Consider the following 60,948-nt stretch of genomic DNA (forward strand, 5'->3'; position numbering starts at 1 on the left):
ACCAGTTGCTAACATTAAACTAAATGGAGAGAAACTTGAAGCAATCCCACTAAAATCAGGGACTAGACAAGGCTGCCCACTCTCTCCCTACTTATTCAATATAGTTCTTGAAGTTCTAGCCAGAGCAATCAGACAACAAAAGGAGATCAAGGGGATACAGATCGGAAAAGAAGAAGTCAAAATATCACTATTTGCAGATGACATGATAGTATATTTAAGTGATCCCAAAAGTTCCACCAGAGAACTACTAAAGCTGATAAACAACTTCAGCAAAGTGGCTGGGTATAAAATTAACTCAAATAAATCAGTTGCCTTCCTCTATACAAAAGAGAAACAAGCCGAGAAAGAAATTAGGGAAACGACACCCTTCATAATAGACCCAAATAATATAAAGTACCTCGGTGTGACTTTAACCAAGCAAGTAAAAGATCTGTACAATAAGAACTTCAAGACACTGAGGAAAGAAATTGAAGAAGACCTCAGAAGATGGAAAGATCTCCCATGCTCATGGATTGGCAGGATTAATATAGTAAAAATGGCCATTTTACCAAAAGCAATCTACAGATTCAATGCAATCCCCATCAAAATACCAATCCAATTCTTCAAAGAGTTAGACAGAACAATTTACAAATTCATCTGGAATAACAAAAAACCCAGGATAGCTAAAGCTATCCTCAACAATAAAAGGACTTCAGGGGGAATCACTATCCCTGAACTCAAGCAGTATTACAGAGCAATAGTGATAAAAACTGCATGGTATTGGTACAGAGACAGACAGATAGACCAATGGAATAGAATTGAAGACCCAGAAATGAACCCACACACCTATGGTCACTTGATTTTTGACAAAGGAGCCAAAACCATCCAATGGAAAAAAGATAGCATTTTCAGCAAATGGTGCTGGTTCAACTGGAGGTCAACATGTAGAAGAATGCAGATCGATCCATGCTTATCACCCTGTACAAAGCTTAAGTCCAAGTGGATCAAGGACCTCCACATCAAACCAGACACACTCAAACTAATAGAAGAAAAACTAGGGAAGCATCTGGAACACATGGGCACTGGAAAAAATTTCCTGAACAAAACACCAATGGCTTATGCTCTAAGATCAAGAATCGACAAATGGGATCTCATAAAACTGCAAAGCTTCTGTAAGGCAAAGGACACGGTGGTTAGGACAAAACGGCAACCAACAGATTGGGAAAAGATCTTTACCAATCCTACAACAGATAGAGGCCTTATATCCAAAATATACAAAGAACTCAAGAAGTTAGACCGCAGGGAAACAAATAACCCTATTAAAAAATGGGGTTCAGAGCTAAACAAAGAATTCACAGCTGAGGAATGCCGAATGGCTGAGAAACACCTAAAGAAATGTTCAACATCTTTAGTCATAAGGGAAATGCAAATCAAAACAACCCTGAGATTTCACCTCACACCAGTGAGAATGGCTAAGATCAAAAACTCAGGTGACAGCAGATGCTGGCGAGGATGTGGAGAAAGAGGAACACTCCTCCATTGTTGGTGGGATTGCAGACTGGTAAAACCATTCTGGAAATCAGTCTGGAGGTTCCTCAGAAAATTGGACATTGAACTGCCTGAGGATCCAGCTATACCTCTCTTGGGCATATACCCAAAAGATGCCTCAACATATAAAAGAGACACGTGCTCCACTATGTTCATCGCAGCCTTATTTATAATAGCCAGAAAATGGAAAGAACCGAGATGCCCTTCAACAGAGGAATAGATACAGAAAATGTGGTACATCTACACAATGGAATATTACTCAGCTATCAAAAACAACGAGTCTATGAAATTCGTAGGCAAATGGTTGGAACTGGAAAATATCATCCTGAGTGAGCTAACCCAATCACAGAAAGACATACATGGTATGCACTCATTGATAAGTGGCTATTAGCCCAAATGCTTGAATTACCCTAGATCCCTAGAACAAACGAAACTCAAGACGGATGATCAAAATGTGAATGCTTCACTCCTTCTTTAAATGAGGAAAAAGAATACCCTTGGCTGGGAAGGGAGAGGCAAAGATTAAAACAGAGACTGAAGGAACACCCATTCAGAGCCTGCCCCACAGGTGGCCCATACATATACAGCCACCCAATTGGACAAGATGGATGAAGCAAAGAAGTGCAGACCGACAGGAGCCGGATGTAGATCGCTCCTGAGAGACACAGCCAGAATACAGCAAATACAGAGGCGAATGCCAGCAGCAAACCACTGAACTGAGAATAGGTCCCCCGTTGAAGGAATCAGAGAAAGAACTGGAAGAGCTTGAAGGGGCTCGAGACCCCAAAAGTACAACAATGTCAAGCAACCAGAGCTTCCAGGGACTAAGCCACTACCTAAAGACTATATATGGACTGACCCTGGACTCTGACCCCATAGGTAGCAATGAATATCCTAGTAAGAGCACCAGTGGAAGGGGAATCCCTGGGTCCTGCTAAGACTGAAACCCCAGTGAACTAGACTATGGGGGGAGGGCGGCAATGGGGGGAGGGTTGGGAGGGGAACACCCATAAGGAAGGGGAGGGGGGAGGGGGATTTTGCCCGGAAACCGGGAAAGGGAATAACACTTGAAATGTATATAAGAAATACTCAAGTTAATAAAAAAAAAAAAAAAAGAAAAAAAAAAAAAAGAAAAGAAACCTAGCCAACTACCTAGGACCAATAAAGTCATGGATCTTGGAGGTTTGAAAACCTACAATGGCCACTTCACTAAACTAACATGATTCCCTAAGTACTCCCTAAATATACTCAGAGATAAGTATAGTTCTCACCCTTTATCAAGGAAACTTCTCTTTGCAAGAGATGGAGACCATTACAGAAAACCACAACCATTCAAAATGCAGAGTTGTGAAGCCAGTGGATACACATACAATATGACTTCTGTGCCTAAGACTCAGGGAACATTGTGAGGAGAGGACAGGAAGATGGATTTTAAGACTCAGAGGGACAAGTAATGGAATATTCTGAGATCGTGTCTCCTAGAAGGGTCAGAAACTATATCCACAAAGTCTCACCAGTATGACTGTTAACAAGAATAAAACAGGTACCATATCAGCAGACATTCTAACCTGGAAGAGGGAAAGCTTATAAGCCCTCAGACCTGTACAAAGAACTCCAGGCAACTAGGGAAAAGTGAGAATGGAAGAAAGAGTCTTCCCCACAGAAGAGCGCAACACTTGATCGTCCAATACCTAAAAGTTAGCCCTGAAAACACATGCACAAATAACATTATATAGACTAAGCAGGCTGTGTTTATTTATTTCAGAATGTAAATATATATTTAAGAATATATATTATATAAATTTAGGAATATATGTTCCCTGTATATAACATATATATCATATAAAATACACACAAATATGACATGTATCTTGTATATATAACATACATATGTAATGCTATTGTATATGTAATACATATGTATATTATATGCACATATATATCATATACAAAAACAGATATATGTTATATACATATACAAACATACATATGTTCTATGCTATATGTTATATACATATACAAATATATGTGTTTTATATACACATGCATTACATCTAAGATAACATAAAATATAACATATATGTCATATATCTGTGTGTGTTTAGGAATATATGTTGAAGCCATGAATTTGAAAAAAAAAGCAGCAGTGGTGCATGGAAGGGTTTGAAGGAGAAAGGGGAAAAGGAAATTATAATCTCAAAAACTTAAAGAGTGTTTTTAAACCTTCCCTCTGGCACTTTATAAGCCAGCCTTGCATTGTCTACATATTTTTTCCAACATTTTTATCTCCCAATCCCCTGCAGAACAGCACATCATGTTCTAAACACTAAAGCTCTGGAAGCCCAAAGCTCCAGATTCCTTTCACAATACTTTCCCAAACCAGCATGGCCATGGCTATCACACTCATGCTCCTGGTACCAATTGCTGTCCTAGTTTGCTCCTCTGTTGCTAGGATAAACACCATAACCAAAAGCAACTTGGGATAGACAAAGCTTGCTTTAGCTTATAGGTTATAGTACACCATCAAGGGAAGCCATGTAAGAAACTCAAGGCAGGAGAGTGTTTACTGGCTTGCTCGCCATGGTTTGCTCAGCTTACTGTCTTATATAACCCAAGGCCATCTGCCCAGGGATGATACCACCACCCCATAAATTGCAATGAAGAAATTTATGTATAGACCTACCTACAAGCCAATCTGATGGAGGCAATTCTTCGGTCAAATTCCCAACTTACAGACATGTCAAATTATCAACCAATATTAGCCACCCATCATTGCTACCCAACAAAGCTGTTCACTGCGTTGCCCATAAAATACTCCTGACAGTCTCTCCATCTGAGCTCACTGACATATTTTTTTTTCTTAACCTGGTATAACAAGCTACATTTTCTCTGCATACTAAAATCATATTCTAAGACCTATCCAAGACCTAATTTAAATCCTGCCTTCCTCACAAAGGGACTGACAATATAAGGACATTTTTAGTGGCTGTCAAAAAGCAGAGCACAGGTAATAGAAGCTAAGCTGAAAGTTCCACAAAGGATGGTACAAACAGCTGAACATTTCAGCCTCTTGCGAGCCAGGCCATGAGGAACATGCATCCTTCTTTTACTTTGAGACCACCAGACAAAACAACCAAGAGCTTCCAGCCAAAAAGCACTGTTTCTATTACCCTAGGTTCCCTTTTTAATTAGAAAGGGAAGATCAGAAGCACTGCAAATGAAAGGACAGAAAGCACAGACTAGCACTAGTGCGAATGAATGCCCTGTGGGGTTTTTTGATCACTTGGGAACAGTAAGGAAAAGTCTCTACAAATGGTGGCTTCTCCGGGAAAAGTGTTAATGTTATGTAAATTAAAATTAGAAAGTCTATTTAACTGAAATCAACAACACCAAGCCCTGCGTTTGCAACTGCATATTTCATCAGCCCTGAAGGTGGAGCCTTCAGCCTGCCCTTGGCCAGAGCTTTCTTGGGCTGAGCCCTTCCACAGAACAATCTCATTTTATGATCGTGATGTGAAATTCCCTCCACGGGTCTATAGGTTGAATAGGACACTACTTGATGAAATTCTAGAAGCAAGCAAGTTGGCCCCTGGAAGCATATCCTTGGGGCTTTATCTAGCCCTGATTCCTTCAAATACAGTTAAGCAAGGCTGTTTGGCCTCAAGAAACATTTTCTCTGGCTGGAAAACAGGGCGAAGACATATGGAAAGTAATTTGTAGGAAATAGTCTAACCCCACTGTGATCTTAAAGTTTATCCTCTGTATCCAAAACACATTCACAACCCCAACTCCTTCTGCTTCACTATATCTCCACTCTTGTTTATAATGCTACCATCTTTAGAATTAACCCAAAGGTCTGCTAGCTGCTTCTACTCTTACAAGCTATTAATCCATTAGACCAGTTTGTCAAACATGCACACACACACACACACACACACACACACACACACACACACACACACAAACACACAGAGTTAACTCAAAGGGAGTAAGAAATAGTTTGTTCTGGAGCCAAATAGGAGTGACCATGGCCCAAGAACACATTTGAGTTATCCCTAATTCCATGTCCCAGTGTGGTAGCAGTTTGATAAAGCTTTATAGTAACAGAACAGAGAAAGTGATGTCAAGGCACTTTCAAATTCATTGTTGGATACACTGGGTAGATGACTAAAGCTAACTGCAGTAGTTCTCAGATGCTATTGTGAAGGCATTCTTAGCCTTTCAGTTGGTGGAAGCAGCAGTCTGTTAATGTAATGCATTCTAAAAGCACTTACCTGTTAGTCACAGCATGTTAGGTGAGACACAGAAGTGGGCAAGGAGTGGTCATGAGGAAGTCTAAAAAAGCACAAGATAAATTATAACTAGACCCTGAACCTGCAACAATCCATCCTCTCCACAGTCACTGAAGTTCTTAGCACTCAGTTGCCCTTGCAGAAGTTTCCATAGAACATAAGTTCTTTCCGGGAACATTCATTCACAGTATCCATCCTTATTCCAGAGGGGAAAAACCCAAATAGTTCTCTGTAACTATATTGAATTCTCAGAAAATCTTCTTATAAAGATAATGCCTGGTTCAGATATGTTCACTAGGGAAGTATGTCTAGCCTTTAAAAATGAAATAATCTGAATTTTGTACAACGTCTTCCAGAAACTAAAGAAAAAGAGAAAATATTTCCATGTTTATCTTATAAAGTCAGTGTGTTACCTAAAATAAAGCTGTGGCCATAATGAGAACAAGCTCTCGAACACCTATGCAAGCTTTTCAAAAGCACATAGCAAACCTAAGCCAGCATTACAGAAAAAGATGATACGTACAATCAGGTCGGATTACACAAAGATCTAGGTGTGTGGGGGTGCAGGAGACAACTATTGGAAATCAGTGGACTCTTCCTTTCCAGTGTGTATGAAATAGCAGGAGCTAGATTGACTATCTTGAAACTATTAAAAAACTAAAATAAAGAGGCTGCAGAAATGGCTCAGTGGTTAAGAATCCTGGCTGCTCTTCCACAGGTCCCAGGTTCAATTCCCAGCACCCACATGGCAGCTCAGTTCTAGGAGATATGACACCCTCATACAGACATACATGTAGACAAAGCAGCAATGCATATGAAATATAAATAAATAATATTCAAAGCATAAAATAAAATCTTAGAAACCACAGGATCAAGGGCAGCTCAGAGTCGAGACTCTATGTGTTCCTAGAGGGTCTGGAACTTGAAATTTTTGTGAGATTGCTAGGGTAAAACAGGGGTGTTACTTCTCCCTTATTAACAGATACATTGGAAAAATAGACTTTCTGGCTGTGGCACGACATTTACCTCAGGCTTCTGTATGGAAGAGTATCTATGGGATTAGCCATTCTTAATTCAGTCCCAAACAGCTTGGGATTGATTTACTTAGCTGTTCAATGTGGGCTATATCCTGTTAGTGGCCTAAGACAATAGGCTTCTGGGTGAAGGATGCTGTACAGTCAGTGCTCTGTGGAGTAAGGGACTCACTCTGAAGGTTGTGCTAGGTAAGTGGTAAGGTAGGTGAGGCTCGCTCAGTGGCTGATACACACTTATTTGGCTATAAGACTTTTTAAAATTATTATTATTACCTTTTAGACTTAATTTTTTAAATACACAATATCCCAGAGAAGGCAATATACATTCTGGAACAGGAACAAAAAGCAGAGGATGATTCCTTTGGACTCATGAACACATAAGACAGCCATATCCTCTAGCAGGACTGTTTTACATGTTGTCATAAGGAATGTTGTCATTGCTTTAAATCATCCAAATACGAGGAGATCTTACATTAAAAGAAAAAAGTATTTTTAAGTTTTGTTAAGCAGTAGTCAAAACATTTTTTATACAAATATTACAAAGAAAATGGAGACATCATGAAAAGCAATGTGTGGGCACCGTCTAAATAATTTTTAATAATGTCTGACATACATGTCATGATAAAAATGTGGTTTGGGACACAAATATTTACAACTGAAACAAACATTTTCTTTTAAAACCACTCTAAACTCAAGCAAACGTTAAATTTACATGGCTTTCTTCTTCCCTACTTGTAGAGAACACAGATGTTGAGAAGAATAGAATGCCATGCCAAATACCACAGATATAACCTTTGCTTCCCCTGCTGTTGGTACATGTATTTAATCCATAGATATGAGGCTATCTCCAAAACAATTAAAACCAAAGGCTTGAAGAAATAAGGCTTGAATAAGAAAAAAAAACGCCTTGACTGGGGAAAGTCCAAAAGAGAATAAATATTACCTAATTACTATAAAATCAAGACCAGAGATGTGAGTCCATTTTGTCTGTTTTAGAAAATATCTGATGAAAATCAAACTCTAGAATGTATTTGGTGTTGCTTTATTACGATTGGAATATCACATATTTTAATTAAAAGTTGGATTCCTTTTGGGGGGGAATCTTAGAGAAACAGTATAGAGTCTAAAGTCTTAAAACCTTATTCATCCAGTTTCAGATTTCCCACAAAACTGACCTTTAAAGTGCTTACTCGCTGAGATTCATAAATGATGCGGATGATGAAAACCCACAAGATTTTGAAAAAGTAAGTGAAGTACATGGCTTTAAACTGCATATGAAGCCAAGCTTTCTTCATTGAATCAAAACACCATCTTTGAATTCAATGTGGAGGAGGATAGGAGGATCCAGCTGTGTTTTATTAAGCTGCACATTTGAGGTATTTACAAAACAGAAACAAAGACAAAAAACCCTGTAAAACAGTACTGCTCTATCACTATGTAGTGTGGAGATTCTTTTGTTTAAAAACAAAACAAACAAACAAAAAAAGCCTGGGTCAACGTGGAGTTTCAAGTCTGGGATTTAGTTCAACATGTGTAAATCTCTCCATTTAATCCTTAACACTAAACAACATTTTTACTGTTATTTTTCAGTGATATAAAGATTTTTTAAATTCCTGTTGTAATTTCTTATATGATAAATATCTATAGCAGTGAGTTGCGTATAAACTCTTCGGTAGCCTCCAATGTCTGAGAGGGAAAGGACTCCCAAGGCCTCCATAGTGTCTGCTTAGTTGTGTACCTACCCTGGTTCTCTCCTGAGAAGATGTAAGCAGAACACATTCCTTACAGCTTACACAGTTGACACACTGTGATTCCTGTCAAATGGTTCTAGAAACTGTGATTCCTGTCAAATGGTTCTTTTCAATATCGTGTCCAAATTAGGAAGGCCAAGGACTAGCTAGCTATCTTCTGATCTTTCAAATGTTTATGGGAATTTGTCAACAAAGGAAGACAGTTAATGCCAAACTTTACAACAGAATCATTGTCAAAGAACACCACTAATGGTAGAATTATAGTTGTGTTTAAGGCAGAACTACCCATGAATAAGGTCCTCTGTAGAAGCTCGACAGAATTTTCTTTACAAATATCTGTGCCCTATAAATCACTAAGATTTAAGTCAAAAAACATTATAGAAACCTATATCAATTTCACCAAGTCAACTGTGAACTCACTTGTTTATTAAAAAGTAATTAAATTATGAATCTAAAAGATAGCTATGTAACATATCTGAAACTAAGGTGAATTTCCACTTTAAAAAGAAAACAGTTAAGACTTGTTAGCAAAATGAGCACAATAAATTGTCACTGGGCTTCTGATCCGTACTTCGACAAGTAAGAGTGTTCATAATTTAAAATCTTGTATGGACATCATCACTTTGGATCTCTTATGTACTAATTTAGCCTCAAAAAAAAAACTTCTAAATATGATGTAATCCTCTCCTCCTGATATTTGAGATGTGTGAGAAGTAACATCAAATCCTTCTTAGAGATCAGCTTTCCCTTTCCCTCAGATTTCTTATCAGCCTTCACCGTGGGGCATGTTACTTTCCACAGATGAAGTAGATGTGGAGAATCCAGAATCAGTCCAGGTGATATCCTCACCCTCCTTACACATTTCTACTTTATGCTTCTGATGCTTATGCTCTCTTAAAGTACAAGAAAAAGTCTCAAGTATTTTTACATCTTCCTTTGGGTGTCATTGATAAATTCCAATAATCAGATTGTAAGCAATGATTTTCTAAAATAATTTATTAGGGTTTTTTTTACAGTTTTTGTTGTTTTTGTTGTTATACTTACTGAAATTTACTTCACTCATTTCCAACATATATTTGGTAAAGTTTTTATTTAATACACATTGCACATAAACCTTAATTTAAAATCATTACTTCTTGATTGCAAAGTTTCCCACTCACACGTCATATGATATGAACTAAAAGGCATGAGATATGGAGAAAAGCATTCAGAAACCAATGCAAAGGAAATGCATCAAGAAAGGCTGAAAAGGTGCCTAAAACATACAAGGACCTGAATCATTCCAACAGGTCATAGTTCAGTCGAAAGAACACTAACGTAATAATTAAGTTATTAAGAAACATTGACTAAAAATGAAGAACACCTACAAGACAAAGATATTATTTTAAGTTTATTGAAATCAGTTTAATTCAAATGCCTGTAAAAGTTCAAACTGCAATCAGTTATGTTTGCATGCATACAAATATCCTCACAAGCTGTACAAAGTCTCCAACAAGTCTGTTCCAAGATAAATATGCAGAGCACTCATTTCAGTTCATAAAGCGTGGACACAGACTGATCTGCAGAAGCTTTTGGTGGGGTTTAAGAGTTCTAGTCACCCTGTTCTCCACACAAAACTGCTTATGAAACCCCTCTCTCATTGGCTGAGACAGGCACCTGCTCAGGAGACTGATTATCCAGGGCCTGGCCTAACTTGGAAGATTAGGTATGGTTTATAGAGAAAAAATAAGAACCCAGAGAAAGCACGCTTCTTTTTAACACAAGCACAGCTTTTCCTAGTTCTAGTTTTCTTTAAATAAAAATATTCTTTATTAGAAATGTCAAGTTGGTAAAAGTACTATTAATTACAATATTGCTGAACACACTGGACTTTGTTCAGTAGCTGGTTCATACATGTTAACTATTATCAAATAAATCAAACATTCTGTATCTTTTCAAGACTTACACCACTCAGTAAAGACAGTCCTATAAGACACACACACACACACACACACACACACACACACACACACACACACATACACACACACACACACACACACACACACACACACACAGCAGACTTGCTGATGTGTTTTTTATTGTTACTTAGGTATCATTATTCCCCCAAACATAGAAATAACCTCATGGTTGTGGCTAATTACATTTTCCATCATAGCCTTTGACAGGCAGACTTTGTTAATGTGATTCACCCACTCACATCAGACTTAACTCATCCATCTAAACCATGACAGAAGACCCAGATGCCCGTGGAATGGCGCTCCCTAACAGTGTTTCCCGCACCCTCCAGGCAAATACTCCTTCTCAACCCCTCACATTTTATCACCTTCTTTGTTTTCAAATAATCAGTCTTGATTAGGAAAAGTGGCTATTCATAAGCTTTAAAGAAGCAGTGTTTTATGTACACAACAAATCAAATATTTTCACTGTAAAATTACATATCTATTTCTATACAAAACTTTCAAGAGTTCATTCAAGATGAACTTCAAATGCAACCATTTGCCAGAATTGTCTCTTTTATTCGTTTTTCACCCCTTCTCGGACTTTCAAGATTAAACAAACTTTGAGTGTCCTACATAACTTAAAATTTCTTTAACAAGCTTGTCACCCATGTTTAATTAATGTTAAAGCTTACTATGTTCCTTTCATGGCCACCTCCAATTCTTGGAGATCCAATACTCTACTGTGGTCTCCACAGGCATTTCACACACGTAGTACATGCATACATGCAGACAAAACACCCACACATAATAATGAAAGAAACTGGGAAGGGAAATAACCTTTGAAATGTAAGTAAAGAAATATATCTACTAAAATTTTTTAAAAATCAAAAATTAAGTATTTTGACCTGTTCATGGCCCAGACTAGCTCACACTACCTGTTTCTGTTACAAATTTTCTGCTGTTTTGTTGTCCTTCTCCTTCACTCCTCTGTAGCCTAACCTACCAAAGCAATATTTCCCAGGTGACCCAACTCGCTTGTTTTTAGAATGTCTGTTTCTTATGATATTCTCTTCTTTCTTCATTCTTCTAAGTTTCCTTCATTATTTTATTTTTCCTTGTCCTGTTTTATTCATTTCTATATCTTTCCTGAAAATACCACCCCAAATAATTTCCTTTCTGCAAAGTCAATAAGAGAATGATTTTAAAACAAAATAATGAAAGAACAAGAAGCATGTAACAGGTACATTGGGGAGATAGGCAAATTTTTCACAGAGTTGTTAAAAATACCCAACTTGATACCTCTGTGTTGGCTTGGAGATTACCTGACTTACCATGATACCATAAGCTACACCTCAGGCTCCACTATGACCTGGAAGAACTCGCTCTGCTCTGCACAGTTCTAACAAGCACCCCTGAACACCTTTCCTAACTAACCCCTGAATCTGTCGTCTTTTTATGTTCCCCCTGTATTCCCTTCTGCTAGAAGTATTTGCAGTTGTCAAATCGCACGAATTGGATTTCCACTACACCTCATCCTTCGGTCAGAATATTTGTGTGCACAAAGTTTTGTAATTCTATTATTGATAACATTTATTCATGCTATATAGGAAATGATTCTAAAAATGAATGAGTTTTCATGTGATATTTGTATACATGCATTTAAAACACACACTGTACACGTCCATCCTTTCTTCTCCTCCTGCACCTGCCAGCGATTACCCTGGTAATCACTATTCTCTCTAATTGACAGTTTTTAATTTACACACATGCTAGAGAACATGCAATACTCATCTTTCTATATCTTCTTTATTTTACTTAGTACAATGTCTTTCAGTTCTATACATTTTGAGGTAACAGGGCTTCATTCTTCTTTGTGGCTAAGTAGTACTTCATGGTGAATATACAGGCACTGCGCTCTCATTACCACTCATCGGCTGATGGACTACCAGACTCATTCCATACCTTAGCCACTGTGACTAATACCAGAGATGAGCATGGCCATGCAGATTTCTCCTTGGTTATTTATTTCAACCCCTTTGGATATATCCTAAGACATGGACAAAACTGGAGAGTATGGTAGTTCTTTTTTTCAGTATTTTTAGGAATCCTTACACCTTAATTTTTAACAACTGTTCATTCTTCCATGTGTCCACCAGCATTTCTCTTTTTATTTTTATTTTATTTCATTTTTGCAATGCTGAGAATTAATCATATATATAATCATATATAATATATATGTATCACATATGTCAGCTATGGCTGTTTTATTAAACATCCATTTTACTGGCTTTGGTTTCCATTTCCCTGTTGGTCCCCTGGGTTTTGAGCAATTTTTTCTCATATTTGTTGGCCATTTGTACTTGGTTTTTTGTTTTGTTTTCTTTTGTTTTAAGAAATATCTATTTAGATCATGTGTACTGTTTATGACATGGATAGTTCTTAAAAATTTATTTCTCTTATCACATTTAACCATCCCAGATTTACTGGGTCTTTTATATACAAGTAACTGCCAATATCATGCTAACAGGAATTTCAGAAAAACTAATTCTGATTCTATTTTGGCAACAAAAATTGGCTTTTTAAATGAAAGGGCAAACATTATATTCCAACTATTTTTATTTTGGTTTCTATTTTCACATTTGAATACCTTGGGAAAAGATTTTTTCTAACCTACTTATAATTTCTATGCACTACAAATGAATTCTAAACTCAGAGAAAAGGTAGTAAAAGCCAGCTAAATGTATCTCACCTTTTAATTACTTTGTAAATCCACATAATTGACATCAAAAATGCAGATTTGATAACTTTTCAACAATTTTTGTGTAATTGCAAACATGTACTTTCCCTCCAATTTCTACCTTAACAAAAACTTTAATGACAAAAGATATAATTAAATTAACATACGCTAGTCTGACTATCGCTGTTCTAACAAATACCTGAGAAAATGCCCCCTTAAAGCAGGAAGTATTTGAGTTAGCTCACCCTGTCAAGGTTTCAGTTCACTACTTTGAGCCTAGGCAAGGCAGAGCGTGAGGAGCATGAGATCATGTGGAACAGCTCATACCATGATGGATAAGAAAGAACACTAGACGGGGAGAGAGGAAAACAAGAATATCACCCTTCAAAGGCACCCCACAGCAACCTACAGACCCCTACTATGCCCTACCCCCTAATGTTTCTACTACCTGCTAATATCCCATCAACTATGACTCTAATAACTAATTAATGTGCTGATAAAATCTGAGTCCTTGTGACACACCCGCCATTTGATAGAGCCACCAGCTGGGGAACAAGCTTTCAACACATGAACCTTCAAGCCACCTCATATCTAAACCACAATACCAACTATGAAAATAAGCATCAGACTTTATATCATTCTCCAAAATTAATTAAACCAACATTTAAGGATAGAATGAAGGATATTTAGCACACAATTCATACTACAGTTTTTAATATACAAATGCTAGATACTGTGTAATATTTCTGTACTAGAGCCTGTAAGAATATTTTGAGAACTAACTTTTTCAACTTTCCTTTATGTTGATGATACTGTGATATAAATTAGGAAAGGTATATTCTGGGTCAACTTAAAGAATACCTTAAAACAGAGAATTGCCATCTATTTAAAGACAAAAGGAGGTTACCTAAACTGACAGCTACATTAGCATCAAGTAATTACCATCATATCTTTTTTTTTTAACCTACTTACTCTCCAATTCTAAACAAAAACCTAGGTTCAGTGAGCTTAGACTTTTGTTGGTAGCTGGTGTTTAGGGGGTTATACCCAAGAATACACTGCCATACTCAATTTATAGGTGGAAATTCCAGCATAAATAATAGAATTAATGTACACAGTTGAGAACTAACTTGAAACAATTTTTTAAAAAGGATACAGAGGTTACTTTTCTCAGCTGTGACTAAACACATGGCAACACCATAGATAAGGAAAGACTTACTACTGGCCGTAGTTGAGGGCACAACCATGGTGGTGGGGAATGTCCCCAGCAGGGACAGCCCAGTTGGTAGCAAGTGCAGCAGGAGGCAGGGACAAGAGATGCCAGCCCTCTGCTAGCTTCCTCCTCTCCTAATCTTCCTCAGTTAAAGACCCCAGCACCTTCATGGAAGATCTCTCTGATCCTCTCTGGCAGTGCTTTCCCAGACATACCCCAAAGCGTGTCTCCTAGGTTATCTATACCCCACCAAGCTGAAAATGAAGGTTAGCCAGCATCACCACTGTTATTTGAATAAACTGTGAAGAGAAGGAAAATTATCAGAAAACTGTCTACAGAGAAAACAAGTTAATTTGAAATAACCTAAATTCCATGTTTAAGCGTTTTCTTTCCACAATGTTTTCCACAATTGACAAATATTCGAGAAAGACTCAAATTCATGGTCTACTGACTTTATATGTGGTACTCTTTCAAAAAAAATTTTTTTTGCTTTGTTAAATAACTGAGGCCTATTATTTCATTGTAAATGTTACCAGAATGTCACCTATATTTGCTTATTAGCTAACAAAACAATTCTATAATTGATATATTCATAAACAGATAAAATGAATTATAAGCATAAAATATTTAAGCTAAATAAGTGTCTTAGTCATTTCCATTACTATTTAGAGACATCATAACCATGGTAACTCATGGCAACCATGAGGAAAAGCAAGGCAGCCTGCAGGTAGGTACGGTACTGGAGAAGGAGCTGAGAGTTCTTCATCTGGATCCACAGACAGCAGCCAGGAGTGGGGGTTTGGGGGCCTGAATTAAGCTTCTGGAATCTTACCCCTGAAACACACCTTGTCCAACAAGGCCACACCTCCTAATCCTTCTAAGTAGTGGCACTCCCTGATGATTAAGCATTCATATATGAGCTTATGGCAGTCGTTTTTATTCAGACTACTGTAGACAGTTACATAGCAAGTAAACCCTCTCAACTAGTGCCACTCCCTCCTCAGCAATCACTCAAATAAGTAAGCCTATGGGGTCCATTCCTATTTAATCCACCACAATAAGTAACTATAAAATGGCCTAACACATTAAATTTATTTTTACTCATCTAAAAAGGGCCACTGCTTATCAGCTGCTCATGGACTCCCTCATGGACTGTGTGATTGGTTTTCATGTCTAAACCATTTTGAGCTGTTCTGAATCCCAATTGCATTTGCATTTTTAAATGTATGCACCTGTATTTTATATAATATATTCCAAGTATGTATGTGCTTACTTTTCCCTCACCAACGATTAAATCTGCATAAAATACTACATAAGGCTGGCAAGATGGCTCAATGAATGGAAGCCCTTGCTGTCCAGCCTGACAGCCTAAGTTCCATACCCAGAGCCCACATGGTAAAAGGAGAGAACTGACTCCTACAAATTGCCCTCTGACCTCCACACTTGCATACAGCCTCTCACCCCACAAAATAAATAAATATAAAAAATGCAATGTAATTATCGCCAACATGATAAAATTGCACTAAATGTCATATGAATAACAGATAACAAAACATGGTAATGTATTCTGATAATATGCTAATTTTATTGTAGAAATTTACATTCGTTTTCAATAATGTTTGGTAATTAATTTTTACTTAAAAATAACCATGTATACAACTAGATCATTAAAATTATAAACTGTACCAGTATGAAATGTTGACTTTTCAAAGCCATTGCTAGTCTGGAGGGATGGCTTGGCAGTGACCAGTGCTAGCTGCTCTTGCAGAAAGCCTGAGTCTGGTTCCCAGCACCCAAGGCCTGTGGCTCACCATAGCCTGTAACTCCAGTTCCAAAGAATATGACACTGTCTTCTGGCCTACACAGACACTTCACTCACATGCATAAACCCACAAACACACATAAATAATAATAAAATAAAATCTTTAAAGCCACTACAAATTAATTAAATGTCATCATTAAAACATATGTTTTCTTGTTGAAGCCATGAGCCCAACATCAAGGAATTCTTAGGAAGGAGAATAGGACTTTAAGAGATTTACACTCTACAATTTAATCATTAAAAAGATGTAATATATGTGTATCCATTACACATAGTGAGGGAGCCCAAAGTAATCAGAACAGAAAACGACTGATTTAATTCTTGTTCTTCACACGAAATGAGAAGTACGCTATGTAAAATGAAACTCTGGTGTTAGAAGGTAGCTCAGTTGGTAGAGTGCTTGTAAGAAGTCCTGGCTGCGGGCTGGGGAGATGGCTCAGTGGTTAAGAGCCCTGACTGTTCTTCCAGAGGTCCTGAGTTCAAATCCCAGCAACCACATGGGGGCTCACAACCATCTGTAATGAAATCTGGTGCCCTCTTTTGGTGTGTCTGAAGACAGAGACAGTGTACTTACATATAATAAATAAATCTTTTTTAAAAAAAAAAAAAGTCCTGGTTGCAATTCCCAGCACTGAATAAATTTGGCAGGGTGATAAACACCTGTGATTCTAGCATTCCACTGGTGCAGCAAGAAGATAAGAAATACTGGCCATCTTTGGCTACATAAAAAACTTGGGGCCAGCATGGGATACATAAAAGCCTACTTTAAGAACAATACAAAAAAGAAACCAAGTAACACAAAGGTTTGTGACAAAAAAGAATTAATTTAAAAAATATACTTCAAATCCATATAATAAGATCCCTAGTATTTTCTATAAAAAACTACTTTAAAAAAATTGGCAGATGAAAATTGCACAAAAATATGATACATTATCTCCAGTTCTCTGAGAGTTTAAATAAACAGCTTAGTTTCAAGAACCTCATTTACATATATTTCTAATATGTGTGATGCACATACATTAAATACTAAAGAGAATGTAAATTCCGCGGTATATTATGATTCAGTATTTCATTCTGGGGTTCACTGCCCACACACAAATGCCTAGAGAACTATTAACTTAGTCTTTTTCCTTGACGCTAGGTGGCCCTGAAGCCTTCATTTGCATTGTTTTTCAAAGGTTTTATTGTATGGTTAAACACTGCCCTCTTCTGGTAACTTGAATTACTTGTATTACCTACACAAAATTCTTTATGGCTTATTACTGAAATTTTTTGACAAGTTATGTGCACTATTAGTTAATAAGTAAGTGCTCTTAGCCCAAATCAAGCAAATTTTTTCTCAAAAATAACCACAACAATAAGAAAGCTCACTGGCATTTTTTTCAAATAAATGTGCTATAAAAGGAGACTAAGCTAGGCAGTCTAAGTTCTCTGATAAATCTGCCACTAACTAGAAACTGGATCTTGAACTGACTCTGTAAGCACTCTAGACCTATTATAATATTGTTTGATTGAGTCTTCAGCCTCAAACTTTCTGTACTTCTAGACTTAGGGGGAAAAACACTTGTTTTTAATACCCTAGTATGAAATAGAAGCCTAATTATTCATCACATACTCTTTATATTTATTGTTTTATTAATAAAATATTGGCTTGTATTGCTTGAACTCTCTTTAGAAAAAAGGCTCAATTTCTATTCTTCCCTGTTCAAACATTCTTTCCCTAAACAATGCATAGCAAGAGTTTACAAAATTGTGAGGCAAAGTAAATTCGAGAAACTGAGTTTTCAAGTATTTTATAGTATTGCTTTTGATAAAAGGGGAGGGAGGTAATGTTAAACCAAGTGGCCAAAAGTTAATAGGTAAGACCATCGAAGATTCCAGATTTTTTTATGTTACTGTGATAAATTAGATTAAGTCCAAACACACTTGGGAAGAAAGAGCTTGGTACCTCAGTTTTATCTATGCCACCATTTCATTCTTCCTCGTATGTCACAATTTCTTTCTCTGATGTATCCCTTATACAACCTCCCTGGCATCTATTTAATTCAGGCTCTAAACTTCTTAAACCTGCACATTACAGTATTTCTAATAGTCAACTGGTTTCAAAATGCAGTCTGAGTACCAGCATTAGAAGCATTTAGGATACTTGGAAGATGTGCTATCTCCTGGACCCAATACACTGTACAATATAAAAACTGTCACATGAATCTCATGTATAATCTTATATGCTCAGGTATAGGCCTTAAATACTCAAAAAGAAACATATGACTAAAAGACTTAAAAGCAGGCTAATTGCAAAGAAAGGAAATCAAGAAGCCCTATCATTTAAATCTGATGTGAACTTATAAAATGTATGTAGTAATAGAAAACTAAAGACATTTCTAAATGATTATTACAGTGTGTGTCTGTGTGTTTGTGTATGTGCATGCGCGCGCGCGCGCGCGCGCGCGCGCGTGTGTGTGTGTGTGTGTGTGTGTGTGCATGTGCCTTGCCTCTCTCCTCCAGACATGTTGCAGACTTGGTGACAAGCATCTTTACTCACTAAGCTTCTGTTCGACCTAGTTCCCCTCATCTTATTTCTCCAGAAAAGTTGCATTTACACACACACACACACACACACACACACACACACACACACACACACACAAAACAAACAAAAAAAAAAATTAGGCTCTCCCAGACTTGAAACTATGCTCAAAGCTGAGCCTGTGCTTCAGGGATGCTCAGACCACGGGTGTGGCAGGTAGGTAACCCCACTACCATCTCAGATCCTCTTCTAGGCCACCTTATCAGAGGTCCCGCCCACTAAGGACCCTCCTGGGTACCAGGAACTGGAACCATACGCCCGAACCACTCTACGCCTGCGCATTCGGTCTGCCAGAGAGGGTGGAGCCAGGGCCGGATACAAGTCGCTTTGGGCGGGACTTAGGGTCAGCTCATCTGCGGTGCAACTGGGCTTACGGCGGAAGTAGCGTTATGGAGCGAAATGTTGAAAAGAGACCCGGTTCCCTAATGTGGGAGGGGCTTAGAAAAAACCGGAAGCATGAGGCGGGCTCAGGAAGGGATTCCGAGTTAAAAGACAGGGTTGGGGCCGGAAACTGGCGACGTAGGTGGGGTTTAAGGCTCGTTGCGCCTGCGCACAGAGCGACCGGCGGGATTCGTAGTTACTTTTGAACCGGGTGGCGGGGAATAGCTAGAGGAGCCATTAGGGCGCCATCTACGGAGGGGTTGACAGTGTTCTCCGTTCGATCTAGTGATGGCACAGCAGCTCGCCCGGGACCAAGGCATCACCCTGCGTGGGAGCGCAGAAATCGTCGCCGAGTTTTTTTGTGAGTGCTGAGCGCGGACCCTGCAGCCAAAGATAAGCTGCCTGGGCCGGGCCTTAGGACGTGTGCTAGAGCGGAACCACCGGATCCTCCCGGGGGCGGGGAACGCAGGCCTGTGCCTCCTGGAATGAAACGGGGCTGGCCTGGGGCATCATCTCACTCGCTCTTTGAAAGCTGGTGGTCTGCGTTGACATCTGAACCACATACTCTGTGTTTACATTTAGCGACCCGGTGAAATTCGACATTGCTGGGTTAAAGGTTTTCCGTGTTGTTTTGTCCCTACTCTGATTTCTGGAAGAGTTTAAAACGTTAATACATGTTTATGGCTTTATTTCTTTCGCTTTCAGCATTTGGCATCAACAGCATTTTGTATCAGCGTGGCATTTATCCGTCGGAAACCTTTACTCGAGTGCAGAAATATGGACTCACCTTGCTTGTAACTACTGACCCCGAGCTCATAAAGTATCTCAATAATGTGGTAGAGCAGCTAAAAGGTAATCACGTTTTGAGTTTTACACCTTACAAGTTTGCATTTGTAAGTGTCCCAAGTAGCTTAAAGCAACAGGCCTTCTCAAATGTGATTCTGAATTGGGAGAAAGCAAGTGATGGAGGGAATTTCCACCTCTTCTGTTTTTTAAGTAGGCTGAATGTCTTGATGTTAGGCATCTTAGAAAAGCTGCTTTAGAAATGGGTTTTATAGGTTAACCAGGTGCAACAAATTGGAAATTTTACCCAATTAAAATGATCTCATCTTTCTGTGTTTTGCTCTGTATCTCCCAATGTAATCTTACAAAATACCAATTCTAAAAGCATTGCAACTACCCTTTTTTCCCCTTTGAGTTTTATGTGTATGGGTGGTTGGTTTGTTTTAATTGTTTTCATTATAGTATTTGTTGCCTTTTTGTTAACTTCAGCATTAAAATGGCCTTTTGGTGACCACCTGAACATGGTTAACTTAACAACTCTCTTTAAGGCCGTTTTGTTTTGTTTTGCTTTTGAGATAGGTCTCTATAGCTCTGGCTGTCCTTGAACTTGCGATGTAGACCAGATTGAACTCAGAAAGATCAGCCTGGGTCTACCCCCTCCGAGTTCTGGGACTAAAAGGCATTTGCCACCGTGCCCAGCTTAAGGCCATACTTTTAAACATTCCTTGCAATTCGTATCCATAATAGAGTATCCATCAACACTTGTGCAAGTTGGGTATGAATTCACAGGCAAAAGAGGTAGGGTTTTTAAGCATAAGATCTGCTTTGAATTCTGGTGTCTGGATCGATCCTCTTTTAATCCCCTTCAGTTCACTTACTACCAAGGATGATAGTTTAAAAACACAAGGCTAATTGGTCATGCTGCTTAAAACACAGTTGTGGCTTTCCTAATTCTTAAAAGTATAGTTTCATTAATTTAACACTTAAGATTTTGTGTAGCATCTTGATTTTTCATAATTCTGTAATTAATTGACTTTATTAAAAAGCATGTACTTTGCAATAGTCTGCATACATATACATACATACATAGATACATATGCACGCCCTTGCCATTTAAAGCCTGTATTTGCCTCTCCTTTGTACATTTAATGTAAAAACAAATCCTTCCCTCACCTACCAGAGTAGTGAGATTTTTCTTGTGCTCTTATACTATCGCTCTGTTCTGACCAGCCACCACAGATGTGACTGGCAGTGGTTAGATTAAAGCCTATGTCCTATGTTCTTTCTGTGAATCGCAGTGAAGTACAAGTTCACGGCTCCGTGATGCACTGGCTTCCACCTACTAGTAATGTGGAGAATTTAAAACTTGATTAAATTGTTAGTGAAGAATTTTCTTCCTTGTGTATGAAAGGAAGGCAAAATACCACTGTGAGGATTTTGTAGGCGGGAAAGTGGGTCTTGAGCAGAGCGTCTCTGCCATAGGTTAGAGAGTAAGAGCTGCCTTGTGTGAGTCTCTGCCATAGCTTAGAGAGTAAGAGCTGCCTTGTGGGAGTGTCTGCCATAGCTTAGAGAGTAAGAGCTGTCTTGTGTGTGTCTCTGCCATAGCTTAGAGTGTAAGAGCTGCCTTGTGTGAGTCCCTGCCATAGGTTAGAGAGTAAGAGCTGCCTTGTGGGGAGTCTCTGCCATAGGTTAGAGAGTAAGAGCTGCCTTGTGTGAGTCTCTGCCATAGCTTAGAGAGTAAGAGCTGCCTTGTGTGAGTCTCTGCCATAGGTTAGAGTGTAAGAGCTGCCTTGTGGGAGTCTCTGCCATAGCTTAGAGTGTAAGAGCTGCCTTGTGTGAGTCCCTGCCATAGGTTAGAGTGTAAGAGCTGCCTTGTGGGAGTCTCTGCCATAGCTTAGAGTGTAAGAGCTGCCTTGTGGGAGTCTCTGCCATAGCTTAGAGTGTAAGAGCTGCCTTGTGTGAGTCTCTGCCATAGCTTAGAGAGTAAGAGCTGCCTTGTGGGAGTCTCTGCCATAGGTTAGAGAGTAAGAGCTGCCTTGTGGGAGTGTCTGCCATAGCTTAGAGTGTAAGAGCTGCCTTGTGGGAGTCTCTGCCATAGCTTAGAGTGTAAGAGCTGCCTTGTGTGTTGCAGAGTGGTTGTACAAGTGCTCCGTTCAGAAACTGGTAGTGGTCATCTCGAATATTGAAAGTGGCGAGGTCCTTGAAAGATGGCAGTTTGATATTGAGTGTGACAAAACGGCCAAAGAAGAAGGGTAAGTATGAACTGAATTGTTCCTGCTTTAATTTGCTTTTGTAATTTCTGTTGCTGCATGAGTTCACATTGTATTGAACTGATATCTTCCAGTTACTGTCTAGGGTATGTTTTTAAAGATACTTTTGTTAGTTTTTGAGGGATTTCTGAGTTCCTCATAAACTGTCAGGGATTATGTGGATAAGATGCTTTTAAGCGTGCTGTCTTTGTGAGATTTGACCTTCATGTTGTGGTTATACCCAAACCTCTTACAATATAATATGAGGGCCATTTAATCCCTGGCTTATACAAGAGATGATCCTAGACTCATTCCTAATTTAGATGAAGCTCTACTGTACTTCATTTAATGCCGTGAAGTTTGTAAACTGAAGTTTGCATGAATTCTACATCAGAAATGCCTACTATGCTAGACATGCACTCTGTATGTTACTATAATGAAGTGCAGTTTGTTTCTGAAATCTCCCATCTGTAGACGTCGTTAGCCTATAAAATATTTTGTATGTAGTTTATTTTACTTGACCCAATCAGGATTTAGATATTTAGATGTTACTTTTTTAAAAATGCCAAAATTCAGGCTGAAAAATGGCTCATTGTTTGGGAGCACTGGCTACTTCTCTAGAGGACCCAGGTTCAATTTCCAGCATCTACATGACAGCTCACAGCTCTCTGTAACTCAGTTTCAGGCAGTCCACAGCTACAGGTATGCATGTGGTACACGTAAATGTGTATGCAGACAAAATGCCAAAATTCTATCAAGATTATGTGTTGGAATCCATTTTCCTTTATATTAAAGACTTACTGACAATATGCTTACTGAGAGTGGTTGAGAAACTTAGTATTCACCATGCACTGAATGACCTGATATCAAGATCAACCCTAAAGGATGATGACAGATGCAGATGTAGTAACCCAAGAATATCGTTAGCCATTGATCTTTAGTCTCCTAATGTAATACTTCTGTATTGTTGGAAGCATTTTGTTCAGATAAATAGTTATCAGTGTGTTTTAATTAACTTAATAAAACCTAGAATGAATAATTTCTTTGATTCTTTTATAGTGTTCGTAGAGAAAAGTCCCAGAAAGCCATACAGGATGAAATCCGTTCAGTGATCAGACAGATCACAGCCACTGTGACATTTCTACCACTGTTGGAGGTTTCTTGTAAGTATTATACAGTCTCTTGACTTAAATCTTCTGGAGAAAGTGTACTTTATCATTGCCTTGTAACATAAAATGGGATATGGGAGGCAGAATATAGCACAAATAAAAAGATGCGTATTCCAGAAAATGTGAAGACGAGGACTGAGGAGATGGCTCAGTGGTAAAGTACATACTGAGCAATTGTCAGGCCCTGCGTTAGGATTCCCACCACCAGGATCCTCCAAGTGGTTGTGATGGCTCACCTATAACCTCAGCCAGAAAGGCAGCAATAGGACCATCAGCAATCCAGCTACTGAAACTGTCCGTATTGGCAAGCTCTCCGCTTGCTTGAGAAGCCATGCTTGGTGAATAAAGTGCAAAAACAGCCATTATTTTGTGGACTCTACCTGTCTGTTCCACAAACACACTCAAGAAAATGAAGAAAAAATGAAAATGCCAAAAAATGAAAGTATACAACAATACTTTTGAAAATTTCTCACAATTTTATTACTATTATTTTCTACTAGGAAGTATAATGCTCTGTTCTACGCCCAGTTTCTATCGAGGAAAATAATCATTAGACCAGGCTAAGCTACCTTTTTTAGCAAGAGGTGGTTCATAGTGAGTCCCATTGAGAGAGACAGGAAGGACAGCTTTACTATTGAAAAGTTCTGTACTTTACTCTCATCCCGGCTTAGGTTCATTTGATCTGCTGATTTATACTGACAAAGATTTGGTGGTACCTGAAAAGTGGGAAGAATCGGGACCCCAGTTTATTACCAATTCTGAAGAAGTCCGTCTACGCTCATTCACTACCACAATCCACAAAGTGAACAGTATGGTGGCCTACAAAACACCTGTCAGTGACTGAAGAGACGGTGAGGAAAAGAATGGAATTGTCATTTCTCAAATGTGTTTTTCCAGAAACTAAGTCAAATGTAGTTGATACATTTTCTTGTCTTGTTCAATTTTCAGATGAAGAAAACCAAGATCTGATGTTGTTCAATGTGTCTTATTGCTCCATTTCTTGGGTTCCTCCTGGACTTGCCAGAGTCCAGTAGATTTTGTTAGCATTGTGGAGTGAATTCCTTTAATAATGGTCATTGTAGAGAGAAAAACTTATGTTAAAATGCTAAATTTCCCTAATGATTTAGCTTGACCAGGATATAAAGAAGCATCTAAATATAAATACAGCAGAAGGTATCAAAGCTTTTTTAGTTCTAAGAGTCAGTCATGAATGCTGCCTATCTGGATCCATGGAGAGAGGCAGAGAAGACAGCTTCACTATTGAAAGTTCTATACTTTCATTCCCAATTTAGGTTCATTTGATCTGCTGGTTTATACTGACAAAGTTTGGTTGTACTTGAAAAGTGGGAAGAGTCGGGACTCCAGTTTATTACCAATTCTGAAGAAGTCTGTCTACGCTCATTTACGACCACCATCCACAAAGTGAGTAGTATGGTGGCCTACAAAACCCATCAATGACTGAAGAAACGGTGCACAAATCATCCCTCACCACATAATACCTTCTGCTGTGTTTATATTTAGATGCTTCTTTATATCTTGGTTAAGATTCTTCTAAGCTAAATCATTAGGCGAAGTATTTAACTTTTTAACAGAAGTTTTTCCATCTACAATGACCATTTTTAAAGGAATTCATTCCACAATGAATCTGTTAGTTCCCCTTAATAATGGACAGCACTCTTGTTGACTCTATGGTAAGTCCAGAAGGAACCCAAGAAATACAACAATAAGACACATTTCTGTCTATATAGACCCTGTGTTAAAATAAATGGTAATTATTTGATTTTGGTGTATATATCTTGAACTCACAAAGCAGTTGATACTGTTTAATTTCTGTAATAAAGAACTCTTATTTTAATGTTTTATAAAAATCAAGCTTTAAATGACAGTAATACAAAAAATTAACCCTTTGTGTTTAAAATTTGTGTTACAATATCTTTGATATTTAATTTGGTGTTAATACAGTCAAATACTTCAATGGATTGAGTGCATGGATTGTGTTCCTTTTGATTATGTGATGGGGGGTGGTTTGTGCACTGTAAACTCGGGTGCTGATTGCTGTGCCCAGAGAACTGGTTGCAATCTGAATGTCAGCAGTTGCAGTCTTGATGCTGCCATTGTCGTGATAGTAGACGAGGCCAGCTCAGTTATAGCGCAAGAAGCTTGTAATAAAGATACCATGTCTCTGTATCATTTATTTGGGAACAAACGTGGTGTAGAAAAGCCTCCAAAATTACTTTTACGTTTGGCAGCACTTTATTAACCAGTCAGAAGTGATACACCATGACACTGCCGACTTCCAGACTGCAACCAGATCTGAGCACAGCAATCAGCATCTGAATACAGAGTCACAAAACCATCCCTAACAACTGTGTACTACCTTCTTCACAACAGTGCAGCTAATGTGAAAAGGCAAATGTCCTTTGAAATTCAGATAATATCGTGTTACCCTCATGTTTCTTATGATTTTGAGCACCAAGCAGTCCTTTGCTTCATTGCTATTCTTAATAGATATATTGGTTCTAATTTTCCAACACTTAATTTTTTTCCAGAAAAATGACAGCTTTGTTTATAATAATTTTGAGGTTCTATAATATCTGTAAATCACAGTCTTATAAGTTGATCATATACCTGAAAACATTTCATACCTCTTAGAGATTTTATACTATTTAAATACATATTTTAAAGTCAAGGAGTCAGGCTGAGTTTTTTTGGAAGTTGGAAATATTTGGCCTTTAATTCTGAGAATTGTCTTGGGAGAAAGGTATTTTATCTAACAGCCAAAAGATTTGCGACCAGCACCTAATTCATGGGAAGTCAAGATGCTGTTATGACCTGGTGGGTCTCTGGGTCAGACCTGAACTCTTACTCACCCATTTACTATAGAGGATACCTGTTTCTGTTTAGTCCACTGAGGCCTGAAATGTAGCCCAGAAGGTGAACCCACTTGTGGTGTTCAGGGTCCTCAACCCGAGAAATCCAATCTAACAGTGATTTCCACTGTTAGAAATCCATTCCAATAGAAAAACAGGGCATTGGGGGTGGGGGGGGTGTTACCATCCCAGTCAAAAATTCTGACCCAGAATTGTTCCTGACTAAAAGAACTGCAGGGACAAAAATGGAAAAGAGACTGAGGTAAGGAGGGAGGTGTAGTCACCAGCCCAAATTGGGATCCATGTCAAGGGTGAGGTTCCAAGGCCTGACACTATTACTGATACTATGGTGTGCTTACAGAGAAGAGCCTAGCATGGCTGCCCTTCAAGAGGCCCAACAAGCAGCTGACTGAGACAGAAGCAGATACTTAGACCCAACCAAGGGACAGAAGCCAGGGACCCCAAAGTTGAATTAGGAAAAGGCTGGAAGAAGTGGAGGAGGGGTACCCCATAGGAAGACCAGCAGTCTCAACTAACCTGGACCCCCAAGATCTCACAGAAACTAAGTCACCAACCAGGCAGCATACACTAGCTATTAATGAGGCCCCCAACACGTACAGCAGAGGACTGCCTTGTCTGGCCTCAGTGAGAGAAATTGCACCTAACCCTCAAGAGACTCAAGGCCCTCGGGGGTGGAGAGGCCTGGTGGGATTGCGTTGGATAAGGAACTGGGAGGGAGATAAGGACTGGACTGCAAAAAGATAATTTTTAAACAGAAAAGACTATGGCAGACCTGAGCTTACATAAGCTAGAAGATCTAAACTGTGCATTAGGCCCTTGTAATGCCTATTCCTGGTTGTCAAGGTGACTATTTCTGGAATGAACTATAATCCAGAATTGAAGGGCAGACCTGTGATCCAGATCTTGAAGCATAGTGGCCATGAAAAGCTTAGTCCCGGGCAAGATAGTGCAAGCTTTTAATCCCTGGAGACTGAGGTAAGGAGATCTCTTGAGTTCAAGTCATCCTGGGACCAGGCAAGTCCCAGATCCAGTATACACCTTTAATCTGGACCACACCTGCTGGAGGCCTACATGATTCACTCTTTGACTGCTTCCACTTGTCAGCACATCTGTCCTACTTCTATACACAAGACCAGCTTAAACAGCCAGACTTGTACAACTGAGCAACTACTAGGTTCTTGGACTTCCCATCCACAGCTGCCCATTGTTGGGTTAGTTGGACTTCAGACTAAGTCATTACAATAAATTCCCTTAATATAAAGTTCCATAATAATAAAAAATTCCATAAATTCTGTGACTCTAGAAACCCTGACCAATACCTTCTTCACTGTTTTTTGGTTTGTTTGGGGTTTTTTTTTGTTTTTGTTTTTGTTTTTTGTTTTTGTTTTTTTTTTTTTTTTTTTTTTGTTTTTTTTAGTTTTTTCAAGCATTTTTCCAAAATGTTACCTTGTTCACTTAATACTCTCCTGGCCAAGACCTGAGATACTGATTCTGTTTTCCAGCTTTTGTCAGCAGAGGGCAGCCAAAACTTGTCAGGAGTTTAGTCAACCTCCACCTTTTTGTGCAGATCATAAAATTAAGTTACTGGAAAATTGAGGGCTCTGAAGTCCCAGAAGCAGCAGGGAAGTGTCCCAGAGTACAGTGAACTGGCACTGAGGCCAGACAGAGCATTGAGTAGAAACGATTAGAAGACCCCCAGCACCTGCAGTTTTCACAGCCAAGTCCCTCCTGTGGGAAGCCTAAGGTTTGGGATCCTTAAAGAAGCAGGAGTCCATCAATCAACGGAGCTGCTGTGAACGCAGGCCTGGAGTTGAGAACATGCTGCCATCAGTGGTCCAAAGGTTCACAACCGGGGGAGGGGGGGTGTGAACACCAAGAATAAGCAAACTTGCTTCAGGTGTAGATATTTTTCTATTATTCCAGAAGATAATACAGAACTAGACATTGGACTAGAGCTCGTTATATATAGCACAGGCTGAGGATTTGTAGTATCTCTCCCAATTCCCTTCCAAGGCTGGGATTGCAGGCATTAAACTACCACACATTAGTGCTTCCTGCTTTCTGACACAGTCCGTTTAAACTGATAACTGCTGTGCTGCTGTCTCCACCACCCTTCCCCACATACTTCATCCTGTAAAACTATTCCTAGGACTGTTAGTTCCTGATGCTCCTACCAGAATCAGGTAGCTGACTTCCTCTCTCAATGAAATCATTAGTCATCTCTTGTCTTTATTATCCTGATGTCCTCAGGGTTACCCATACAGTATATTTAAGAATTCCCTTTTGAATGAGCAATATTGTCCTATGTGGGTTTAAACCATACTTTATCTGTTTATCCATCTGTGCATGTTTGGGATGTTTTCATGTTTCAGCTAGTGTGAATATTGCAGTTGTGACTGGATATACATGTATTTAAGTCCATGCTTTTAATCATTTAGGGGATATACCCAAATACACTGCAGGAGTGTATAAAAGTTCTGTTTCTCAAATTTTTGAGGAGCCAACATACTGTTTTCTGCAATGGCTGTCGAGGACAGTCATGTCTCACAACATAGCCAATTTATAAGTAAATTCTAGTTTGTTTCTGTCTGTTCAATACATTACTGCCAGTTAAAGATTTTAAAGCCTCTTGCTGATATTGTACTGTCTTTGAAGCCCTTCCAGTTTTTAATTGTTGTAGCACATGTCCTAATGTAAATGTTTGTGGTGGTTATGTCTCCTTTCTGTACTGACCCTGTAAAATATATAATACCATTTGTGTTCTGTCTTTCTGATTGAAAGTCTTTTGCCTTGGGTTGATCCACCCATCTTTTCTCTCTTCTGGTTGTACTATACCTGAAATAAGTGTTTTCATTAAAAAGTCTGGCTGGTGTGGTATTTCCTAGAGCTTCCTACTTCTCCCAAAATGCCCTGCCTCCATAATGACATTGGAGAGAAGTTCAGCATTAGCTATTACATAAACTGTAATTAGTAAGGAGGGTGGCATCAGAGTACTTTCTTCTTAAAGGCACATACTTTTAATCCTAGCATTCTAGAAGCAAGAGGATCTCTGGGAATTTAAGGCCAGCCTGAGCTACATACAAGACCCTGTGTCTCAAAAATTAAAAAATAAATTAATTAAATTAAAAATGTAAGCCTCAGCCATAGTCTGGGCCATATGTAAGAATCTCCCAATGACCCCTTTTAAAAATGCAGGTTCCCTGGATCTGATAAATTAGCTAGATCTGTGGGGTGGGAGGTAGGGTCCCTGAAAATTCCTCCAAGGGACTTTTAATGGCTAGCAGGATGATTACTAGTGAATAGATTCTAGAAGTATGGAAGTCCCTAGCCTCTGTGAAAGACAGGTCATTAGGACAGTGGGCCTGCAGTAATTTGGAATTGAGAAAGGTACAGAGATGAGACTACTAGCATTTCTGACCTTAAAAAGATCCTTGAAGACTTGATGTGAGGGCAGTGTTACCCAATGAGCTTGTCCCTTTACAGGTTCTTATCCCTGTACAAAATGTACTCGAATTAATTGGAGGCCCAAAGTTCAAACCTAAAACTCTGTAAGTTACCAGAGAGCATAGTGGAAGCACTTTACAGTATTGGTGCTGACATTAGTTTTTGGACAGGACTCCAGGGCATAGGAAATAACAGCAGAGGCTCACAAATGGCATTGCATCCAACTAAAAGGCCCAGGAAAATAACCACCACAGTGAAAGAGTACCCTGCAGAATAGAAGAAAATATGTGTCTGCTTATTTGGGTAGAAATCCCAATGGTTAGCTTTAATGACAACTTGCCGAAAATTAAGAGTTACCTCAGTAGGACCTCAATTGAGCAATGAATTGATATGGGGTGACCCATTCCAAATGTGGGTGGCACCTTTCGGAGGCCACACAGATAAAAAGGGTTTGACAAAAGATTATTTATATTGTTGCTATAGCTGATATATTTTTGCCTATACCAAAACCCTTGTTTCAGGGTTTTGATGCTGGATTGGGCCTGCTGAAGCATCCAGCCCCGTGCACTGAGGTTTAACCTCTCCAGTGAGAGCCGTTGTGGGACTGCTCAAATTGCTGAACACCCAGTCTCCAGGACCAAACAGCTACCAGGTTCTTGACCTCCCAAGTGTGATTGAACTTCTACTCTTTCAAAGCAAGCTGATTCAATAAATTTTATGTTTTATGAATACACATTTTTTTTATTCTGTTGGTTCTTGTCCTCTACAGATCCTTAACTAGCATAGAACTTTAATATCCATAATGTATAAGGAACTTGCAAGTTTTAACAAGTATTATTGAAGTTTTTTAAGATGGACAAATGATCTATACAGAAATTTTTCAAGAAATTTAAGTTCCCAACAAATACACGAGGAAGGTCAAAATCCTCAGTCTTCAGAGAACTGCAAATTAAAACTTCAGTTACAGAATGATATTAGCCATAAAAATGAAACCATCGTTTTCAGTAAGGTGGGTAGAACCACATGATTTTGTCAAGTGAAATGAGGACAAAAAGGCGAGAACTACACTTTATTTTATGAGGCTAAAAATTGTTGACTTGAAAGTAATAAACAGCAGGTATTGGTGGGGGGTAATAGGGAAAGTTAGAGCAGAAGAGCTTATTTGATTCATGCAGTTTATGGCAATATAACACTGTCACAACATATATACAATCAATATAAGTGTCTCATGATATCCACCATATCTATCAGAAGCAAGCCCCTACCTGTCTTTTCAGCACCATTTCACTGGACCTTTTGTTGGTGTCCTGATCCAGTGAATTGCAATGTTATACATTGAAATTCTAGGCCTCCTGCATAAAACTAAAAACTAGACTTGGTTTAAAATAAGTGGTTTCTTTACTCCATTATGTACTCAGCTAAATTTGAACGGGAAACCATTCTTGTACTGCTGACAGTTGGCAATGAGTTTACTTTTTGAACACTTATTGTAAGCATGTGTACATGATTGCAAGTTCCCAAAGAGGCCCCAGGACTGCAGTTACAGGAGTCTGCAAGCTAGCAATTTAACACATGCTCTTAACCATCTCTCCTGCCTGGCAACAAGTTTTTTCTAGCAATTTTTATGCTGTTGAAAGAACTGAAAACCAGGCACAATTCTATGTCTGGTCCTAAATATGTTTGTATTTTCTGGCAAAATGTTATTTGTTGTTGCAAAAAAAAAAAAATGTTGCATCTTTGATTTCAAGTGTCTTACTCTGTTTTAATGCAAGTGCTATACATCGCAGCCATGGCAACTGCAGTTTTCAATGCTGTCAGTTTCGGGCGTCTTCACCTCCCCTTCTACCACCAGTCACCATTCTCCTTCACCTTGATAATAACTCACACTCTCTGCAAATGGCTGCTGCCCAGGGCTTAGCCAATTGCTCCTGACTCAGCTTTAACAGGTTCGTGACAGATTCCAGGTATTTCTTGTGCTACTCTGGGAAGAGCTTGCTGATGGTGTCCTCTGGGTCTCCGGTGAAATCCATGACTTACCCCACTGAGGGATGAGCTTAAAGCCCTGGCAAAAGTGAATAGCCCTTCTGGTACTTTTTTTTAAAGAACTGGACTGACTGTATGATTGAGCTGCAACCTGGTGTCATCCACCTTCTTGATAAGCACTTGCACAGTTTGACTTAGGTGGTCTACAGTGGCAGTAGGGCCATGTTCAAGGTCAGGAACCAGCAGATGCCCTCCCTCTTCTCCTAGGCTTCTTGCCCTCTTCCAGACAGGACAGGAAGTTCTGGAAGTTGTTTTGGTAATACAAAACAAAATAAAAAATAAGCTCAAAAAAAATAAATAAGCTCGACTAGTTCCCACAGGTCACAGCTCCACACTGGGCCTCTGATACTCTTGGACCCAGGCAGTTGCTCCCTGGCATTAGTTTCAGTGCCATAGGGCTATATAGAACTAACCTTAATTTATTTCAGCAGCAGCTGATTTCAGAGTGGCACCACGCCACGTTAGCTTAACTATCTTCTGGCTCCAGCAGTCTTTCCAGTCCTGTAAGGCTCGAAGTGAGTCTTAACTACTGGGAGATCCCCCCAAATGAGACACTGGAATGGAGTTCAATGCAAATGCAAGAGGTTTATTTTTCCAGCGCATCGGGGTCGACCCTCAATTAGCCCCTCGTGGCGAGTGACTATAAGGCAACCCCGAATGGCTATAACAAGCAATTTTTATACTTTTTAGAGGGACAGGTTACACCAGCAAGGTTACAGTTTAAACTTATTAGCTAAGCATATTGACCTTTGAATCTATTGGCTAGCAAGCATATGACATGCAAACTCTTATCTGGGACCAGAGGATCAGGTGACTATGTCAGTACATTCTTCGGATTTTCAAGAGTGTCCCTGCTCTTCCTGAGAACTATGGTTGGAAAGTGGAACTTGGCCTAGCCTTGACCTGAGGCAGGAAGCTGATACTTAACCTAATCTTGACCTGAGGTGGTGAGTGTAAGGTGAGTAAAGTTCCTAGGGTCCTTCACAGGAACCCCATAACCTACCTACTTTCTACCAGGCCAAGCCTCTTAATAGCTCTTATAGTAAGAACTGGGGTCCTTCACTCCCATTGCTAGTCACTCTGGCCAACCTTGACCAGCCCTGGCCAGCTGGGGACACCCTGGTTCCAGCCACCTGCCCGGTAAAATCAAGACTCAACAAATCAGATTGACATGCTAAATTCTCAATCCACAATACATCCACAAAATAAATTCACTGCCAATTAATAAAGATAGAAACTACCCACCTAGACAAGATCAAATTGACCTAGACCACTCGGATTGGAATCATCCTCCTCCATCATCTTGATTTTTCTCACTCCTCTTCCTCCTTCCTAGACTTTTCCCTACCTACCCTTCCTTCTCATCCAATAATAGGAAGGACCCACCATGATGCATAATGACATCATCCTACAAGAAGTCACACTTTGGTGATATTGGTCAATGGCCCTGTGGTCATGCACCAGATCCAGCCCTCTCTGGTGTGTCAGTGAGCTAATCCTATACTTTAAGAAAACAATTGTGTTTTGTCTACACATATATCCGTGCACCACAAGCATGCCTGGTGCTAGCAGAGGCTAAAAAATCCGTGGGAATGAGTTAAGCAGTTGTGGGCTACCATGTGACTGTCGGTACTAAACTCAGATTCTCTGGAAGAGTGCACCTAGTCATGCTGTAACTACAGTAAACTATGCATGGCTACCCTACCATTGTAGTCTTTAGGATGATTATACGGTTGCCTTTCTGTGTGCGTGCATGCGTGTGTGTGTTCTGTAGACCTCAATACTCATGAAATTCTTTAAAAAAACTGGTTAGCTAAGGGCCAGCTGTGGACTTCTAAAGTTTTTGTGGATGTGGATTTATTACCTAAATTCAACTATACAAACTCCAACTAAAGAAGCTAAGTAAGCTTGTGCCTTACATTTGTGATCTTTGTTCCTTTCTAAAGCCCCAGATTTTCTGATTGAAAGAAAATTTTCTGGTGAAATATTGAAGAACTAGAAGTCCTGCCCTCACCATTATAGCACAGCAAGTACTAACTAGCTACTGATAAAAAGTTAGTGAATCCATAAGAAAGGTCTGGTCCTTAGGAATGTGATTCTCCTAGGAAAGGGACAATGCAGATTTTCCCCTTGAAGTTACAATGGCATGGCCTCTTGATAAGTGAGTCATATAACTGGACATAGATAATGACAATTTATTTTTATTCTATTATTTTTATGTTTTTTGCCTGCATGTATGTCTGTACACTACATGCCTGCAGTTCATGTGAAAGCCAGAAGAGGGCACTGGATCTCTTTGGACTGCAGTTATAAAAAGCTGTGAGCAAGCCCGCCACCATATATATGGGTTTTAGGAATTGAACATGGGTCTTCTGGAAGAGCAATAAGTGCTCTTACCCCTTAACTGCTGAGCCATCTCTCTAGCCCTAATTATTATTCTTTTATTGGGATAATGCCTTTATTTTATTTTTCTGAAACATTATCTACCTTAGACTGGCCTTGAACTAGCTATGTAGCTGAAGTTGACCCTGAACTTTTTGATCCTTCTGCCTTTACCTCCTATGTGTTAGGTTACTGGTATGAGCCACCATGTTAAACCTGGGACATTTTACATGCTAGGCAGGCACTCCTCCAATCAGACTACATCCTCACCATGTTTTTTACAAAACAAAAAAATTAAAATTGTGCACTGTGCAATATAACAGGGAAGAATTAGATTCATGTACAGGATACCGTCTGGATAGTCCCAACAGTGGCAGTCTTAGTACTGGAGAGACTGAGAACCCAGTAACAAAGGCAAAAGGGGGTGAGGTGGGGGGAAATGCCTTTCATTTGCCCTGTACACTGTGACATTCGATCAAGAAAACTCTTCCCAGGTATACCCATGAGTAACCTTGTCTAAATAATCCCTCAGAAGTGTACCCAAAGGCTTGTCTCATGAATGATTCCAGATCCTGTCTAATTGACCCTATTAACCCTGTCTTGTGTGCTTTAGCCATAGTTATAAAAAGTAACATTAAACGATAGAGAAGTATAAGCTAATGCTGCCTAAAACCTTCGTTCTTCATAACTACTGGACAGCACCACTCATTCTCAGGGTATATAATTGTTTTGAGTCAAGACAACAGAGTTGTTAGTGCCTGTGTCCAGGTAAGCTCTATTCTCTGATATTCTCAGTTCTGATGAAACATTTCCATATATTAAAAATATTGCCGAGTTAATACCTGAGAGAAAATCTATTATGTATATACTGGTAACCATGAACAATGTACTGGTTTTTGTTTTTTTTAATTATTACAGCTTTCAGGGGGAAATGTCTACAGCAATTTTTATACCAACTTTATTTATAACAGCTCAACCTAGAGAGAATGCAACAGGCTTTCAAAGAGCCAAACAGTTAAATGAACTGCAGCACAATTCAAGTAAGAGATACAAAGACAAGAGTAATCTATGGTACCAGCAATATAAATGGATCTCTGATTATACTGAGTGGGAAAAAAAATCTTAAAAGGCTGTATATGTCATATAGTCCTGACTACACATCATTCTAAAAAGAAAAACGGCACAGAAATGGAGAATGGATAAGTGGGTGCTAGGTATTAAAAGGAAGCCAGCATGAGGAATCAATTGGTGTGACTGTAAAGGGGGCATATAAAGATATTTATAGTAATGGAAATGTCCTATGTCTTAATAGTATCAATGCTAATAGATGTTACCATAGCCGGTCCTGGTTCTGTGGATATGATTCGGGGGTTTATGCGCTAGAAATTTAGTGGGCACACATTGCTTCTTTAAAATGATATTTTTCAAACACTTTGGTAGCTTTTCATATGTGATGTCATGGGCAGTTTCATGGGTATCCAGAAAGTGAGTATCAGCATTTGAAACTCTTGATTTTGTTTGTTATTTTGTTTGATCTTCTGGATCAAGAGTGGTGAACCATTTTTGGAGGTTACCTCAGGCCACTTACAGAAAAAGCAGTAAAGACCAATTTGATTATTTTCCACAACCTGTGGTAAGGACCTATTGCTGAGGAAACCACTAGTCTACGTTATCAAACATGAGAAGTTTAACTTGTTTGTAACCAGAAGCTTCACCCCTAATGGATAGTGTTCATAATACTGGGAGATTCTCTGCACTCTACCAGAGGGGAATCAACAATATCAGTCAATTTATCAACCCTGTGGCCTACCACAGTAATGTGCCTGAAAGATACACTGGTACAACAGTGGCACAAATGTTATTGGAGTAACCAATCATTTCTGCTTGGATTTCAGGCCCACTCTATGAGATAAAATCCATACCTGATATTGCTAAAGGAATCGAGAACCTGAGACTAGATAATCCATGGCCCTAGGGGTCATCACTACTATTCTGCTAAAGAATCATAGCAATATAATAACTACTAATGATAAAACTATACCCATAGATCAGCACTCCTGTCAACCATCATCACTAGAGTTTCTTTTCACAGTGCATGGGAACTAACACAGAGACCCACAGCTGAACCATGTACAAAGAATGAGACACATTGGAGCAGTCGGTCCTAAATGGCACGAGAGGGCTGGTGCACATAAGAGTTTGCAAAGATTGACAGCACACACAAGGCTTGCTAAAGTGGAAACTTCAGGGTTCTTAGGAAAGTCAGTCATATTGGATGGTGTTTTGCTGGGGCAAACACATGAAAGAGTGTTTTCCTGAAGCAGTTACAGGTAAAAGGATATTCTGCTAAAGCAAGCATGTGAAAGAACACATGATGAAGGATGCTTCACTAATGACACAAATGTATCTGTCCACCTTACATTGCAGAGTTGAGCTCCATTTGTTGGAACTCCACAGAGAGAAATGCACCAAAAAACTTGTGCGGTGTGTTGTGGCTTCTTGCTGAATCTGATGAGTCAGGCCAATTGGCAGAGTGATGTCAGCTGATACAGACTCATATGCTGAGGCAAAACACAAGGAAGGCATATGATGTTTAGAGGGACTGTAAATAGGACTCAACAACTGTGAGAGAGCTTTGCTTGCTGGAAGAGCTAGCTGTGCAACACTTGTTGACGTCTTCGCTGATCTTCATTGAGAGAGGCACGGCAGAGACTTGGTGTTGGCTCTGGTTTCTCCTGCCAACTCATGCCAATTCAGCTGAGGCTATTCCATGCCATCGTTACTGCTATCCAGACACTACCAAACTGGTCAGCTGGTATATCTATGAAGTGTTTGTGATTAGATCAAGCTGCCGCCACTGCTGACCTGTGAATTGCTGTTATCCTGACAAGACAGATGGAATTTGCTCCAAAGAACCATTTCCAAACAAGTCCACTTCCCCTGTATCATTTCTTTTCCACTACTGGGTGGTGGGATAGAAGGGAGGTTAAAGCATTTAAGAATCATCATTAAAAATAATCTTTGAGGGCTGGAGAGATGGCTCAGTGGTTAAGAGCACTGACTGCTCTTCCAGAGGTCCTGAGTTCAATTCCCAGCAACCACATGGGGGCTCACAACCATCTGTAATGGTATCTGATGCCCTCTTCTGACGCGTCTGAAGACAGCGACAGTATACTCACATACATGAAATAAATCTTTAAAAAAAAAATCTGTAAAAAAAAAAATAATAATCTTTGAAAATATTAAAACTGAAGCCCTGAGGGCCAACTGAAAGAATGGAAATAGCAACCTTGGGAGGAAGGAGGTTGGGACCCTCTAGAATGTACCAGAGACCTGGGAAGTAAGAGACTCTCAGACTCTCAGAACTCAAGTGGGGGGACCCTAGATGAAAGACACAACAGTGGGGAGAGGGAACATACTGAATCCACCACCAGCAGAAAGACATGGCATCAAGTGAGGAATGGGGTGGCTATCCCGCAAGGCAAAGTTCTGACCCATAATTCCTCCTGTCTGAAAGAAGTGCAGGGATGGAAATGGAGAAGAGCCTGAGGAAAAGAAGGTCCAGTGACAGGCCCAAAGTAGGAACCAGCTCATGGGGAGACCCCAAGACCTGGTGCCGTTACAGAAGTTACAGGGCATTCACAAAAAGGGACCTACCATGACTGCTCTCCAAAAAACACAGCAAGCAGCTAGATAAGTCAGATGCAAATATGTACACCCAACCAGTGAATAGAAGCTGCTGACCCCTGTGGTTGAATTAGGGAAAAGCTGGAGGAAGCTAAGGAGGAGGGCAAACCTGTAGGAGGACCAACAGTCTCAATTAACCTGGACCCCTGAGATCTCTTAGACACTGGATCACCAACCAGGCAGCAAACACCAGCTGAGATGAGGCTCCCAACACATATACAGCATGACTGCCGGGTCTGGACTCAGTCAGAGAAGATGCACCTAACCCTCAAGAGACTGGAATCCCTAGGAAGTTTAGAGATCTGGTAGGGTGGGTGGGGTGGGGACATCTTTTGTGGGGGGGAGTGCTGGGGTATGGGATGTGGAACTCTTGGGCGGTGGATCAGAAGGGAAATAAAATCTGGAGTGTAAAAAGGAAGGAAGAATGGGAGGGGGGAAGGGCGGAGAGGAGAGGAGAGGAGAGGAGAGGAGAGGAGAGGAGAGGAGAGGAGAGGAGAGGAGAGGAGAGGAGAGGAGAGGAGAGGAGAGGAAAATATTAAAACTATAGCCTGCACAGGTTCAAGCCAAACAGGGTCCCTACATTGAAAGGAAGAAGTAGATATGAGTTCATTGCTGGCTAATTTTATGTCAACTTGATTCAAGGTAGAATCATATGAATGGAGGAAACCCCAATTGAGAAAATGTCTCCTTTAGATTGGGCTGTAGGCAAGACTGCAGCATTTTCTTAAGTGACTAATGAGTGAGCAATCTCTTTGTTGTAGGGAGACACCCTGGGCTGGTGGTCATGGATTTTCTAAGAAAGTAGTCTGAGCAAGCCTTGGGGAGCAAACAAGTAATCAGTGCCCTTCCATTCCCTCTGCATCAGCTCCTGTGTCCAGTCCCTGCTGTTTACGTTCCTGTCTTTGCTTCCTTCAGTGTTTGACTACAACACGGGAGAGTAAGAAATAAACCTTTTCCTTCCCAACCTGCTTTTTGATCCTGATGTTTCATCATAGCAGTATTAACCCAACTAAGGCAGGCCTCCACCCCAACAGAGAGGCTGTCTTCAGTTAATACCCACTGGCAAAGGAAAACTTACTTTTCTACAGTGGAGTCTCATGGAATGTACTGAGCCCACTTCATGGCAGGCCCCTTGCTCTGGAGTAGTTGGCTAGCACTAAACAAACTCCATGTTTTTACAGATTTTTATTTTACTCATTTTTCTTTTTCCTAGTGATCGTTTGCTTACATATATTGTTTCCCTTCTGTTGTTGTTGTGGCGGGGATCTTTTTTTAAAAGGGTGGGAAAGAACAAATTTAGGAAAGTTGGGAGTATTTGGGAGAAAACAGAGGAGGTGAGAAGTATGATTAAAATATATGAAAATTTATTTCAGGCAGTCAAGAAATAGAAAAGCAAAGCAAACAAACAAGGAGGCAGCTGCAGAATCTGCTAAGCTTTTGAACGAAAACCACCAGGAATGGATTGCCAAAGTCACAGGCTTCTACTAAGTCCAGTCAAAAGGGTTTAAGAGTAATAGATAAATGACCAGACCGTACAGAGAAAAATGCATACCCAATTCTTTTCTGACTGTACTCGAACCACATATATGACACACAAAGAAATACATCCTTCTATTGACATGATTTAGAAAGAAAAGAGGAAGCCTTCATTCCTTTATGAAAATAGACTGAGAGCACTAAGGAAAGACCTGTTTCTCTTCTGAATCTATAGCCCCTTTCCTCATTGCTCGGTCTAATAGATTCTATTTTGACTGCTCCAGATCTTTATTTTTAAGATAAACACATGAGATGGAAACTCTTACTACTGGCTTCACATTATATACAAAGGCAAGAAAAACTGTTATAATTAAAATTTGTGCTCTCTACATGTTTTGGTTATTGTTACCTGGAAACAAACCAGTTACAGAGTGAAGGTAATAACTTGGTAATAACTATTAATCTGTAGGATTTCAAATTATTAATTAGTAACATTTGACTGTAATTTTTATACCTTTAGCTATAACAGCAACACATTTGGACACAGTGGATGATACTGTAAAGAAGTAGCATTGCTGGAAGAACCTCTAGGTGACTTGGAAGCTCTTTTCAGTTGTAAATCAACTCTGTCTTGTGTTCCATATGTCTGTAAATAAGTATGTCTAAGTATTATTGGAAGATACATGATTGCTATATATGTCCAAGCCATGTTTTGTCAGCCCAACTAAATGAAATTCAGCTAATATATAATATTAATCTATACATGAGCTCTGTTCCTGCATTCTCAGTTTAAGTTCCATGTTACAGAAAGATCATAGCATAGAAAAATTGGTCTTTAATTCATGGTGCAAGTAACAATGTATATTTTGGTATATATTTATATACAATGGTGCATGTATGTACATAAAAATTATATAATGTTAAGAAATCCTCAGCCCTATCAATGGGAGGAAAGGGCCTTGGTCCTGTGAAGGCTCTATGCCCCAATGTAGGGGAATGTCAGGGCAGGGAAGTGGGAGATAGTAAAGGGGGGCACCCTCATAGAAGCAGAGGGAGATAGTGGGTTTCTGGAAGGGAAACTGGGAAAAGGGATAACATTTGAAATGTAAATTTAAAAAGTATTGAATTTATTGAATTATAAGAAATTTCCAGCCCTGTTTTAGACTGCTTTTGCTTTTTTTGCATCTTCTTTTTTAATTTTCTTTTTTATATATAAATAATTTATTCACTTTACATCCCAGTATCAACATCCCCCTCTCATCCCCATATTCCCCCTCATTCCCCACACTGTGTATCAGAGAGAGAGAGAGAGAGAGAGAGAGACAGAGACAGAGACAGAGACAGAGACAGAGAGACAGAGAGAGAGAGACAGAGAGAGAGAGCGCACTGATGCCAGGCAAGGCTACCCAGTTAAGGGAGTGGGATCCACATTCAGGGACATCTCTGCTCCAGTTGTTGGTAGATCCACATTAAGACCAAGCTACACATCCAGGGATCTAAGTCCAGACCCTGTATGTTCTTTGGTTGGTTTTTGTTGTTGTTGTTGTTGTTGTTGTTGTTGTTGTTGTTGTTGTCTTTGTTTTTTTTGTTTGTTTGTTTTTCTATTTTTTATTTGTTCTCTGGGAGCCCCTAAAAGTCTAGGATAATTGACTCTGTTGCTTTTACTGTGGTCCCTTATCCTCTTAGGGTCCCTCAATCCTTCCCCTGACTCTTCTACAAGACTCCCCGAGCTGTATTTAATGTTTGGTTGTGGGTCTCTATATCTGTTTCAGTCAGCTGTTGAGTGGAGCCTCTCAGAAGACAGTTATGCTAGGATCCTGTTCGTTTGCATCTTTTTTATGTTTCCCCCCTTTTCATACCTATTTACTGAGATTATCTCTTGAGGACTCAGTCTCTGTAATAATTCCTGAAGGCCATGCTTTGATAAACATTTTTGACATTAGTATGTTGCTAGATTTATGTCCCCTGGATGCTGGTCCGAGAATGTGATGATTGTCCGAGGGAGATGGGATATAGCGTGTTCTGACTGTATAATGCAGCCTGTATGGAGGTTTCAGGGCTGACCGTTTGGCTCTGGATGTCACTTCCTGGAGGAAGGACGTCTCCCATTCCATGCTTTCCTCAGTTGCCTGGAGTGCTACGTAGGGTTGAGGCCTGTGGCTTTCTCTGTCCAGTCATGTTCACTGGTGTCATCCTGGTTTGGCTCACATTTGGGCATTCATGATGATGAGACACTGCGGGTTGAAGCTTCAGATGTTACATAAAGACACAATCTCACAGGAAGCTCCCCGAGTTTCCTTACAATCCTTCGATGCCCTCTTCACAATGTTCCCTGAACTTTAGGTCCAGGAGTGTTTTTATAGATACATACAATGGGATGGGGCTCTGCAGGGAATCATGGACGTAGCCTGGTCCAGGTGCCTTAAGAGGCATGCATCATAATTCTTCCAGGTCAGAGTCCATGGCTCCTGGAGCACTGTGTGCCTTTCAGTTCCTGAGAAACAAAGTCACTCCCTCCCTGAAACACCCAGGCTGCTCAGTGGTTTTCTGTGTTCCTAGGAGTTAGTGAAGCATATAGAAGCTTCACTGAACCATAGGCTTAAATCTTTCAAAACCAACTTTTAATAAGGGTTCTTCAATGCTTTAACCTCCCTTCTAGCCCACCACCCATCAGAGGTAGTGGGGAAAAAAAGGTTATTAGGAATTGGGGGAAGTGGGTCTGTTTAGAAATAGTTCTTTGGAGCAAATCCAATCTGTGTTGTCAGTAGTCCAGTTCAGTAGTGTCAGGATAACAAACACACAAACGCAAATCAGCAGCAGTGGCATGACCCATTAGAAACTGCCAGGTCTCTGATGAATGGGCAGGAGTCAGTAGGAGTGACCAGGACCAGCAGAGACACCAGAAGTTCTCAGCAGTGCGCCTCTCAACGAAGTGAAGATCAGTGAAGATGCTATGCAAACCTAGCTATGCAAGCCTCCATCATTGTCCATTGGATCCTATATTCCCTCCAAACATCACGGATCCTTCCACAGGTCTTGTCTTACCACATGAATCTGACTTAGCAAAACTCCACATGAATCTAACATCAATCTACCAATTGGCCTGAGTTTGCAGAAGCAACAAGAAGCCACCAGAAGGTTTTTGGTGTTTCTCTCTCTATGGAGACACAACAAATGATGACCAATAAACAATGGTAAGGCATACTAAAACCATCCAGCATCATTCACTGTTGAATCCTTCTTAATGTCATGTGTCCTTTCACATGTTTGCTTCACCTGTCTCGGCTTCAGTGAAACATTCCTTCACATGTCTCTACCTTAGCAAAACATCCTCTCACCTGTGTCTACTTCAGGAAAACACTCCTTCACATGTCTGCCCCACAAAACACCATCCAACACAACTGAAGTTCAAAAGAAACCATAAGTTTCCACTTGAATAGTTGGTCTTAGGCATTAATCTTGTGTACCATATATAATGTCTGATTGCTTGGAATAAATTTGTGACAGCCCCGGTCTTCTGTGGCTCCAAAAATCTGTGCCTGGCTTTCATTTCTCACCAGCCATATCAAGTGACCTTGATCCATTAAGTAAGCACTGATGCGTACAGAGCTCTCCATCCCTGTGTTCTGACTGCTTGTGATTTTTCTGTAGTGGTGTCTCTGTGGCATAGAGAAATCTTGATGATGGATGAAGACTGCAATTATTTGTGGGTATTAGGACAAATGTTTATAAATGGTTGTTAAGGATTATGCTGGTTTGGTAAATTAGTGGTTGTAGATTATCTTCCAATAACCATATCTTCGCTAGGTTTCAGGCCTGGTCTCCCTCTTGTTGATTGGATCTTAAATCCAATTAGAATGCTGCCAGTTACCACCAAGGCATGTGTGCCACCTCTGCAGTCTTGATGCCATTGTGCCATGCATGTCATTGATGCTCATAGGCATCAGAGCTAGGTAAGACTATTGGTTGTATCCCTCATTTGCAAGCTTCCCTGCTGCCTTCTGGTACCATGAAAGCTGGCCTCCAGGGATAGGGCATTCACGTCATTTTGAGCTCAGGGGTACCTAGGCCCTATTTCTTTTTCTTAAGTATACAGTGTCTTCAAAAATAAAGACTTACTTTCTACCCCGGGGGGGTCAACAGCAATGTGTTTGTGGGAGTCTTTTGAACAGCCCTGGCCAAAAACTCAAAAGAGGTATTAGGGTTTTGTTAAATAGTCTTTGGCCCTTGGAAGAAGTGCCATCAGCCCAAATAAGAAAAGTCCATTAAAATGATATGTTTATACACAGAGTTATGTGATTAGAGGGTTTTTTCCTAAAATAGGTAACAGTATAATTCCTTCTCAGAATTATACTAATAATAACTTTTTCAGGCATTGTTATTGTTACTCTACCAACCTCACTCCTTCTTTATTTACCTTCCTTCCCTAAAGAGCCTGCCTTCTTCCAATTTCCCTGATCAATTTTACTTTCCTGTTGCTTTACTCTCTGTTGCTCCCCCAAACCCCTATCCCAGAAGTGGCTGTTTACTTTCCTGGTTTCTGTAGTTACAACAGGCTATGTGCTCACATCCAAAGGTTTGGAGTTTGGAGCCTCAAATAAGAGAGAGAAGATACTGTTTGTTTTTCTGGGTCTGGGTTACCTCACTCAATAAAGTCTTCCTCAGTCTCATCCATTTACCTATACTGTTCCTGATTTTATTTTATTTTTCTTTACAGCTCATTATTGTTCCATAGCATACATGTATCAGATTTTTATTATCCACACATTGATTGTAGGAGATTTGGGGTTATTTTTCTCAATCCCTACCTCCTGTGACTAGAACGATGACCATGGCTGAACAAGTGTCTGTAGAGTGTCTGTCAAGTCCTTTGGGCATCTGCTGAGGAATGGTATAGCTGAGTCCTATGGTAGATCTATTTTTAGTTTTTTGAGAATTTTCCATATGATTTCCAGAGTGGCTGTACCAGCTTGCATTCTACCAACAGTTCATCACTATTTGTTGATGATGTGATAGTATACTTAAGTGACCTTCAAAATTCTACCAGAGAACTCCTACACATGATAAAAAACAAACAAAATAAAAAAAATTTTCAGCAAAATGACTGGATATAAATTAACTCAAAATATCTGTAGCCTTTCTCTACTCAAAGAATAAATGGGCTGAGAAAGAAATTAGGGAACCGACATTCTTCACAATAGCCACAAATAATATAAAATACCTTAGTGGGACTCTAACCAAGCAAGTGAAAGATCTGTATGACAAGAACTTCAAGTCTCTGAAGAAATAAATTGAATAAGATCTCAGAAGATGGAAAGATCTCCCATGCTCATGGATTGACAGGGTTAATATAGTAAAAAATGGCCATTTTGCCAAAAGCAATCTACAGATTCAATGCAATCCCCATCAAAATTCCAACTCAATACTTCATAGAATTAGAAAGAGCAATTTGCAGATTCATTTGGTAAAGCAAAAAACCCAGGATAGCAAAAACTATTCTCAACAATAAAAGAACTTCTGGGAGAATCACCATCCCTGACCTCAAGGTGTATTACAGAGAAATTGTGATAAAAACTCCATGGGATTGCTACAGAGACAGGCAGATAGATCAATGGTATAGAAGTGAAGACCCAGAAATGAACTCACACACCTATGGTCAATTGATCTTTGACAAAGGACCTAAAACTAGCCAATGGAAAAAAGACAGCATTTTCAACAAATGGTGCTGGTTGAACTGAAGGCCAGTATGTAAAAGATTTCAAATTGCACCATTCTTATCTCCTTATACAAAGCTCAAGTCCACGTGGATCAAAGACCTCCACATAAAACCAGATACACTGAAACTATAGAGGAGAAAGTGGGAAAGAGCCTTGAACACATAAGCACAGGGAAATTTTTCCTGAACAGAAACCCAATGATTCATGCTCTAAGATCAAGAATTGACAAATGGGACCTCAGAAAATTGCAAAGCTTCTGTAAGGCAAAGGACACTGACTGTCAATAGTACAAAACAGCAACCAACAGATTGGAAAAAAGTCTTTACAAATCCTACATCAAATAGAGGGCTAATATGTAATATATATAAAGAACTCAAGAAGTTAGACCCCAGAGATTCAAATAATCCTATTAAAAAATGGGGTACAGAGCTAAACAAAGAATCCTCAACTCAGGAATACTGAATGGCTGAGAAGCACCTAAAGGAAAGTTCAACATCCTTAGTCATCAGATAAATACAAATCAAAACAACCCTGAGATTCCACCTCACACCAGTCAGTATGGCTAAGATCAAAATCTCATGTGACAGTAGATGTGGAGAAAATCTTAAGGACATACCTTAAAAACATGTACTCCACCAAATTGGAAAATCTAAAAAAGTGTATAATTTTCTCAATAGGTATCACTTACCAATGTTAAATTTAGATCAGATAAACAATTTAAATAGACCTATAACCTCTAGAGAAATAAAAGCAGTCATTAAAAGCCCCCCAACAAAAATAACTCCAGCACCACACACTTTAATACATAATTCTACTAGATTTTCAAAGAAGAGTTAATACTAATACTCTCAAATTATTCCACAAAATAGAAACAGAAGGAACGTTGCTTAATTTTATGAGGCTACCATTACCCTTATATCTAATTCCCACATAAAGACTCAACAAAGAAAGAGAATTGCAAACCAATAAGAACATAGATGTAAAAATACTCAACAAAATACTTGCAAACTGAATCCAAGAACACATCAAAAAAGATTATCTACCACAGTCAAGTAGGCTTCATCCCAGAGATGTAAGGATTGTTTAAAATATATAAATCAATAAATGGAACCTACCATATAAACAAAACTGAAAGACAAAAAGGACATGACAACCTCATTAGATGCAGAAAAACCCTTTGACAGAATCCAACACTCCTTCATGATAAAAATATCTGCAAGATTAGGGATGCAAAGAACATACGTCAACATAATAAAGGCATGTTACAGTAAGTTCATAGCTGACATCAACTTAAATAGAGAAAAACTTAAAGAATTGCCAGTAAAATCAGGAAGAAAAGGATGTCCACTCTTTCCATGCCTAATCAACATAGTACTTGAATTATAACCTAAAACAATAAGATGATGACGTTAATAAAGTTTCTCAAATGCTTCAACCCCTGTTGAGCCCACCATCCAATGGTAGAGGAGAAAAGGTAGGTAATAGAATAGGAATGTAGACCTGTTTAAAAGTAGTTCTTACATGAAATTCAAGAAAGATGACCAAAATGTGAATGCTTCACTCCTTCTTTAAAAGGGGAACAAGAATACCCTTGGGAGGGAATAGGGAGGCAAAGTGTAGAACAGAGGCAGAAGGAACACCCATTCAGAGCCTGCCCCACATGTGACTCATACATATACAGCCACCAAACTAGATAAGATGGATGAAGCAAAGAAGTGCAGGCCGACAGGAACCAGATGTAGATCTCTCCTGAGAGACACAACCAGAATACAGCAAATTCACAGGCGAAGGCCATCATTAAACCACTGAACTGAAAATGGGACCCCCGTTGAAGGAATCTTAGAAAGTACTGAAAGAGCTTGAAGGGGCTTGAGACCCCATATGAACAACAATGCCAACCAACCAGAGCTTCCAGGAACTAAGCCACTACCCAAAGAGTATACATGGACTGACCCTGGGATCCAACCTCACAGGTAGCAATGAATAGCCTATTAAGAGCACCAGTGGAAGGGGAAGCCCTTGGTCCTGCTAAGACTGAACCCCCAGTGAACATGATTGTTGGGGGGAGGGCAGTAATTGGGGAAGATGGGGAGAAGAACATCCATAGAGAAGGGGAGGTGGAGGGGTTAGGGGGATGTTGGCCCGGAAACCAGGAAAGGGAATAACAATCAAAATGTAAATAAGAAATACCCAAGTTAATAAAGATGAAAAAATAAATAAAAATAAAAGTAGTTCTTTAAAGCAATTTCAATCTTCTTTGTCAGGATACCATTAGTTCAGTTCAGTAGTGTCACCAAGCTCAAATCAGCAGCAGCTGCATGATCCAGCAGAAACAGTCAGGCCTCTGCTGAATCAACATGAGTCAGCAGGATCAACAAGGACCAGCTGGAATACCAAGAGAAGATTTCTGCTGTACCTCTCAGTGAAGTGAAGTTCAGTGAAGACACTATACCAAGACCAAAGAAGTGTTGCAAGCACCCAGCCACTGTTGGGTCCTACTTATACTCTCTCCAAATACCATATGTCCTCTCACTGGTCTGATTCAGCAAAACCTCATAGGAGTTGGCTTCAGGAAAGCATCACATGTACTTCATTTCAAAGAGATGCAAAATGGAAAGAAGTCAAAGTAGCTTTATTTGTTGATGCTATGATTGTGTGATGACTTTTTCTGATTGTCAACTTGACTACCTCTGCAATTAACAGAAACCCAAAGAACTGGGCACATCTGTGTGATTTTTCTTCTTAATTAAATCATTTGAAGTGGGGATCTAGATCTTTGAGGTAGAAAGACACACCTTTAGTCCACATCTCTTGGGGTTGAAAGATAAACCTTTAATCTGGATCATGCCTTTTATTGACAGCCTATTTAAAGGCATGGAAGAAGGAAGTTTGGATTCTCTTTGCCTGCTTGCTATTGCTAGAAAGTCTATTCCTTTACTGGCATCAGAGGCTACTTCTTCAGGAATCCAGCATATATTGAAAAACAGCTGAGACATCCAGTGAAGTAGACTGAACAACTACTGGATTCTTGTACCTTCTATTCGGAGAGAGCCACTGATGGACTAGCTGGGCCACAGTTTATAATTCACTCAAATCAATCTCATAGATAGATAGATAGATAGATAGATAGATAGATAGATAGATAGATGATAGATAAAGATTATAGATTCATTTTATAAATTCTGTTCTTTTACAGAACCCTGACTAATATACATAATAAGTGACTCTAAGGATTTCATCAGGAAATTCCTACAACTAATAAACACTTTCAGCAAAGTAGCTTTAAATAAAATTAACACAGAGATATAAGTAGCTTTCCTATACTCAAATGACAAATGACTGAGAAAGAAATGGGAAAAAACACCTTTTACAATAGCCTCAAATAATATATAATATCATAAGATAACTCTAACCAAGCAAGTGAGAGACTTATAATGATAAAAATTTTAAGACACTGAAGAAGGAAATAGAAAAGGATATCAGAAGATGGAAAGATCTCCCAGGCTCAAGGATCAGTAGAATTAATATAGTAAAAATAGCCATCCTACCAAAAGTAATCTACAGATTCAATGCAGTCCCCATCAAAATTCCAACAGAATCTTCACAGAAATTGAAAGGATAATTTTCACAAAACGAAACAACCACCACCACAAACAGGACAGCCAAAGCACTCATGAATGATAAATGGAAAGCTGGGGGCATCACTAGCCCCAAACTCAGATTGTACTATAAAGTTACAGTAGGAAAAACAATACAGTATTGGCACAAAATCAGACATGTTGATCAGTGGAATCGAATTGAAGACCCAGACTTAAGTCCACATACCTATAGACAACTGTTTTTCTAAGACGCTACACACTGGAAAAAAAGACACCATCTCCAATGAATGGTGCTGGTCAAATTGAATGGCTGCATATAGAATGCAAATAGATCCATATTTATTACACTGCACAAAACTCAATTTCATGTAGAGATATTGCTTGCTGCTTTATTCACAATATCCAGAAATTGGAAATAACCTAGATATCCATCCATGGATGACTAAATAAAGAAAATCTGATACATTTGCACAATGGAATATTATTCTGACATTAAAAACAATGAAACCATAAAATTTGCAGGTAAATAGATAAAACTAAGAAAAAATGATTCTGAATTAATCAGATTCATAAAGACAAAAATGGTATTTGCTTATATGTGGATTTTAGTTGTTCAGTCATTGATATAGAAATCAATATACCCACAGAGGTTAGGTATAGAAAGAGAAATAGAATAGTGATGGATGGAGGGGTGTGTGCATCCCAACCCAATCAGCCGTTCTCAGGGTAGACTGTGGGTCAGTCTTCTTGAAGAGCGGTGACCATGGTGGGTATGAACACCCCAGGAGATTGTGTGAGAAAACATCTTGTTATTGAAATAGGAAGTCAAGATTATGTAGCTCAAACTGGGGGTTGGGGAGGAAAAAACACAAGAGAGGAGGTGTTGCATGGGGACAGGGGCCTTCCAAGCATATCAGCTAGATTAACAGACTGCTGGTTACATGATTTCTGAGAAGCCAGTTCTCTGGCAGGAAAACAGAAGCCTAACCTTTATCATGATGTAGCCTTTGCCTCTATGGAGTTGAGAAGGTCCAATCTTAATTTGTTTAGGGAGCTATCTCACTCCTGCTATGCTCTCTGAAAACTATCTGGGCTATAGGCAGAGATCTATAGTCCCTCATCTATATTGGGAGCCTAGTTAGGGCAGGTGTGGGGAAGAGTTGGAATGGGAGAAACAAACTGGGAAGGGGAAGAAAGTGGAGCAAGAAAGGGAATACAGGGAGGGATGGCTGAAACCACGGAACATTGGAGGAGTCGATGGAAGCAATACAGTAGAAATTTATGTACATACTCACATACACATGAAGGAGATTTAAATGAAATCACCAAATAGCAGGGGGGTGCAGAGCCCCAACTGAACATCTCTCATCACTAAATGAAGCTTCCAGTACCAGGGATGGGTTATATTTAATTGAGTTGTTGGCCGAAGGTACTTCATGGAAGCCTCCAAACAAACCAAGCCAAGGCTATTGGTTGCTCTTCACAAACTGATGGCAAGGCTGTATTGCTGAGGAAACACCTTCTCAAATCACTGAACATGAAAAGTCCAAGCTGGTTGCCTATGTAGAGTCTTCAACCCTATGTATTAGTGTTCATGGTACTGAATGGTATCATGCACGCTATTGAAGAAAGAAGTAAACACCAATCCAACTACAAACCTTTCAATCTACAATGGTGACCTGCCTGCAAGGTGTGGTGGTGCAATGGTGGCACAAAGGTTGTGAGAGTAACCAACCAATGTCTGATTTGATTTAAAGCATTCACTCTATGAGATGGAAGCTATATCTGACACTCATTCGGGAGTCAAGAACATAAAATCAGATAGACACCTAGGGAAAAACCAAATGCTACTGTTCTGCTAATAGAATGTAGCAATAAAATGACTCCTAGTGATATTTTGCATTACCCATAGACTTATAGAGCTGTGTCTTTCTCAGTCATCATTGGAGAAGCTTCCTCCTGAGGAATCGGAAAACTAATAGAGAGATCCACAGCCAGAAAATAGGCGGAGTGAGAAATCTTGAAACGTGCAATCCTAAAATCTTTCCCCTCAAGGAAACTCTGTGGAAAAGGGGGTAGAAAGAGTGTAAAAGACAGAGGGATGGAGAAAACCAAGAAAACAGGCTAAACACAGCACATGGACACACATATAAATTCAAAGACTGTGGCAGCATGCACATGGTCTGCTCAGGTCTGAACCAGATGGGATCCTAGAGCTGAAAGGAGACATAGACACAAGCCTCCCATGCCATTAGTAATCCAGAAACTATCTCCATTTGATAATCACTTGTTAATGGAAAATTACTTTAATATAAGAAAATCTCACTAGAGAAATAAAGCACTCTTCAGATAGGTCTCATCTCTGCCCCGCAACAGATGGCTAACCGAAAACAATCTAAACAGAATCGTTACCAGTCTTTGCATCTATGTTATGGCTTCTGATTCTGTGTTCTTATGAGATTCCTATGTGTGCAAATGTGTGTTTCTATGTCTGTTTGTATTTTTTGTGCTTTTTCTTTGGTTCTTTTTCTTCTCTTTTGTTCTATTCTGATTAATTTGTTTATGTTTTACATTAGTGTTGTTTGCTGGAGGAGATGTGAAGAGGAACTGGGAGGAGCAGAGAGAGGGGAAACCCTAACCAGAATATATTATATGAAAATATCTATTTTCACTAAAAGAGAAAAAATGTTTAAAGAGATGAGGCATGGTGGTGAACACTTATAATTCCAGAGCTGGAATGACAGAGACAGAAGAATATTATCTTGGCCTATTGGCAAGTCCCAGATTACAGTGAGAACCATCTTCAAATACAAGGTGAATAGGACATGAAAAACAAAAGCCAATGCCAGAAGCCATCTAGGAGAAGCTTAAAACTAGCAAGTGATCTTCCTGAGATGGTTCTGCCATGGACTATAAAGCTATGATGGGTTTGTTCCTTTAGGCAAGGCTGAGGAAATTACATTTGAGGAAAGATTTCTGCTCTTAGTATGCCTTTCCAGTTATTGTTACACATATAGCAATCACGAGGCATTAAACCATCTTTTTGAGCAGATTTCTGCAGACCTACAAATATGTAATATCTTGTAATGATGTTACATAGACAAATTGATAAAGATTTTATAGAATTCCTGATTTGATTCAAATAATTTTAGATGAAAGCTTTTAGAGATGGTCTGAGTTTCCTGGCTAGAAAGATATAATAAAGTTTGAATCAAGGATAGAATATGCCCACTCCTCATAATAGTAAATAAAAGCTGCAGAATAGTAAATACAGTGAGCTTTCATAATTACACTAAAGAGAGAACTAGACATGGGACAAATTTGTGTTCAAGGAAAAACATTTTGGTCCAAGGATAAAGTCACAGGTGTGCACTATGATAAGGGAAGGCCATGAAAAAACTGTTGATTTGAACTTATAATGAGCATATTATAATGAAACACTGCTTTGAACTTAATATTAACATCCTTCTGTAGCTTCCATTTTATGTAACATTTTATCTTTGAGGTAATTTTCTAAAGAACTTTTTGTCTAAGAAGTTATAAAAAGACCAGAGAAAAGAAATAAAGTTGTTAGATTGGGAAAAGATCTTTACCAATCCTATAACAGATAGAGGCCTTATATCCAAAATATACAAAGAACTCAAGAAGTTAGACCGCAGGGAAACAAATAACCCTATTAAAAAATGGGGTTCAGAGCTAAACAAAGAATTCACAGCTGAGGAATGCCGAATGGCTGAGAAACACCTAAAGAAATGTTCAACATCTTTAGTCATAAGGGAAATGCAAATCAAAACAACCCTGAGATTTCACCTCACACCAGTGAGAATGGCTAAGATCAAAAACTCAGGTGACAGCAGATGCTGGCGAGGATGTGGAGAAAGAGGAACACTCCTCCATTGTTGGTGGGATTGCAGACTGGTAAAACCATTCTGGAAATCAGTCTGGAGGTTCCTCAGAAAATTGGACATTGAACTGCCTGAGGATCCAGCCATACCTCTCTTGGGCATATACCCAAAAGATGCCTCAACATATAAAAGAGACACGTGCTCCACTATGTTCATCGCAGCCTTATTTATAATAGCCAGAAAATGGAAAGAACCCAGATGCCCTTCAACAGAGGAATGGATACAGAAAATGTGGTACATCTACACAATGGAATATTACTCAGCTATCAAAAACAACGAGTTTATGAAATTCGTAGGCAAATGGTTGGAACTGGAAAATATCATCCTGAGTGAGCTAACCCACTCACAGAAAGACATACATGGTATGCACTCATTGATAAGTGGCTATTAGCCCAAATGCTTGAATTACCCTAGATCCCTAGAACAAAGGAAACTCAAGACGGATGATCAAAATGTGAATGCTTCACTCCTTCTTTAAATGAGGAAAAAGAATACCCTTGGCTGGGAAGGGAGAGGCAAAGATTAAAACAGAGACTGAAGGAACACCCATTCAGAGCCTGCCCCACAGGTGGCCCATACATATACAGCCACCCAATTAGACAAGATGGATGAAGCAAAGAAGTGCAGACCGACAGGAGCCGGATGTAGATCGCTCCTGAGAGACACAGCCAGAATACAGCAAATACAGAGGCGAATGCCAGCAGCAAACCACTGAACTGAGAATAGGTCCCCCGTTGAAGGAATCAGAGAAAGAACTGGAAGAGCTTGAAGGTGCTCGAGACCCCAAAAGTACAACAATGTCAAGCAACCAGAGCTTCCAGGGACTAAGCCACTACCTAAAGACTATACATGGACTGACCCTGGACTCTGTCCCCATAGGTAGCAATGAATATCCTAGTAAGAGCACCAGTGGAAGGGGAAGCCCTGGGTCCTGCTAAGACTGAACCCCCAGTGAACTAGACTATGTGGGGAGGGTGGCAATGGGGGGAGGTTTGGGAGGGGAACACCCACAAGGAAGGGGAGGGGGGAGGGTGATGTTTGTCCGGAAACCGGGAAAGGGAATAACACTTGAAATGTATATAAGAAATACTCAAGTTAATAAAAAAAAAATAAATAAACTCAAAAAAAAAAAAAAGAAATAAAGTTGTTGATTGGATGGTTTGAGTTGGGGAGCTCTGCTCCATCCATCCATCCATCCATCCATCCATCCATCCAAATGTATATGTCTGTTTGTTTATAACTATGTGTGTAGTTATATATATATATTTATGTAACCATGCATGAATACTTGCAGAGTTGATTGTTACAGACAGTTGGGCCTAGCCAGAGTATGGGCACATATATGTGTGTGTGTGTGTGTGTGTGTGTGTGTGTGTGTGTGTGTGTGTGTGTGTGCATATTTGCCTATATAAAGCATCTTAATTCGTTTCCTTTCCTGCCTATCTGGTTCACGAAGAGTTAACCAGCTTAGTCAGAAAGGCTCCTGGGCTGACTCACCAGGGAAAGTAACACTTGCAATAAATCCTTTTCCTTAATTCCCTGCTGCTAAACAGCATGTGTTAATCATCAGATATTAGTGCTTGTTAAAGCACAAATAATAAAGAGTTAATAAAGTTTTCAGCTTAATGAAGCACAGGACAGTAAGAAAGAGTTAAGTTTCCCTAGTACTTATTTAAGCATAAAGAATTAAATAAAACTCAGAGAATTATAAGGAGCCTGCAGTTTTTAACAATAGACTAAGCAAGAACGTATTCGGGACTTTTGGAAGTTATCAGCAGACTAAGTCTTTAAAAAGACTTAGTCTTTAAAGCTAATCTTGTGTCCCACTTCAGCCCATTCCAGGCCAAGAAGGCTCCTAGCAAATCAAAGTTGTCTCCCAGCTTCCATGTTCACATCCACACACATTCTTCACCTATGCACACATATACATGCATATACCCATTCACAAAAAAACATTGTACATCATACATGTGTATATACACAATTTTTATTCATAGATCTTTCAGGAAGAGTGGGTAAAATGATGTGAAAATATACAGGCACATAAAATTTCATATGACTCGTTAAGTACTTAATACTTAATGAGTAGTAAAAACTGGAAACTTTAACCTCATTATCTTTATGGATCCATAGAAATTATAATTAGGAACCAGAATTAAAGCTATAATCAGATATTTAAACTAGTCTTGATTATTTAGAGTAAATAAAAATATTTTCAAAAAAAGCCTTTAAAAGTCACTATCAGCAAGGATCATATTTTGAATATCCCTAGCATCGAGGGAACATTTATGATATAAAGTAAAACAGAGAGACTAAGAGAATTCCTGTGGAAATATCAATTTATGATGTACAATAAACTTAAGAACTCTATACTTTTTGGTAGTAGAAATGTCAAATGAATGAATAAGTATAATACTACAAATTCTATTTTAAATCATATGAAGAATATTGCTTTGCTACTTGAACTATTAAACAGTTTAAGAAAAATCTGTTTTTGAGGGAAAAACAGCATGGCACCTTACAACCATCTGTACCTCCAGTTGCAGGGAATCCCATGACCTCTTCTGACTTCTGTGAATACCAGGAATGCACACATGCATACATGCCAGACCAAAATTAATACATATAAATATAAATAAAAATAAATAAATTGTTTTAAAACAAGACAAAAACTACCCCTTTTTAAAAATCTGGTGGCATATTTTCTGCATGTTTTTCAGCGTAATGATTATTCGGTTATCAGAACTGATTTGTATCAAAGGAGTAATTGTGGGATAGGCATTCATCACAAACTTCTGAACAGTCAGGATGACTGGGTCATACATCCATAATAGGACTGAGGTGGATGAGATGATGAAGTCCACCCAGTACATGACCACAAAAAAACCCACCAACAGCAAGATGGTCTGGGTGGCCCTTTTCTCAGGGGATGCTCTCAAGTGACTGATGCTATGAAGATGCTTGCACTGCCTCTGATGTCTGCACAAGATAATCACCATGTACATGCTTGTTGTCAGCATGACTCCTACTAGAAATACATCTCTGGAAGTTGTCATTGTTAAAATCAGTCCCCTGATGATGATGTTCATGGGAAAGAGTGAGCAGTATTTAGTGACCCTCATCTGGCTGGTCTCACTCACGTTGGTATAAGCACCAACGTAGAAGATCCGGTTACTGCTGAAGGACAAATTGAAAGACCATAAGTAGAATAAAGCATAGATGATGTATTTTTTCAGTTTTTGTTTAAATTTTGCCAACAGTGAGGTACTGGGACTGATAGTGACAGTCTGGAACACACTCAGGAGGCAGGTGATACAGATAGAGAGGCCTCTCATCACCCTGTTTATGTAAAAAGTTGCCTTACATTTGAGGTCATTCTCAATGTTCAATGACTCAAATAAGTCTGTAAGCCAAATCTCCCCTGCAGTGAGGATCATCATTATGTGAACGAAGGTCAGTTGATAGGAGATCAAGTCCATGGGCTTAGATCTGTGACATAGGATTATGATAGTGTAGAAAAGAAGAAGAAATATATTGGCTAGGGCTCCAAGCCCAGCTTGGAAATAAAGGACATTAATTAATGAAAACATAATTGGAAAGTGTATTCATCTTAAGAACATAGAGGAAACATATTTCAAATATCTGAAAAAAATATTAGATACATCAGACTTACAATTCACTGGTCACTATGTCTATATCATTATATTTTTATCTACTTATTCTTGATTACCCTGTCTCTAACTTTTGATGTCCCATACATTCCTATACATTCCCTACATTTCTATATATCTATGTATCTCCTCTCTATATAGAACGTTTTAGAAAATGCAAGCATTCTCAGTTACATCTATATAGAATGCACACTTTGTGTGCCTGTATTGCACAGGGGTCTCATATCTTAGAAATCCAATCCTATTGATTTAAACCACCTTATTTCATAGTTAACACCTAAAACAATAGTGATGAGCACAAACATTAATCACATTTGTACAACTGAACAAAAATCCCTCTATTTTATTCAGCAAAATAGCTCTCTCAGTTCATCTGCTTTAATTTTTTTCCCAAGAAATCTTACATCCCTTGGATCTAGAATTGAAGACATAGATACAGCTGGAGACCATTAGTGTAACTCCTATTAATTGTTTAACCATTAAGTATGGTTATAAATGGGCCCAGATGACTCCCAGTTTAGTTCTCATTCCATTTAAGCCTTTTGTGAGATTGTGAGACTCTACTTAAGGTTTAAAGAACCAACTGCCAGTTCACCCCAAATACTATATTTCTTTTCTTTTGAAAGGAAGGAGAGGTAGATCATGAACAGCATGATTCCTTATGGCTTCTCAGCCATCCATGTTATTTTACCCATCTACTTCCTTCTGTATCTCCCTCCCTCTTTCGTAAGGATCCCCCATCGATTTTTCCCATTCCCCATCAGATCAATTATTCTGCTACTCCCCTGTTACCTTGCTCCATCTTCTCCTGTAATTATGTCCCTCTCCCTCCCTAAGGGGTTCCCTTTTACATTTCCCTTCTCAGATCCCTGTATCCTACAATTCCCCTTTACCCTCTCCCCACCTTCTCTCTCCCCATCCCTAAGGTCTTTTCCCATTTCCCTGATCAGATTAATTTGTACCCTTCTATTGCTTGTCCCCTCTCCACTGTTACCTACCACCCCCACCCATCCTGTCACTGAGCCCATTTTACTTTCCTGATTTCCATCATTTCTACAGGCTACATAATCACATCTGAAGATGTGGAGCTGGGAGTCTCAACAAAGAGAGAGCATGTGATGCTAAGATAAACACATTTTTCAACCCTTTATGACAAACATGAACTCACCAAAGATGAGCAGATGGTGATTCTGATTTGGAGTTATTGTTTTAAAAGACATTCCTTCCCATGAGTGAAAAACAGTGTTCCCAGTGTTATCGTACAGAATCAGCACCCACAGACCTTTTACAGTTTATCTCAACAGTCTTGCCTTTGGTTCCTATGTTAGTTATTTGGCCTGGTCGGTGTCATTATTTTATCAAATTAATTCAGTACTTTAAAAATCAGCTTGTGTTAGAGAATAGAAAACCATCACACTTACTCAGATTCTTGTGTAAAAACGAGTGCCCAGTTATACTTTGAAGTTCATTATTTTATTCCATATATACAATATAATGGATGCATTATGTATAGAAATAATGCACAAGTTAGTGGTGAGATCACTCTAAAACCTCCCCAGGAATATAAAGCCATATGCCAGACATTTTTATTTACATGATTTTTGCTTAATTTAGTAAAGGAATCAATTCATTTCAATTGCCAGAGCCAAACATCTGATTCTTCCACTGACATAAACTTACAGTAGCTGCCAGTGACATTCTGTTTTTGAAAAGCTACAGGATAGGAGCTGAAAAGATAGCTCAGTGTTGAGAGTACTTTTTGCTCTTGCAGAGGACCTGGGATTGATTTTCCCAGAAATGACCTGGTGGCCCATAACTATCTATCACTCTCCTTCCAGGGCATCCATTGTCTCCTGATCCAGGCGTGCAAGTGGTGCATAGACATAAATGCAGAAAAACACCCATATATAAAAAATAAAATAAATAAAAGTTCAGGATAATATTTAATTCAAGTATTGGTCTCCAAACTGTAAGAACTGTAGGTCAACTCCAACTTTAAAGTTACAAATGGTCAAACCATATATGTATAATCATTTATCATTAAGTATACATCTACAACTTGTAAATATAGCACATGTATTATGAGCCATATAAAAAAGGATAACAAAATAAGATAAAAGATAGTAATCTAAAGTGTTTTTTCTTATTCCAAAGTTATGCACTTCAACCTTTCTACTTCATATCCATTGCTTTATAAATGCTTATCACATACAGAATATGATGCATCTTCTAATTCATCAAGTGGCGTCTCTGGGGCTCACTGGACCAGAAAAGATCATAGTTACCATAGCTACAAACTGAGTTGTTAGCATATGCATGCACTAAGAAAAGTCATTTGTTTTATTTGAAAAAAAAACAAAACGTAGTGCTAGGGTCTTAACTGAGACATACAAGCCCCCAAGCTCTGACTATTGTTAGCTTGTTTTGTGTTGATGCAGGCTTGACCTTGCTATATAGCCCAGGATGTTCTCAAATTTGTGTTTCTTTTACTTCTGCCTCCTGAGTGCTGAAGCTACTGGTGTTCACACCAATCTGAGTTGTTTTAAGCATTTGTCAGACATTTTTATTTGATGACACTGAAAGTTTCATAACAGAAAAATCCTGAGATTTATACTAATATAAAGCTAACCAGAAAGTCATAGAGTAAAAGAAAACATCACAGATAGAGTCTACAAAGTAATCCAGTGCCAAGAAGAATTGGGCCCACTGTGACTCACTGGACACTTACTAACCTTGCAGTCTGTAGTAGTATGCAGGTCAGGGCTGCTAAGGCCGATGTGGAAACACTGGAGCAGATTCGGAGCAGACACTGGATATATAGTTATTGCTGTTTCTGGCTTTCCCATTAGTGTGAGTTGTAAAATTTAGTTGTAAGTAATAAAACCAAAGTGTGTCCATAAACACTGGTAATAGTAGAGAAGCCATCAATATCAAATTGACCCAGACCAAAAGATTAAGCAGCCTGAAAGCATCTATCTGAAGAGACCTGCAACAAAAGAGACCAAGAACTGCTTTCTCCATACATAGCTCTACATTCTTCCAAGAAAAACCACTTTACCCCTTCAGTATTTGATTTTACAACAGTCTTGCTTGATCAATTTCTGGTGATCTTTGCCTTCTGCTTTGTGGGGATTTAATAATATAAGTAACATACACATATACTAGATCAAAGCTTTCATTACCATTTTAAGACTTACCATATTTAGTAAGTAATAACCAAAAATCTGTATGACTGCTCAGAGAGAACCTGAAGTGAGTATGTGACTTTCAGGTGACAAGATACATGGTGTTGGCTGATGTACTGTCCACTGTCAGCAGCAAGAATAAGTCTTCAGGAATCTCAAGAGATGAAGATCTTAGCCATCCAAGCTAGTTCCATGGGATCTTTATGAAATATATAGAGACAGCATGAGTAAATTCTGATCACTTATTAATTATGTATTAATTCATAGCTATTACCTGATCCTCTTAAATAACTTAAATGCATGAATTATTCTTTGGAAATTGAGTTTAGCACTGGTGTAACCGAAAGCATTAGACGCTGACTAGAACACTATGGTCTCACAGTTACAAGGCAGTTCCCCTGAGATGAAGCAGCAGTAGTAGAAATATTGCTGCAGAGACTTGCAGAGTGCAAGTTGCATGGTATGATTTGGGAAATATATGAAAATGTTCACTCTATGTGTGTGTGTGTGTGTGTGTGTGTGTGTGTGTGTGTGTGTGTGTGTGTGATTATTGGTCTACTGGACCTAAGAATACAAGAAGAGAATAATGCATGCCAGCAGTGCAAACACAAATACCTGTATATCACTTAAGTGAAAATCTGAGTTATATAAAATGTGTCCGTTAAATACAATGATCATTAAAAAAAAATAGGGAGTGTATACTCTGTTTTCCGGTTGACTTCATCAGATCTTGGGCCCTGCCTAGTGCACTAGTGCAGACTTTTAATGTAAATTATTCAAAATAACCTGAAAATTCTGTAATACTTAAAAGCATAAAGTCATATTTATATCAGTTGGTTTTTGTGGTGTTGATACTCTTTGACCAGTGACTTAATGACAGTTACTGGCATTGTTTTGTTCCATTTATTAACAGTGATGTCATAACTACATTGTACGTTCTCTGCTTTGATTTTGTTGTATTCTTCAGTGTTTGAGAGATAGGCTCTCACTCTCTAATCAAACTGATGTCACTCCTGCCTTAGCCTTGAAAGTGCTGGGATCATAGGTGTGTGCCACCACACCTGCCTGCATTTTCCATTTCAATCTCCTATATATTATGTATTATACATTATACATTATATATTAGTGAATGATATTCTAGCAAAATAAAAATTGACTTGTGACAATCAGCAGTTAAATTTATTTTTGTGAATGTATTTTATCAAGCTGTCGTATTTTGTAACTATTAGAGGAAACATTGGTAATTTTGGCTTTTATACTATTTGAGAATTGCAAATATTTTTCTCACTGCTAATGAAAAGATTAATTTATTACACCAATATCAATGTTAAAAAGGTTTGAGTTAGAAAACTTGAAATAGTGAAGCTAAATTTATTTTAATTAAGACACTCAGACTCTTTCTGAAATTTCCAAGCATACATTTTTGTAAGAATAACTTTACAAGGATTAAATAAATAAAA

General features: G+C 39.1%; 2 protein-coding genes across 6 annotated transcripts; one reads left to right on the top strand and one right to left on the bottom strand.

Annotated features, from left to right (window-relative positions):
• The first annotated feature begins 19,371 nt into the window (after nucleotides 1-19,371).
• Nucleotides 19,372-30,556, top strand: Mad2l1 (mitotic arrest deficient 2 like 1). Of its 5 annotated transcripts, XR_010065624.1 has the most exons (7): nucleotides 19,372-19,648; nucleotides 19,993-20,139; nucleotides 22,202-22,322; nucleotides 23,379-23,482; nucleotides 24,160-24,339; nucleotides 24,781-24,910; nucleotides 30,345-30,556. XR_010065624.1 is itself a non-coding variant. In XM_006236621.4 (6 exons), exons 1-5 carry the CDS (start codon nucleotides 19,576-19,578, stop codon nucleotides 24,330-24,332), a joined length of 618 nt encoding a protein of 205 aa, XP_006236683.1. In that variant the 5' UTR covers nucleotides 19,372-19,575; the 3' UTR covers nucleotides 24,333-24,339; nucleotides 30,345-30,556. The 5 variants fall into 5 exon arrangements, 4 of the variants coding, with proteins under 4 accessions (XP_006236683.1, XP_006236682.1, XP_006236681.1 ...); XM_006236621.4 differs by lacking the exon at nucleotides 24,781-24,910; XM_006236620.3 differs by lacking the exon at nucleotides 30,345-30,556 and having other exon boundaries at nucleotides 24,437-29,256.
• A 24,045-nt stretch (nucleotides 30,557-54,601) lies between these two features.
• Nucleotides 54,602-56,252, bottom strand: Vom1r89 (vomeronasal 1 receptor 89). Its single transcript, XM_039108524.2, has one exon. It carries the CDS (start codon nucleotides 56,220-56,222, stop codon nucleotides 55,305-55,307), a length of 918 nt encoding a protein of 305 aa, XP_038964452.1. The 5' UTR covers nucleotides 56,223-56,252; the 3' UTR covers nucleotides 54,602-55,304.
• Between the last annotated feature and the right edge of the window lie 4,696 nt (nucleotides 56,253-60,948).

The sequence above is a fragment of the Rattus norvegicus genome, chromosome 4, assembly GCF_036323735.1.
Source record: "Rattus norvegicus strain BN/NHsdMcwi chromosome 4, GRCr8, whole genome shotgun sequence".
NCBI lineage: Eukaryota > Metazoa > Chordata > Mammalia > Rodentia > Muridae > Rattus > Rattus norvegicus.

Bases quoted from the DNA above. Each gene is read 5' to 3' on its own strand.
- Mad2l1 (XM_006236621.4), top strand. From the start codon at position 19,576: ATGGCACAGCAGCTCGCCCGGGACCAAGGCATCACCCTGCGTGGGAGC. The intron at 19,649-19,992 runs GTGAGTGCTGAG...TTTCGCTTTCAG, and splicing joins AATCGTCGCCGAGTTTTTTT to CATTTGGCATCAACAGCATT. The intron at 22,323-23,378 runs GTAAGTATGAAC...ATTCTTTTATAG, and splicing joins AAAACGGCCAAAGAAGAAGG to TGTTCGTAGAGAAAAGTCCC.
- Vom1r89 (XM_039108524.2), bottom strand. From the start codon at position 56,222: ATGTTTTCATTAATTAATGTCCTTTATTTCCAAGCTGGGCTTGGAGCC.